At 61.9% G+C, this 68,840-nt stretch overlaps 2 protein-coding genes across 2 annotated transcripts; one reads left to right on the forward strand and one right to left on the reverse strand.

Moving 5' to 3' along the window:
* Positions 1 to 7,946: 7,946 nt before the first annotated feature.
* On the reverse strand, positions 7,947 to 11,773 carry CIMAP1C (ciliary microtubule associated protein 1C). The gene is made up of 4 exons (XM_056128731.1): positions 11,674 to 11,773; positions 9,823 to 9,933; positions 9,064 to 9,174; positions 7,947 to 8,479 (listed from the first exon to the last, which is right to left on the reverse strand). The coding sequence occupies exons 1-4, from the start codon at positions 11,771 to 11,773 to the stop codon at positions 7,947 to 7,949; spliced, it is 855 nt and encodes a 284-aa protein (XP_055984706.1).
* An 11,982-nt stretch (positions 11,774 to 23,755) lies between these two features.
* Positions 23,756 to 57,790, forward strand: CSPG4 (chondroitin sulfate proteoglycan 4). Its single transcript, XM_056128777.1, has 10 exons — positions 23,756 to 23,909; positions 43,216 to 43,379; positions 46,182 to 49,724; positions 50,986 to 51,468; positions 51,569 to 51,745; positions 53,007 to 53,205; positions 53,291 to 53,425; positions 53,498 to 53,664; positions 55,574 to 55,757; positions 55,876 to 57,790. The coding sequence occupies exons 1-10, from the start codon at positions 23,816 to 23,818 to the stop codon at positions 57,687 to 57,689; spliced, it is 6,960 nt and encodes a 2,319-aa protein (XP_055984752.1). The 5' UTR covers positions 23,756 to 23,815; the 3' UTR covers positions 57,690 to 57,790.
* Positions 57,791 to 68,840: the final 11,050 nt, after the last annotated feature.

A 68,840-nucleotide genomic window follows, 5' to 3' on the forward strand; every position in this document is an offset into this window, starting at 1 on the left:
GAGTTCAGAGCCAGGAGTAATCCCTGAGCATCACCGGGTGTGACCCAAAAAGCCAAAAAAAAAAAAAAGACCACCACTTTTAATTCACTCTTTGGCATCTACCCCAAGAGCTCAAAACCACTGATTTGAAAAGATACACATATTGCTATGCCATTGTAGCTCTATCTACAACAATCAAGCTCAGAACCAAAATACCCAGTGACAGAGGAGTGGATAAAGAAGTTGTGCTCTTGGGGCCAGAGAGATGGTTCAATGGTCAGAGCATATGCTTTGTATGATAGAGGCCTACGTTCCATTCCTGGCACCCCATGGTCCCCTAAGCAGTGCCAGCAGCAATCCCTGAGCACCCAACTGAGAATCTTCCCTGAGAATCTTCCTTGTGCATCTCCAGATGTGGCCCACAAACTAAAAATAATAATAATGGTGATGGTGGTGATGGTGGTGATGGTGGTGATGGTGGTGATAATGATGATGATGGTGATGGGGTTGGACCATACCCTGCAGTACTCAGAGCTTATTCCTGACTCTGCTCTCAGGGATCACTCCTGGTGGGGCTTGGGGGACCATACAAAGTCCCAAGGATGGAACCAGAATTAGTCATGTGCAAGGCAAATGCCTGAACACATGTGATCTCCACTCTGGCCCTGTGAAAAATCATCCATTTTGTACGACAAGATAAGACTAGCTGATGTCGTGTGAGATCAGGAGAAGTACAAACCTCGCCTGGTGGCCTTGAGTGTGAGCCCTGAAGAAACAAGCCAAAAGGCTGGAATCCTCAACCCCAGCTCTGACTCCTGCACTGTAGAACCCCAGTGCTGAACCGTAGGCTCACAACCCATCAGGTATCGCCAAGGGTAGCCCCCAGCCCCCTGCGAACTTTTGTCGGTGTTGGGAAAGATCCAAGTATCCATGAGCCAGTCTGAAGACAGCAGCTAAATAGGGCTGGAGCATCAGGACAGTGGGGAGGGCACTTGCCTTGCACATGGCAGACCTGGGTTCGATCCCCAGCGTCCAATGTGGTTGAACCAGGAGATCCCTGAGCATACCTGGGTTTGGTTTAAAACACACACACACACACACACAAAAAAAAAAAAAAAAAACAAGCACTATAGCACTGTCCTCCCATTGTTCATCAATTTGCTCCAGCGGGCACCAGTAACATCTCCATTGTGAGACTTGTTGTAACTGTCTTTGGCATATCGAATACGCCACGGGGAGCTTGCCAGGTTCTGCCATGCGGGCAGGATACTCTAGGGAGCTTGCTGGGCTCTCTGAGAGGGATGGGGGAATCGAACCCGGGTTGGCCGTGTGCAAGGCAAACGCCCTACCCACTGTGCTATCTCTCAGGCCCAAAAAACAAACAAAAACAAAACAAACAAGTCCCTTCTGGGCACAAGCAATAAATAGCACAGCAGGTAGGGAACTTGCTATGCACATAGTCGACCTGGATTTGACCCTCAGCACCCCATATGGTCCCGTGAACCCCGCCAGGACTAATGCCCAAGCACAGAGGCAAGAATAAGCCCGAAACACGACCAGAAGTGGCCTTCACTACCACCACCAAAAAAAGGGGGGGTGGGGAGGGAATAGATGAGAAACGGCTTTAATCAAATGACGAGTTTTCTGGCCAAAATGACCAAATGACCAAAGACCACCATCCCGGGCCGCCAGGCCTTGGACACATTTCCTTCCTGGAGTGGGCGGCCACAGGTGGGCCTGGCGAGTGGAATACAGACCGTGGCCACATATAGGGCCCTGGGGTGGGGAGCGCTTCCGGCCACATGAGCCGGGGCCTAGGGGCTGCTCTGGGGGCCTGGGGGGGCTCAGGCTGGGCTGAGGTTGGCACCCTGTAACCTGAGGGGATTGTGTGGGCCCTGCTGCTGGGGCCTGGGGCGGCCCCACAGGAGAGCAGCCTGTCCCCCTCCGTCCCTCCTGCTCCAACTGGCCGCTGTGAATGGCAGGAGTGCACAGTCCGACCTGGAGGAGGGTTTACGCCAGCAGGGAGTGGCCGCGCGTCAGCCCCCATTGCCTGTGATGGATGAGGCTGTCTCCTACCAACACAAACTCCCCTCTGTGCAAACTCACCAGGAGGGACCCCTCGCCGGACTTTACCTAGGCCCTTCATCTGAGCCCCAAGACCCCCAGAGCTCTGTTCTCCCACACCTGCCCTCGCTCACCCCTTCCCTTCAGAACAGACCCAGCCGGGACCCCAGACTGGACAATGCCGAATGCCAGGATCTTTGAGTCGTCCCCAGGTGTCTCCAGGTGCATTCACATGTACAGTTCCCTGAACTAGAGGCCCAGGGAGAGAGAGGGCCCTTGTCCAGCGTGAGCTGAAAGCCCAGCCACAAGCCCCCAGGCCCAGTGGCCTCACGAGACCAGGGTTCCTTGACGCCTCGGGACCCTCTCCTGAGAATGGGACCGTCTGAGCCCTCGTTCCCTAGGTTGTATCTGAAGCCACGAGCTCTCTGCATAAGCTTCTTCATCTGCAGCAGCTCAGAACTGAGCCCTTTGTCAGGTGCGTGAGAGAGAATTCAGGCCAAGCCGCGTGCCACAGTTGGGCTCCTGGCAGGTGCTCCCGAGGGGGGAAACGGTGGTCGTCATCACCCCCAATGTCGCCAGGACCACACAGCGCAATGGGCTCCCCACCTCTGTGAAGGGCTGCAGGGTCGAAGTGAGACCCCTTACTTCTAGAGGAATCCCTGGTAGGCTCCCTGGAAGAGGTTATGGCTTCAAGCAGAAGATTCCCGACACATCCCACTACGGCCCCGAGACTTCCTGAGCGCCATAGGACTGAGGGAGAGCACCCTTTCCTGAAGGCTTCTGCCCTGCTGACCTGGAGGCATGTCCTCCTTCAACCTGGACCCAGGGGGACTGCCAGTGCGGCTCTTTCCCGCAGTACCTGCGTATGTCACCAGGTGGCAGTGGAGAGTAGCGCGGGCTCCTGGCAGCTGCCAGGCTGCGGCCAGCTGCTGGCCGGTCCCGCCCCCCAGCACTGGGTGGTCTCTGCGCGCCTGCCGCAGCCCCGGTGGGCTCTCCGGGGGAGCCCCAGCCGAATGACCACCCGCACGCAGACATCTGAGCCTCCCCGCAGCCCTGCAGAGCTGTCAGTCCTGTCCCCACGCCCCAGGGAGATGGGGAAAGTGAGGCCCCATGGGGGGAGGGGGGAGGGGTAAGGGGAAGGGGGAGGGCTGAGCAAGGTCAAACTGCGGCTCCCACCTGCCTTCCCAGCCCTCATGCCCACAGCAGAGGCTGGGTGAGAGGAGGACTGGAGGCCAATGGGCTCAGGCTGGATTCCTGGCTGTGCAGTCCTGGGCAAGTGGCCCACCCTCTCTGATGCAGCTTCTTGAAAGGGAGCCGCGGCTCCATTTCTGCTCTTCCGCTCTGTGAGAGCAAACGCATGTCTTGTGCATGTTGTGGGCCCAGTGCCTGCTGGCGTGGCTCCCGGTACAGGGCTTCCCTCTCGAACCCCTTCCTCCATCCCCGACCATTCGCTCCTCTCCTGGGCAGCCCCTACCACCTCCCCCCCCCCCACGGTACCCACACCCAGCTCATTCCCCCCCCCAAGTGCTCGGCCCACCTCTCCCTGGGCCCCTCTCCCGCCGAGCACCCCGCGCTGCACTACACGCCGTGTTTACAAGACAGCACTGACAGTGTTTTATTCCTTTCTTTGTCTCCCTTCCTCCCCTGAAGGGAGATGCGCCTCCACTCTCCCAGGGAAAAATGAAAGCTGCAGAGGCGAAGAAGCAAACAAAGGAACGCGGGACCTGCACACACACACACACACACACACACACACACACACACACACACAGCGTGCTCCTCAAGTCGGGGCCTCCAAGACTGCGATGTGGGGGGAGGGGACTGAAAATGTCGATCTTTATTCTAGAGGACAAACAGGGTGGGGGGCACTCAAGGACAGGGTGGGGGGCGCACAGGGACAGGGTGGGGACACGCAGGGACAGAGGGGAAAGAGGAAAGGCAGAGGGAGGCAGAAAGGTCCAGAGGGAATGAGGGGAAGCCAGGAGCAGGAGGGAGCACCATCCCTGTGAGCCTGGCCAGGCCACTCTGACCAGAATGGGGGAGGGACGTGGCCCCTGGGGGGGCCACACTGCAGACACAAGTGGCAGACATGGGGAGAGGGGCCGAGAATAAGGGGCTCCGGGCGGAGGCTGGGCCAGCGAGAGGTAACTGAGAGGGAGGGACCCGCAGCCCTTCCGGAGAAGCCCGTCGACGCCTCTGGTCTGCAGCTGCGTCTCTCTTCTCCCAGCAGTGAGGGGACCCGGGCACGTGGGGGGCTGCAGAGGTGAGGGGTGCTGAGGGTGGGACGGTGAGGGCAGAGAGGTCAGTGTGTATGTGTGTGTGTGAGAGAGCGTGCACATAGGCAGCTAGTGTGGGTGGGCCTTTGCTCTGTGTGTGTGTCTACAATTGGAGTGCGCGTGGGTGAGAGGATTGTGCACGACTGTGTGTAAGTGTGCGTGTGCTTGGGGTGTGTGTGTGTGTGCCTGGGTATGAGTGTGGGTGTGCACATGCGTGTACATGTGTGATGTTCATCTGAGTGTGAATGTGAGTGTACATGTGTGCATGTTGTAAGTACATGTGTACATGTGTGCATTGTGTCACGTGCATGTTTATTATGTAAGTGTGCGTGCATGTGTGTGTGCATGTGTCTATGTGAGTGTGTGTGCATGTGTTGTATTTGTGTGTTGAGTGTACATGAGTGTACATGTGTGTCAGATGCATCTGCATTGTATAAATGTGCATGTGTCCATGCGTGTGCACACGAGTATGTGTTGAGTGTAATGGGTGTACATGTATGTACGTGCATGTCACGTGCATGTGTACTGTATACGTGTGCTTGCATATGTATGTGAGTGTGCGTGCGTGTGTGCATGAGTGCGAGTGTGCCTCTGAGTATGTGTGTCTGTGATGTGTGCGTGCTGGGCAGAGGGTCAGTCTCCTGCTGGCAGGGGGACGGCATGCGTGTGCAGCCACAGATGTGGAACCCTGTGGAGTCCCGTGTCCCACAGGCAGGACCCAGGGGAGCAAAGTGACAGTGGACCTCTGAAGAGTCTCCAGCAGCCAGACCCCACCACGCCCAGGCCAGGGTCCAGGGGCCCAGGGGTAACGTGTCTAGCCTCACAGTGCCGGAGAGAGATGCCCCGTGAGCCAGGCCTCTCCCCCCTATCACAAAGAAGGGGTCACTGCGGTGGCTGCCCTGCCGCAGCCTGAGCCCCGTCCACCCTCCAAGGTGGCTCATCCACTGGCAGAACTGGAAGGTAGGACCTTGACCAGAGCAAGCACCTGGCAAGGCTCAGTGCTCAGGCCAGCGCGAGCCGAGTGAATGAGTGACCATCTGTGTGACCCGATCCTGGGCTCCACCCGGCTTTAGGACCTGAGGACACAGATTTGAGCTCAGCAAGATAGGATGGAGCGGGTGAGGCCAAGAGCAGGGCCACCTCTGCTAAGGTAAACAGCCCTGCGGCTTTTCAGGGAGAGGGACCAGGGAGACCCCATTCATTCCCCTGCAGGCACAGGCCCCTCTCTGGGGCGGCCATCTCTCTCCCGAATTCCTTCACCCCCTGGATTCACTCTGAACCCCCCACCCTCCTCTTCCTTTGGAAACGAAAATCCACCCCGTGTTCGTTCTCTTGGGCCAACTCCGAGGCCCTGCCCCCAACCAGCGGAAGCTGGGGCTCGCTGGAGGGTTCGTCGTTCCTGGCTGAGACGTGGAGGACACAGCCCAACTTCAGTCCAGATCTAACTCAAGACTCTCACCCCCCCCCCCCGAATCCCCGCTCTGGAAGATGACGAGCCCCAGACTGTCACACGTGGAGCCCAGCCTGTATCTAGAGACAGGGCATGAGTCTGTGGCCAAGGTGGTTCCCCAGGGGCCGGACTGATGGTCTAGCAGGTAAGACACCTGCCTTGCATGTGGCTGACCCGGGTTCAATCCTCAGTACCACATATGGTCCCACCAGGAATGAACCTGAGTTCAGAGCCAGGACTCAGCCCTGAGTACCACCGGGTGGGGCCCAAAGACACACACACACACACACACACACACACACACACACACACACGGTGAATTCCCAGGCTGAGCCGCGCACTGCTGGAGGCTCCCCTCCCCCTCACCCCCCACCGTCCCAGCACATGGCTCGGTCCAAGCACCACTGACTTCTGCAGGCATCATAATAGATGGCACCATCAGAAAATGACATCTTTCTAGCCTGCTACAAGACAGATGGGTCCCGGCCCTCTTGCTCTCGTGAGCACCTGCCCGGGCCAGCCTGGCCAAGGATGAGCAAGGGGACAGGAACACAGTTCCCCAGGCCTAGAGTGAAGTGGTTTCACTGCGGGAGGAATTTGAGGCCCAGGGTCAGGTGTGGTTGCACCAGGACCTTCTGCAAACCCCTTTGTGAAACACTGGGCAGGGGGTGGGTGTGGGAGGTTCTTTGTTTTAATCTTCCACAGATGGTCCCGCTCCCCCTAGTGTATTTTCCTGTATTCAGTTTTCATTTTCAGTGAAAACCTGCCCACTGCCCTAATGAGCCACAGGACACTGGGTGAGCGGCCACCCCCCTTTGCTCTCGGGGAACTGCTGAAGGCTCAGCCTGAGTGATGGTGCCTGGGGGAGTTGGCATCTGCCCCCTCTTGGGCCTGTCTCCTTCCCACTACCAGACTCAAGCTGCAAAGGATGGAAACCCTCCCAACTCACACACGCACACACATGCATGCATGGACACACACCATGCCCGCAAGCACACACGTGCATACACGCACACACACATATGTACACACATGCATGCATACACGCACACACGCACACACGCACGCACACATTCACATACACACATGCACTCATGGGCACTCATGCACGCATGGACACAGACACATGTACACACGCACAGACACGCACGCATGCTCATACACATGTGCTCACACACCCCTGGACCAGGGAAGTTCTGGGAGGCACCAGAATGAGGAATTCGAATGCCAAGGAAAGACCAAGGTGCCCACAGAGAGTCTAGCCCCTTCCCAGCGGACCTGCTGTGGTACTGACCCTCTGCCCAAAAGCAGCCGCGTGGTGGGGACACGAAAGTGGGCACCAGCCTAGCAGCTGCGAGCGAAGCAATTCTGCCCCCTACTGACCAGTGGGGTGGCTGCTCCTCCGCCCAGCACCACCCAGCTGTGCTGTGTAGGCCTGGGCTGGGGGACCCCCAGTTCTCCAAGGACAGCCCATCTGGGTGTTCGTCCTCCCCAGGCTGACTGCCACCTCCAGGCTCTGCACCGGCCGTCCAAGCACCTTCTTGATGCCCAAAGAAACCTCTGAAAGTGCTGAGTCTCCACCAGCCCTATTGCACAGAGGACAAAGCCGGAGTTGTCCACCTTCACCACTGTCTGGGCCAGCCTGCTGTCCCCCTGGGCCACCCCACCTTCCCACCTCCCGCCTGCTTTTTCCCCGTCCCAGTTCTCTGGGTCCCTCAGCCAGGATTCCCAACACACACACACACACACACACACACACACACACACACACACACTGCCTGCCCTGTCCCCAGTCAGAACACCTCTCCCCATCCTCTGCCTCTTGGGAGGTCTCAAGCTGGACAGAGCGTCCATACCCCACCCTTGAGGGTGGCCCTCTCCCAGAGAGGGGCCTCTCCTGCCTTAGCAGCGGCCCTAGGGACCAGCACACAGCTCTCCAGTTCTGCCCAGGGCAAATCATGCCATGAGCAGGACAGAATTTCTACAGGACAGAGACCCCCATGCCAGGTCGCCTGGTCTAGCTGGGCCCTCACCCAGAGACAGAGCCCCCCAGAAAAAGCAGCCCTGAATGCTTTCACTCCTAAAGGATAAATAAATGACAAATATTTATCTACTATGGTCTATCTACTGCATCCGGCCCCCAGCTCTGCTCCTGGACTCTTGGTGCATGAAAAAAGCTAAGTTCTGGGCGGGCAGGGTGCGGGGGGAGGAGGGTGCTGGGAGCCACCCTCGTCATGGATGTCCACGATCAGGGGTGTCAGGTGGGAGGAGTGCTTGACCCCCATGCTGAAGGCGGGGATGTGGGGCTTGTGCAGGACCACCTGCTGGACCTCGTGGGAGCCCGGCCCTGGCCGCGGCGTGTGGTCCACGGGGTAGGAGAAGCGCCTGCCCATGCTGTAACTGGGGCTGCAGTTCTGGTAGACAGAGGGCGGGGGGCGCGTGTAGCGGGCCGGCCCCGGGCTGCTGGTCACGTTCTCCTTGTGGAACCAGTTCTTGTTCGCCGAGCTCAGGCTATAGCAAGGGGCCGCCGGGGTGACGGGGCAATCGGGCCCCAGCAGGAGGGGCAGCTGGTACTGGTTGGGGGCCGGGGTGGAGGTGGTCACTCTGTAGGGGCACCGTTGGCCGAAGGAGTACTGAGGGACCCTGCGTTCGGCAGGAGGGAAGGTCTTCTCCACGGGGTAGTGGCCCGGTGCAGGGGTGGTGTTCAAGCCTGAAAGTGGCAGGTGGAGGCGGGGGTCAGGGACCAGGGACCTGGGACGGGGACCAGGGACCTGGAGGGTGGACCAGGCCATGACTCCCAGACCCACGCAACGATGGGGCCGGACAGACAGACTTGTCCATCAGATGTGCTGTCCCCAGAGCCATGTGGCATCACACTGAGACATCACAGAGCTGTCCAGGACCACGTGCAGGAGAGGGGCAGGTCAGGAGGAGTGGGTGCTCGTGGGCCATGCACACTCTGTCTTTTTCCCTGGGACAGATCCAAGACCCAGAGGTGGGTCCCCTCCCTAAGAATGCTGGCACAGGGGCTGGAGTAATAGCATAGCGGGTAGGATGTTTGCCTTGCCAGCGGCCGACCTGGGTTCGATTCCCAGCATCCCATATGGTCCCCCAAGCACCGCCAGGAGTAACTCCTGAGTGCAGAGCCAGGAGAAACCCCTGAACATCGCTGGGTGTGACCCAAAAAGCAAAAAAAAAGAATGCTGGCACAGCCATGGGGCTTCAGCTGCACGGGGTAAGCCCTGCCACCACGCCTGCCCCCTGCCCCACCCCCAACCCCGCCCCCCGTCTTACGGATGCTGGAGATGCGGCCCACCATGGGCACCTGTGGGCAGTTGGACATGCCAAAGCGGGTGAGCTTGGGATCCATGGAGTAAGGCCCAGGGCTGCCGACGTCCACGGCTCCTGCAGGAGAACGGAGTCCCCGTCAGCCCCAGAGGCCCCCACATAGCACCTGGCCTACTTCCAGACCTGACTCCCCAACAAGAGAGGAGCTGGACCTCCCCTGAGACCCCTCTAGCTTCTGGCATCTCAGGACCCCTGGTTTTCTTGTTTGTTAAATGGACTTTGAACGCTTGTCCTACCATTCTCCAGAATGTGTTCCGAGGGGCACTGCACCCCACCCACCCCAGCCCGAGGGGCTGCTTGCTTGGGAGTAACAGCGGACCAGAGTGGCCAGTATTAGGAGGGACGTGGTATCAAGGCAGTCCCCGGCTAAGGAGGATGTGTGTCGGTCTGGGACCCACCATCCAACACACATCTTCATCCTGGCCCATCCTCTCCCGCTCCCTGCCTTCTGGGGAGCTGAGGGGACCCCTCCCCCAGTATCCCTGCACAGCTGAGTGACCAGTGAGCCCTGGGCTGCCTGGACGGCTGGAAGGAGACCCTTGCTCTATCTTCAGAGCACCCTGGGGATCCACCAGCAGAGGCCTGCAGGGCTTGCCTCCAGGGAGCAGCCAGACCAGATCCTGTGCCTCAGGGCGGGCCCTGGACCCTGTGCACCCCAAACCTCCAGCCACTGTCGCCCCAGCCCTGGGAGCGGGGAGCACTCACGCCTCTCTGAGTGCCTGGAGAGCAGGCTGAAGGCAGGCGCCTGGAACATGGAGATGTCATGGTTGGCATGGCCGGTGCAGGAGGGCAGGAGATACTTGGCAGGTCCGGGACCTGGGAGCAGGGAGGGCGGCCCTCAGTCTGGGCTTCGGTCAGAGTGAGCCCCATGAGAGCATGGAGGTCTGTGCGGTCCCTGAGGGTCACACTGCCTCAAACCCTGTCCCGGCTGCTACCGATGGCATGAGGCAGTGTCTGAGCACCATGCAGAGGTGAGGCGTGAGGAGCAGCGAGCTCAGGTCTCACCCAGAGGCCGGCGCTGGGCTGAGTCTTTTTTTTTTTTAATTTTTTTATTTTAGAAAGTAGTTCACAGTATTTGGTTACATTTAATATTCAAACACCAATCCCACCACCACATTTCGAATGTTTTCATCCCGAACCCCAATCCCTGCCCCAAAGCAAAACCGAAATAATATATTTGTGTTGTTTGTAATGAAAAACCACTGAAAATGCTACCAAAAAAATTCCTTAAAGGAAAGAGTGTGAAGATTGTTGTATTTCACCCAGGGACCATTAAGCTCTTCTATGAGATCACTAACATGTGTGCTTTTATATATATCACGGTCACTGTCCTCCCGTTGTTCATCAACTTGCTCGAGTGGGCTCAGTAACGTCTCCATTGTGACAATTGTCACTGTGTTTGGCATACTGAAGACGTCACGGGGAGCTTGCCAGGCTTTGCCGGGCAGGCGGGATACTCTCGGTAGCTTGCCGGGCTCTCCGAGAGGGGCGGAGGAATCGAACTCGGGTTGGCCATGTTGGCTGCGTGCAAGGCAAACGTCCTACCCACTGTGCTATCACTCCAGCCCATATATATATATATATATATATATATATATATATATATATGTATATATATGCAAAATCAACATTTCCCTCTAAGATTGGTTGCCTCCTACTTTGAACGCCATTCAATGTGGTGCCATACTCCTGGAGTACGGGTATGGTGTGTGGTGTGAAGTCTTGCATGGCCGCACAGTACAGGAATAGGCTCACTCATGGGTGAGGTTCGGCCCAAGCATGTGGAGAGCGGCCATGAGTATGGCGGCAGTTGAGTTCTGGAGGTTTTTGGCTGCCTGGGCTGGGTGCCTTGGGGCGGGGAGGGTCTTACCCGCCCCCTTCCAGGGTGCCCCGGATGAAACTGCCTGGCGTGGGGTCCGGCAACATGGTTATGACGAGTGTCATGTTAAGCTCCCTTCCGGGAGAGAAGAACACGCGAATCTGGATGGTGGCCAAGGGTGAGAATATCTGGCGCCAGCCTGAGATGTCTTCTGGGCGTGACTGCTGAGTTGTTGGAGATAGGGGGAGACGGGCAGAAGATCCCTGTTCCCAGTCCCGTTGAACCCCGAGTTCTCAGTCACAAAGTGTTGGGCTGAGTCTTCCCTGAGGACCAGCCCAACTCAGCCTCCTGACCCGCTGCCAGTTGAGTCCCTCGTCTCTCCCATGTTACAGACAAGAACATGAAGGTTTCAGGGCCTCAGTTTACCCTGAGTCACAGAAGCTGGCGAGGTGAGAGTTAAGCATTTTGTCACCACCTGCCCGGCAACGCCCCTGTCATCACAGTGAAGCTAGAACGAGTCTCACTGAAGATTCTGGCTGGAGGGAAGGAACGCGAACCGTTGGGGAGAAAGGCTCCCCTGACCCTCACAAGCCCCTGCGAGTTCCCAAAGAGGGTCAGTCTAGAGGAGCGGGTCTGGGGGGTTCTGGAGGGGCGAGGGGAATTGAGGGCCTGTGCAGGCAGTTTGGAGGGTGTCCAGGAGAGGAACTTGGCCCAAGGCCACTTCCGGGGCTTCTCACCTTTGACCAGGGCCGTTATCACAGGCTTCTGCTTCTTGCCCTCCCCCGTGGGCAGCTGCCCCTTGTCCAGGCGCCGCCTGGAGACTGAGGAGGCCTTCATGGGTGCAGAAGGGCTCCGGGCAGCCCCGCAGGGACCAAAGCCAACCATGGGTGGGGGGCCTGTGTGAGAGGTGGATGGTGGGGGCCCCGCTCCCCAGTCAACCTGTCCCTCTCCGGAGACTGCGGGGGCGGGGGGCCGAGGGAGTGGTGGTCCTAGGCCGGCTGAGGCAGGCCGTGAGGCGCAGGCTGCGCTGCGGGCAGGCTCCAGCGAGCGGGAATGACGTCAGGCGGACTGTGACTCTAGCCACTGTTTGTTTCCCGTTGCTGGGGCGCTGTCAGAATTCTGCAGCGGCAGCTCAGCTCTGGAACCCTGAGAGCAGAGCCTCCCTGCCCCCCGGCCACCCAGGCTAGGAGCTGGGGGTCCCCGGGGCCCAGGTTCAGGGGACTGAGAGGGAGAGGTGAGGCCAGGCGGGGTCAGCGACTCACTCCTGTGTGGAGGCACCTGGAGACGGGGCAATCAGAGCGAAGGCCGGTGGTCATGAGGAAAGGGTTCCGCCTGGTCCCCTCGCTGGTCCTTGCCCCTCACTTACCTGAGGAGGGGGCAGAGCTCTGATGTCACATAGCCTGCTGGCTCCCGACTCTTCTCCAGGCTATGGCATCCTCAGAGTTCTGGAGGCTTCTGAGGGAGATGCCTGCTCACACCATGCACAGGAGACCTGGGGCCACACGTGCAAGCAGGAGTAATGCAGGGGGGCAGGGGGGCAGGGGGGCAGGGATGCGAGGGTGTGGGGATGCAGAGGTGCAGGCGTGCGGGGTGCAGGAATGCAGGGGTACAGGGATGCAGGGGTTCATGGGTGCAGGGGTGCAGGGTGAGAGGTGTAGAGGAAAGACTGGAGGTAGGAAGACCCCCAACTGTCTCTGGGGAGGGATAAGCTAATATTGGAGGCCCCTGCACCCCTAAACTCCTGATTCATGCTCGGCCGCAGGGTCAGGGAAGGGGCGTCCAGCTGAGCCAGGGAAGAGGGAGCCCATTCTGGGAGGGCAGATGACTGCTGCCTGGGGAGTGGGGTCTGTCCCACCCCAGAGGCACAGAAACGAAACAGAGGGTCAGACAGGGACTAGGCTGTGCCCAGAGGCTGCGGATCCCAGGTCCGTGTCGTCTCTGCTCTGACGGGAACCAAACCAGACACAGGAGGCTGACCTGCTGCAGAGATAGGGAAGGAGACCCGGCCCCAGCCCTTCCCAGAACCCAAGGCTCCTGCCCCACCCCCAGACCCCCCCTTTTCCCACCTTGTAAGGAATAGAGGCCCCCTCCCCGTCCCAGGTGGCCTCAGGCATGGGGCCACCCTCAACTTTTCCAGGAGTCAGTTGAGGTCCTGCTGGGCCTCAACCCTGAGGGTCCCTGAGCTGCAGGGGGGGATCTGGGGCCAGGACCTCCACCTTTCTGGTCTAAGGGGTTCTCCAAGCATCCACACCCGGGAGCTTAGCCAACACCCACCCTCACTAAGCTCTTGCCTCGAGCTCTGCTGGGGAAACAGCATCTGGTGAAAAGTCTCGCTGGGAACTGGGTTGTGGGGCTTTTACTGTGCATGCATGTGACCCTGGATTTGATCACACACACACACACACACACACACACACACACACACCAGGCGGGTAGGGAGCTTGCCTTGCACACCCAGTCCAGGGACCCTGGATTTGATCACACACACACACACACACACACACACACACACCAGGCGGGTAGGGAGCTTGCCTTGCACACCCAGTCCAGGTTCCCTATATGGTCTCCTGAGCCAGGAGTGATCCCTGAGCTCAGAGTCAGGAGCAACTTCTGGCAGGGTGTGGCCCTAAAATAAAACAGGAAAGACAATTTCCCCTGCCCCCACCCTCCTCCCTCCTAGACCACGCGCACCCTCCACTGGGCCTGCACTCCCCACCAGGTCCCCAAGTCCCTGGGCCAAGAAGTCTCGCCCTGTCCCTGACTCACAACCCCCTCAGAGCCTGTCAAGCCCGCCTCAGCCATAGATGGTCCCCTAAAGCCCGGCCAGTGGCCAAGCACTCACAGCCCAGCCTGGCTTCCCTCCCTCCTGCTGGCCTTCCTCCCTGGCCTGACCTTTCCAGCCTGCAGAAGGGGGAAACCACCAGTTTTCGGGATAACCCAACAGACACTACCTCACCCGGGTCACTCGGGGTCACATCCTTGACCAGGACCAGGCGCTGCCGTGAGGGAGGGGGTCACCCAAGCTCCCCTCCGCGCCCCCCTCCAGGGTTCCAGACAGAGGGAAGAGGCTGGGTATAAGGAGCAGGAAGCAGACCCAGGCCAATCTGCATTTGCGACTCACCACAAGGGTCCACACCCGACCGTGTGATAGTGAAGTATAAGCCGGAGAGAGACACCAGTTGAGATCCACCGAAACTTAAAAGATGGGGCAGCAGTAAGGTAAGCCCTGGCACGCAGAAAAGAAGCGGGGTACCAGAGATGATATGGGGCCATGGGGAAAATCGGCAAAGCCAGCAACTGTACAGTGGTGGCTGGGAACTAGACTTGTAAGGGTGACACAGATAGAGTGGATGTCAAATTTTAATGTGACCCAGCAAAAACTCAGAGACAGAGCTAGCAGTTAGGGAATAAAGCCACCAGGCTGCCCCAGGAGGAAGCACGCAGACACCAGCTCCTGCCTCTCTTCCCTTTGTTGATGTTGCTGCTGGGGTCGTGTCTGGGGTCCCGCGGTTGGGTGTTGTGTGCTGGAGACCGACACCCACTGTGGCTTGTGCTGTGGTTCCCAGGTGGAGTCTAGACTTGGGGTGGTGCCTGGGATCAAACTCAAGGTTTCAGGACTCTGCCACGGAGCTGTCCCCCGTCCCCAGAGCACCTGCCTGGCAGGTGGCAGGCCCTGGGTTGGTCCCTGGCACTGTCTCCTCACGCCCCTTCAAAAATTGGTTTACCACTGAAACTATTTCTTTAAAAAATCAGGACAACGAAAGGCAATAACAGAGCCCAAAGCTTCTTTTGCTCTCACTTGGGAAATTGTCAAACAAGCAAGTCTATGGCCAGTTAAAGGTATCCAGTGCTAATTCCTGACTTTGACCTAAAAATTTTGCGTTCTGGCTCTTAAGGAAAAAGCCTTGTTGTTTGGGAAAAATACACTGTGAAGTGTTTAAGAATAAAGGAGGGGGCTGGAGCAATAGCACAGCAGGTAGGGTGTTTGCCTTGCACTCGGCCGACACGGGTTCAAATCCCAGCATCCCATATGGTCCCCCGAGCACCGCCAGAAGTAATTCCTGAGTGCAGAGCCAGGAGGAACTCCTGAGTAACGCTGGGTGTGACCCAAAAAGCAAAAAAAAATAAAAAATAAAGGAGCATTGTAGGTGTTGGAGCGATAGTACAGTGGGTAGGGTCCTTGCCTTGTACATGACCCCCTGGGTTTGATACCCAGCATCCCCTATGGACCCCGAGCCCCACCAGGAATTATCCCTGAGTGCAGAGCCAGAAGTAAGCCCTGAGTACAGCTGGGTGTGGTTCAGAGACCAAAAATAATAAATAAAAATAAAGGAGCAGTCTGTCTGTCACCTACTCTCAAATAGTTCAGGGGGAAAAATGTGTGGATACACATGGAGAGAATTTTAAATATGGTAAAATATTAACATTTGGAAAATCTACATGAGCGTGTATAAATAGATGTAATAATCTTGCTGCTTTTCAGTAAGCTTAAGATGATGTTGAAAAACAAAAATCAAAAACAAGTCTGTTTTTTTAATGTTGGTGTATCTGCAGGCTGGGGAGAAAATACAGTAAGTCGGGCACTTGTCTCATGCACAGCCAAACCCAGTTCGATCCCTGGCACCTCGTATGACCCACCGAGCACTGCTAGGCGTGATCCCGGGCCACGGAGCCAGGAGTAACCCCTAAGCACTGCTGGGTTCGGCCCAAAATAAAAAATGTGACATGGAGCCAGAAGTGAAGGCACTTGCTTTAAACACAAGCACTGTAGCACTGTCCTCCCGTTGTTCATCAATTCGCTCGAGCGGGCACCAGTAATGTCTCCATTGTGAGACTTATTGTTACTGTTTTTGGCATATGGAATATGCCATGGGGAGCTTGTCAGGCTTTGCCGTGCGGGCGGGATACTCTCGGTAGCTTGCCGGGCTCTCGGAGAGGGAAAGAGGAATCGAACCCGGGTTGGCCGTGTGCAAGGCAAACACCCTACCCGCGTGCTATCACGCCAGCCCTTATACACAAGCGCCTGGTTCAAATCTCTGGCGCTGTGTTTGGTCCCCTGAGCCCGCCAGGGGTAAACCCTGAGCACTGCCAGGTATGACCCAACCCCTTCCCCCAAATAAGGAACGTTAGTTTGTCCAAAGTCTTGTGGCGGTGGGGGTGGGCCACACCCAGCAGCGCTCAGGAGTGTCTCCTGGTATTGTGGCGAGGGGGGGAGATGCTGGGGATATGAACTGGGTGGCCCCCAGGCAAGCAAGTGCCATCCCCCCTGCACTGTCTCTCGAGTCCCAGCCTTTTTATTTTTGCTGGTGTTGAGATTGGGGATCGAACTCAGGGCCTCATGTATTCAAGGACTGGGCCCCAGCCCTGACCAAGATCCCTCTCACTCAGCTCCTCACCTCCGTCAGGCAGTCCAGTCTCCTCCGGGGGCTTCAACACCATCATCTGTATCTCCCCCAGAATTTCCCACATAGAAACAGCTTCAGCCCCCAGGCCAGACCACCTCAGAAGCTGCCGGCCCATACAGCCAACAGCATTCAGTGACCCGGATTCCTCCAACCCAAATGGCCCAACCTCTTCTCATACAGGGCCCTGGCCCGCTACACCCCTTTTGTCTCAGTGAATGGGGCCAGCACCCAGTCCTGAGCACCAGGCGCACCCAGACATCCCTTTCATCCTGCCACCCCTACCCCAGAGATGAAGTCTGTCTGGGGCCCCCGTGATGACCCATGGCAGGGCCCTGTCAGGTACTGCAGTCTCCCCCCGCACCCCACCCCCAGCCCTTGCACGGTGTCTGGCCCCTGGTGTGTGCTGAAGAAATAGGTATTGGATGAATGAGTGGATTCATGGATTCTCAGACCCAGAGAAGCCTGCCTGGCTCATGGCTAGGGTTGTGCAGGTTTGTATCAGTGATCCGTGGCTTGCTAACAAATAGCCCTCAAGCCCTCCAGGCTGAAAAAAACAAACAAATGGGGCCGGAAATACAGTCCAGTGCATAAGATGCTTGTTTTACGTTGACCTTGTAGTCCCACCCCGAGCCCAACCAGGAGTGATCCCTGAACACAGAGGCTAGGAGTCAGCCCTGAGCACAGCCAGATGTGGCCCAAAATCAAAAGTAAAAATGAAACATTTATCATCACACATAGTCTCGACAGTTACTTAGGAGAGAATGTGAGGCCAGAGACAAAGAAATCAGTGGATAGGGAGTGCGCCTTGTACCAGGCCAACCCAGGCCAGGCCGGGTTCGATCATGGCATCTCTTATGGTCCCCTGAGTCCTGCCAGGAGTGATCCCTGGGTGCAGAGCCAGGGGAAAGCCCTGAGCACAGCCAGGTGTGGCCCAAAACCAAAAAAAATAATGAGAGAATCCAGTGGGTGGTCCTGGCACCGGGCCTCAGGAGTGGCCGTCAGGTTTACGCCAAAAGGAGAGAAGAGCCCTTGCTGTGTCCACACAAGGCTGGGTTTGAGCACAGCTCAGCACACAAGGACACGCGCGGGACCACGTTCCTAAGGTCACTAAGGTTTGCCTAGGGCTGGCCCTCCACCAAGGCCATGCCTGGGACTGGTGGGTAAGCACTGGCCACCAGCTCAGAACCTTGGGCCCCCTGCAAGGGCACTGACCACCCCTGACCACCCCACTGCACTCAGCCCAGAGGCTCTGACAAGAACCAGGCAGGTGCTGCAGGTCCTTTGGTGGGGTCCCCAAGGTCACTTCAGGGGGAGGGGATGGGACACTGAGGCTCACACACACACGGCCTGTCCTTTCCCACCAGGCCACACTCCCCCAGCCCCCAAGTCTCACGCCGTCATCTCTGCAAAGGTACGTGAGCTCATTCAGGGCGGGGTGCAGTGGCCCCAGGGCTGAGGGACCCGGACACGGCAGCTGTCCAGGAGGCTGGCTGGGCCCGCTCGGAGCAAGCAGACTTCCAGCAATTTGATCTTGGGGGACAGGGTGGGGGTACCCCTCCGTGCCAACATAGCTGGACTCTCCTGCCATCAGCTGTCCCCACTTGTCCTCTCTCGCCTCTGAGGGGCCCCTGGAGCTGTGCATCCATAAGAGCCTCATCCCACCCCTGCCCCACCCCGGCAGAGGGTGCCACCAGGAGAGACTCACCCGAGGCTGCACAGGACGGCCTTGGAAGGGTCACACCCCGTACCCGGCACGCTTCCCACACTGCACGCCCATACCAGCCCCAGCCACAGCCCCTAACGCCCTGCAGGTCGCTCTCCTCCTCCTCTGGGGGCCATTGCCCAGCCCCCCCCCCAGGGGTCTGCTTCGTGCTAGCCCCTGCACAAGTCCTCCATGCACTCCGGCCCCACGGGGACGGTCCCCTCAGGCCTGGCGTCGTTCTGCCACAGGAAGCTCAGCAGTGTGGCACTGCAGGGGTTAAGCACAGGATCCGATGTTTAGAAATAGCACATCCCAGGGGAGTCAGCTGGGACCAGCTGGCCAGGCCGTGAAGCCACAGGCCTCCATGGATGTGGTGTGGGAGAGAGTGCCTGGCCCCGGAACGGAGGCTCTGAGGGGGTCCCCGGCGGTCCCCACCGCCCCCCAGCTCTGCCTCTCCAGGATGGCTTGCTTGGGTGGCAGCCCGGGCCTCTGTCCACAGTGACTCCCGGAGGCAGCAAACATGGTTTTGCAGCTCCTGAATTGTGTAATTTGGGGGTGTGTGCACTTGGAGGAACCCCAGGGCGGCCTCCAGCTGGGAGAGGGGCAGGTCCCACACGGGCACCTGGGGCTGGGGCAGGGTCCAGCCCCGGGGTGCGAGGCTCAGGGGCCACCTTCCTTGCGGGGAGTGGCCGGTGGGTTCTCCCTGGAGCAGAGTCAGTTCCCTGAGGACGCAGGCCATCTCGGGCACCGCCCCTCTGGGCACAAGGACCCATCACTTACCCACAAGCTGGCATTGGCTGGGCCTCCCGGGTGGGGCACGGCAGCCAGGGTACAAAACACAGCGGCAATCTGGGTGCCAGGCCAAGGGCAGAACAGAGGCCCAGCCCCTGCCAGAGCGGACATCGAGGGGAAAAGTGACTAGCGGGGAAAAGTGAGTGAGCCAAGCCTGCTGGGTGACACTGGTGTCCGCGTTGCCTTCGTCCCCCAACCCCCAGCCAGATCTTTGGAGAAACTGAGGCAGCACACAGTGAGGGCCATGGTCGCCTCCCAACCCTCCCGCACTCCTGGGCGTGAGCACCCTCCTCTGTTCCATCCCCATTCTGCTGAGAAGCACTGGGGCTGGAGGCCTGGGCATGCAGAGGGCTCACCCGGCCCCTGCCGGTCCAGCTGGGTGGACAGTACCCGGGGGAGGCGGATAGGGAGCTCATAGTGGGAGGGAGGCCTGAGGGCTTCCTGGAGGAAAGGGACAGAAGCCAGAGAGGCAAGGACAGTCAGGAATGGTCCCCAGCGACGCCTAAGCAGGCCACACAAAGGGAAAGCATGGCAAAGGTCAGAAGGCAGCAAGAGAAGGTCAGGGCTGGCTTGAGGCTGCAGGGAGGCCTGGCTGCCTTCGCTCAGGACGGAGCTTCGGGCCTCCAGGTGCTGGGGGAGCGTCCTGGAGAGTCTGGGAGCAGCCAGCGTAGAAGACTCAGCTCACACCAACTGCCTCTGGCCAGAGACAGGAGAGTTTGCAAAGCACCAAAGGGCACAAGCTCTCTCTCTCTCTCTCTCTGTCTCAGTCTCTGTCTCTCTCTGTCTCTCTGTCTCTCTCTCCTCTATCTCTCCCCCCCCCCCCCAGTTTGAGGGTCACACCCAGCTATGCGATTCTCAGAGCTCCTCCTTCTCCTGGCTTTGCACTCAGGAATCACTCCTGTCAGTGCTCAGGGGACCATATGGGATGCCGGGAATTGAACCTGGGTTGGCCGCGTGCAAGGCAAGGGTCCTCCCCACTTTCCCTCCCCCTAGGGCCCCAACTTTCTTCCAGCACTTCCGGTCAGGACAGTCCTCAGCCCTGGTCCAGGGTTCAAGTCCTGCACCAACCAAGCCCCAACCACTGAGAACCTCACTGTCTTCATCAGTGAAATGGGGACATAGTCATCGCCAAACACACACACACACACACACACACACACACACACACACACACACACACTTTCCAGGGTTGTCAAGAGAGCTGGTGAGTGTTTTGTAAACCGGGAAGGCGGCAGGCCTCAGCGAGAGTGGCTTATGGAGAGAGAAGCTCCCGGTAAGGCCGGTTGCCATGTTTCTCTGCTCTGCTAGCAACAAGGCGGGGCGGTGGGGGATGGGGGGCGGGGGGGGGGGGTGACTGTGTGCATTGAGCCCCGACTTCTCTTGGCTCGGCTCTGGGCGGGAACTCTGCGGTCTGCGGGCTCTCAGTAGTGTGAGTGTGTGGGGGTGGGGACCCGGAGGGAGAGCTGAGAAGGGAAGGAAGTGATAGAGGGAGAGAGGGAGGAGAGGGAGGGAGAGAGGGAGGGAGGAAGGGGGGGAGAGGAGCAGATGGGACTGGTGGGAAGTGGCTAGGAGCTGTCTGTGTTGATTCATAAAAAAAGAAAGCGGACTCCTAGTCCCTCCCTTTCATTCCTAAAAAGAAGGCTTCCCCTCACACGCCCTGGGCCCACACTGGGCCAGTAATTAGCCCCTAACAAGGACCAGGCGCCTCCCTGCTAGGGGGGAGCGGAAAGCTTGGGATGGGTGGGGGAGGGTCAAGGGCTCAGCTCACCCCAGGCCCCCTCAGGGAAGCCCCTGGCACAGTCAGTGGTTTCTGAGTTCATCCAGCATGCATTTATGTAGCGCCTACTGTGTGCAAAAGTTCAGCCCTCAGAAGGCAGAACTTTCCCTTAATGGAGGGGTGAGTCAAAGCTGTGCACAAACTGAGCACGTGTGGGACAAGCATGAGGAGGCAGGAGGCAGTGCCTGCTACATGGCGGCGGGGGGGCCAGGCACTTGGAGACCACAAACAGTGTTTTTGTGGGGCTTGGGGGTGTTCTTTTGTTTTGCTTTGGGGTATTTTGTTTATTTGGTTGGTTGATTTGCTTGGTTGGTTTTTTGGGGTTTTTTTTTCTTCCTTTTTGTTGTTGTTTTGGTGTTGGGGCCACACTCAGTGATGCTCAAAGTTTACTCCTAACTCTGCACTCATCCTGGATGTGCTCGAAGGATCATGGGGTGCCGGGGATCACATGGGTGGTCATGCAAGGCAAGTGCCCTCCTCACTGTGCTGTTGCTCCAACACCCCCTACAAACCCAGTTTTGTTTTGTTTTGGCCACACCCGGCAATGCTCAGGGATTACTCCTGGCTCTGCACTTAGGAATTACTCCTGGCTGTGCCTGGGGGACCATATGGGATGCTGGGAATCGAACCTGGGTCGGCCGCATGCAAGGCAAACGCCCTCCCCACTGTGCTGTCTCTCCAGTCTCCCCTACACACCCAGTCTTACACAGAGAGATGGAGTGACTTGCTCAGGGTCGGGCGCCAAGTAGAACGGGGAGCTGGACTCGGGTCTGCAGGGCTCGCTACCACACACTTCCACACTCTCACAGCGGGCTGGCGCCAGAGACCTGTGCCAGGTGCAGGGAGAGAGCGCGGAGAGCTGGGGCAGCATGGCTGGCATGCACAAAGCCCTGCACGGCCCCAGCACCACCAGGGCCAGCCCTACTAAGCCGCCAGGCCTCCACCTCCTGGAAGATCACCAGGACTGACCCCGGGCTCCCCCAACACCCAGACAGGGGAGGCCCTTGAAATAATAATAAAGTTAAAATTATAAACAGGGAGCAGAGGGGCCAGAGTAATAGTACAACAGGCTGCGTGTTTGCCTGTACACAGCTGACCTGGGTTTGATCCCCAGCATCCCATATGGTCCCCTGAGCACCACCAGGAGTGATTCCTGAGTGCAGAGCCAGGACTAACCCCTGAGCTTCACCAGGTGTGACCCAAAAGGCCAAAATGAATAAATAAATAAAGGGTGGGCAGAGTGATAGTACATCTGAAGGGCACCTGCTTGCCTTGCATGTGGCTGATCCATGTTTGATCCCCGGCAGCCCATGTGGTCCCCCCAAGACCCCCCAGGAGTGATCCCTGAGTAGTGAGTCCAGAGCCAGGAGTAACCCCTGAGCATCGCCAGGTTTGGTCCAAGACCAAAAACTTAAATAAGTCACTGTCACTGTCACTGTCCTCCCGTTGTTCATCGATTTGCTCAAGCGGGCCCAGTAACATTGAGACTTGTTTGGCATATCGAATACGTCACGGGTAGCTTGCCAGGCTTTGCCGTGTGGGTGAGATACTCCCAGTAGCTTGCCGGGCTCTTCGAAAGGGGCGGAGGAATTGAACTCAGGTCGTATAAAAGAACCTGGCTGGGGGCTGGGGCTGGACTGGCTGAGGGGCTGGAGCACCTGCCGTGCACGCAGGGACCTGGGTCCAATCCCTGCAGGGTCCCCTGAGCACCACCAGATTTGGCCCCCCAAAACAAAAGGCCTGGTTTCGCCTCCAAGCCCCGGGCTAGAGTGGCTAACTCAGTTTCCTCATCCACTCAGTGGGCTCCTGTGTGCCCATGGGAGGGGATGCTGTTCGCTTTGTTTGGGGGTCACACCCAGCGCTGCTCAGGGACTGCTCCCGGGACGTGTGCTCAGCAGACTGGGTGTCACTGAGAGTGGAGTGTCCCTTGAGCTGACTCCCCACGTGGGGCAGAAGGAGGGCTGAAGAATGAGGCGGGGGCTGAAACCCCCAGGGGCTTCTGTCCTTCCTCCTCCAGACTGGGCAGACCCTCTCACCAACGATTTGTTTTGTAATTTTATTTGGGGGCCACACCCAGCAGCGCTCAGGGCTTACTCCTGGCTTGAGGCCCAGGGGGTCCCTCCTGGCAGGGCTCGGGGCCCATATACCTGGTATTAGAACCCGGGTGGGTGTCCGGCCCCTCCCCACAGCTCTGGAGGGCAGAAGGGGGAGAAGGGAAGGGCTGGGTGGCACAGAGCCTTTGGCGAGAGAAGGGAGAGGAGCGCATTCCTGGGGTGCCCTTGCACCTCCTCGCAGAACCCAGAAGGCGAGGCCAGGCCCGGCTGCAGTGGGGCGAGGCGGAGGGCAGGCAGAGTCTTCGGCAATAATATCACCCTTTCTCCTCCTGTTTGGGACGGGCTGATGTCGTCTGGGAGGGAGCCAAGCCGGAGAAGGGCCCCAGCTTGAAGCTGTTAGGTAGGAGCTAAATCCAGGGCCAGATTCCGGAAGGCAGCCCCGGGACGCGCGATTCCCAGCCAGCCAGCCGTGGAGCTGAGGCTGGAGCCCGCTGGCCCCACCTGGGGGCTCTGAGCTACAGTTTCCGCTGTAAAAGCTGGTGAGGCTGGTGAAGAATGACCCTCCCCGGCCTGGCAGACTTAGGCAAACTGAGGCCACGGAGCGGAGTTTCTTCCTGCCTGGAGGCTGAGTGTCCTGGTCTCGCCTCCTTTACAGACTGGGAAACTGAGGCCCTGCCGGTCACAGATCAGGGTCCTCTTGGGAGGCTGGGGGACAGTCACGACGGCTGTGGGGCTGGTGCCTCTCTGCGAACACTGGTGGGCGGCAGCCCTGGGGCAGACCCCTCCCAGCCCCTCTTGGAAGGGCAGAAGGCAGAGAAGGGGGGGCTGGTGGTGGCCGGAGGGGCCCTTGGGGTCAGGGCTCTTTAGAGCTGGGCCCCCGCGGGACTGGACCCTCGATGTCCAGCGTGGGACTGACCCCTTCTGAGCGCCCTGCACCCCGCCACGGCCGGGGCGGCCCAGTAGGGGCCCTTTAAGAAGGTGGGGGGTGGGGTGGGGATGGGGGAGCCCCAGCCTGAAACCAGAGCGCAGCCCCGCCCCCCGAGTTAAGACTGGCCGCGGGACACCCGGTGCCACAGCCCGCGCCAGCGCCGCCCTCCACTGGCCGCTCTGCCGTCCAGGCTCCTCCGACTCGCTGCCCAGCCCGCCGCGATGCGCTGTGGCCGGCGGTCCGGGCCACGCGCGCCTGCCCTGGCCCTGGCGGTGACCTTGGCGCTGTGGGCCACCCTGGAGTCCGCGTCCGCAGGTGAGTGAGAGCAGGACCCAGGAACCAGCGCTCCTGGTGGGGTGGGCGGGTGGGCGGAGGGGAGGGTCCTGGCGGGGCTGCCTCCCCAGAGGGTGCTCAGGGACCCCCAACCACTCCTGTCTGGGTGTGCCAGTCACTTAAGGTGGGACCTGGGGGTACGTTGTCTGGGGTGTTTGGCAGCTCGGAGCAGCCGGGCGCCCCGTTGGCCTCTGAGCTTCAGCACCTGGGAGACCGAAGGGCAGGGCAGCGTCGCCCCGAGAAGCACCCCTCCCACCCAGACCCCCACGCTAGGGAGGGGAAGGGCCAGGAGGAGAGGAACGGAGAGAAGACCCCCTTTAAGGAGGCCCCCGCCTTAAAGCACCCACCTCCGACTGCACCCCAACTCCACCCACGCACCCTCTCCTCTTCGGGGTGCATTTCACTGGCCTCCCCCTCACTGGAGGGGCCTGCTGGGTGCCGAATGACCCTTCCTCTCCCCAGCCTCCCAGAGGCAGGGCGCCTGGCCCTGGAACAGCCTGGCCACCCGGCCACACCTCCTGTCCCAGAAGGCGCTGAATGAAGTGCCCTCCTGAGGCTGCCCCAGAGCGGGGACACGGCCTTGCTGGGCTACAATAGTGGTGGCCCCAGGGCCTGTGTGACGACAGATGAATCAGAGACCCATTGCCTAGAGCCCAGAGGAGGCCTACACCTCCTTCTTGGGTCCCGGCCTGGGGCAGGGGCCGGGCCTCCGCCTCCTTCCTGGGCCCCGCCACACCCAGCTCCCCATCAGATGGGCAGCAGCCAGCTCTAATGGGCAGCATCACGAGGTGCCCAGAAGGGAAATGAGTCAAGGAAGGACCCCCCCCCTCCTATGAGGGTGAGTCAGAGCTGGAGCCCTGGGAGCCTAGTCCCCAGGGACCCCCTGCTCTGAGCCTCGGGGACTGGGGGTAGAGAGACTGCAGCCCCCCCGTTCCTCCCCCCCATGTCTCTGTACCTCCCCAGCACGGACTGTGAGGTGTTCTGGGGGCACTGAGCCCCAGAGGGGCTGGACGGGACCTTGGGGAGGCCGCAAAGCAGATGAAGATTTCGATGACGGTTCTATCCCACCTGCAAAGCTCCTGATGCAGAGGATGGGTGGAGAGGAGGCCAGGCCCAGGGGTCCCCGCAGCGCCCCACATGGGAGGGAGGGAGGAGGCAGAACTGCAGGCAGGACAGAGAGAAGGCCGAGGTGGGCCTGGGCACTGAGGCGGGAAGGCCAGTAGCCTGGTGCCAGGAAGAGCCACTGGACCAGGGCTCAGAGGCCTTAAATGGCAAACCAGAGTCACAGCCTCTGCCCTGCTGGCCTTCGGGAAAGAGCCACATGGAGCCAGTGGGCGTGGCATGTCCAGCAAAACCTGCCTTGGCAGAGGGCTTGGAAGGCGGAGGGCCTAGAAGGGTTGGTCTGCCTCCTCCCGGGCAGCCCCCCTCTAGCCAGGCCTGGCTCAGCCTCCCAGCTAAGGAAGGCCCCTTCTGGACAACCCCCTTCTCAAGCTGCACGAGCCCGCTTTCCCTCTGCGTGCCAGTGTCCCAGGCCGGAGAGCCCCAAACGCTGTCCCATTGCTCAGCTGGGAGGATCGAGGCTCAGGAGGAAGCAAAGCACTTCTGTCTCGCAGGGAAGGAGGACGCAATTCCCTGTGACAGCCCCCTGCCCCACTCCTCTCTGGGCAAGCTCCCAGGTTTGGCATGGGTCACACAGATGAGGAGCATGGTGCCCGCTCCTCTGAGCCAGCGGTGAGGCCAGCAGAGGGAGGATGGCACGTGGGGGTGGGGCATTGTGGAGCACAGCCGGGGCCAGAGGGAGCACGGACAGGAGGCCTGTGGTTCAACTCCTCTCCCAAGCCTGGCAGAGCGGGGCCAGAGAGACGGTGCAGTGAGTAGGCAGGACAGTCGCCCTGCATGCGGCTGGCCCAGGATCCATCCCGGGCATCCCCTCTGGTCCCCTGAGCCCCGCTAGGAGTGATTCCTGAGCACTGCTGGGTGTTGCCCCTAAACAAAACCAAACAAACCGGGCCTGGCAGAGCTGATGTTGAACAGTGGAAGGTGAAGTCTGGGGTCGGGGGGGGGGGGGGGGGGGGGCAGCGGGACCAGGGATGACCCTCCAGGGCAAGCGATTGAACCCGGGGACCGTCTGCTGCCTGAGATTGTCGTAGGGAGTGGTGTGTGCCCGCTGCCCGCTGCCTGAGATTGTCGTAGGGAGTGGTGTGTGCCCGCTGCCCCCTGCCTGAGCCTGGCCCCCGCCGCCCGCCCCTGCCCTGCCTTTGATAGGGCAGGGGCCAGGCCCTGGGCCGGCTCTCACAGACGCTGAAAAAGCTAACGGAGAACCAAGGGTAACTGTCCCCAATCCCCCGCTCCACGGCACCCGCCCTCCCCCAGGGCAGGGAGGACAAGAGCGGCCTTTCAGGACTGTGGGCCTGGGGGGCCCTGCGGAGGGGGGGGCGCCAGGTGGACCGTGCCTCTGGGGGCGCGGGCGTGTGGTGCAGAGGAAGTGCTTGGGCTGCGTCTGGGAACTGGGCGTGCTGCCCAGGAGGGGGCGGGAGGGGGAGTGGGAATGAGCCTGATGCACAGGGACGGGGGCTCACACAGCCGTCCTCACACTGTGCCCCTGCACGCCTCCTCCGCCCCCGGCCCGCCTTCCCCAGACCCCCACCCACCCCCCGCCGCTGCTGGCAGACCTGGGAGTGGGGAGCAGGTAAGGGCAGGCTGGCGGCCGGCCGGGCTGGGCCCTGTTCCTGCCAGGAGCACCTGAGTGAGGAGGCTTTGGGGTCCGGAGCCTGGCCTGTCCCCACCCTGTGTCTCTGTCGCTCACCGCCCTGCTCCCAGCACCAGCTGGGTCCCACGGAGCAGCGCGACGCAGCCCCCAGTGCTCCGATTCTATGGAAACTTCTCGCATTAGGGAGTCCTCCTCTAGGGCCCCCCCGGAAGAAGTTCACATGATAGAACAACTCGTGTGACGTGGTGCAGCCTCCCACGCTCCATCCCTGGCACTGCAGCCTCCCCCAGCCTCTACGGGTAGATGGAGGCCCTATTTGATTTGATTTATTTTGTGGTTTTGGTTCGGGGCCACACCCAGCGCTGCTAAGGGCTGACTCCCGGCTCTGCACTCAGGGATCAGTCCCGAAGGTGCAGGGGACCATATGGGATGTCGGGGACCGGCCCCAGCCTGGCCACGTGCAAAACAAGAGCCCTCCCCGCGGTGCCATCCCTCCAGCCCCCATAGCCCCTGTTTTAAAAGGAGAGGCAGGAGCGGGGATGCCCAGTGGGCAGAGCGCAGGCTTTGCCCATGGGCCCTCCTGGTTCTGTTACCACACAGCCCACCAGGAGCACCCCCAGAGCACAGAGCCAGGGTGGCCCCCAAACCAAGCAAGCAAAAGGAGTCTTTCTGCAGCTCGGACTCAGGGAGGACTGTGCTGCTGGTATTCCTGAAGGTGCGGGAGGAACCCCGGCACGGGGGGCCCAGGGCTCCCCCCCACTGCCCTGCAGGTGCCCCTAACTGGAGGGTGGAGGAGAGGGAGAGCCTCGGAGCTGAGCTCCTGCCGCACCCCACAGCAGCTCACAGACATTCCCATTTCACAGACAGAACACTGAGGCCACAGTTTTGCCTTTCGCCCCAACAACTACTCCACTGCTGGCTTTCCCAGATCAGACCTGAGAGGTTGGTGCCCCCTCCAGGGAACTCCACCTGCCCAGCAGGGGCGATGGGTCTGCACGGGAGAGACGGACGCTGAGTTCCCCACATTTCTGCCCTGTCTCCTCATATCCCCAATGCCCCCATCTTTCCAAACCACACCCTGCTTTCTCCCATCTAAGGAAACCCTCTCTGTCTCTGTCTCTGTCTGTCTCTCTGTCCCTGTCTATGTCTCTGTCTCTCTCTGTCTCTCTGTCCTCTCTGTCTCTGTCTCTCTCTCACTCTCTCTCTCTCTCCTCCCCCTCCCCCTCCCTCTTTTTGGGCCACTCAGCAGTGCTAGGGGGTTACTCCTGACTCTGCACTCAGGAATTACTCCTGGTGGTGCTCAGGGGACCAAATGGGAGGCTGGGACGGAATCTGGGTTGGCCGTGCGCAAGGCGGGCTGTACAGACTACCTGCTGTTCTCAGTCTCGGCTCCCACAAACCCTCTCAAAGCTAACCCCAGCCCCTCTCCTGACCGCTGACTCGGTGGCCAAGAAAGCCCATTTGTTTCGGTTCTGGAGGCTGCGACGGAGCAGCTGGGTGGCACGGCTCACCCACGTCCTGGACAGTACCCATCCTGTTGGCTATTTCTTCCTCCTGCTCAGCATCTACCCACGCCCGGAGGCTCCCAGCCTGCGGAGGCGCCAGCGCTGTGAGCTCTGGGCCACATCTGGGAGCCCGGCCCCCGCGCCCGTCTGCACCACCCTCCGTGTGCCTCTCAGGGGCCGGGGGTCGCCCGCCCCTCCCAGACCTCACCGCCGCCCCTGGCCCCCAGAGAGGGACAGCTCCTTACAGTCACACCGCACGTCCTTAGGGAACAACTGGTTTCCACACCAACCCCCCTGCCACCCCCACTCCGTGCCCTGCCTTGGGTGTGGCCTTGCCCACAGGCCGAGCGACTGCCCAGAACAGACTCTCCATGTGCTTCCCTCGTGAGCCTCACCGTCTCGCCTTAGACGGGCTCCCCGGAGAGGGGCTCAGAGACCCCAGATCACAAGGGCACTGGGTGCCCCATCCAGGCCTTTTCGTGCCGCGGCCACCCACCACGCCCACAAACGTGAGGGTTTGCGCAAAGCAGCTCTGGAACAAACGTCCAGAGATGGTAAAAGATGGGGTCTTGATAAGCTCTTCTGTGGCCTAAAGGCAGGGACCTGCTCTGACCGGAAACAGACTGACTGATGAGCTCGGGTCAGATAAGAGAGGGGCCCTGGGAGAGGAGGAGCAGAGCCCAGCCCGCACCCTCCACGGCGGGCCCCACCGCAGCACCCCACCCCGCTCTCCCTCCTGGGCCCACAGGGGACATCCTGGTGGCAGCCAGTGCCAAAGGTCCCCCTGTGCCGGGCCCTGTCCCCCCAGGGATTCTTCTCCAGGCAGGTAAGAATCCATAGCCCACAGGGGCCAGAGCAATAGAGCAGTGGGCGGGCACTTGCCTTGCACACCTACGGCCATTCCCTGGCACTCTGTATGTTCCCTGGGCCCCACCAGGAGTGATCCCCGAGCACAGAGCCAGGAGTAAGCCCTGAGCATAGCTGGGTGTGCCTCCCCCACCCAAAAAAGAAAAGAATCTGCGTCCAGAGCAATATTACAGCGGGTAGGGCATTTGCCTTGCACGTGGCAACCCAGGTCTGATTCCTGGAATCCCATATGGTCCCCTGAGCCTGCGAGGGCTGATCCCTGAACACAGAGCCAGGAGCAAGTCCTGAGCATTGCTGGGTGTGACCCCGAAACCAAAAAAATAAATAAATAAACCAGAATCCGCAGCCCCGGCCCCTCCGCCTGGGCTCACTCTCTGCTCCCATCCTCAGTTCCTGGGCCTGTGCTGACCACTCACTGCTGACGCTGGGCCCGCTCCTCTCCGCTCCATGCGGTGAGAGGACGTTCCCGCCCACCCTCACCTGGCCCCTTCCCCCAGACTTCCGCCTGTGTGCACACTACATGTGAGCGCATGCACACGCAAGACATGGGCCCACAGGCACACACACGGTGCACATGGACACACATGGGGGGCACACACACACAAGGACACAAACAGATACACATGGGGGCACACACACACACAAGGACACATATGGATGCACGTGGACACACATAGACACACATGGGGGCACACTTATACACAAGGACTCACACGGACACATGCGGTGCACACAGACACACCTGGGGGCACACATACGGTGCACATGGACACACATGGAGCACACATGGACACAGAAGGGCACACACGGACACACATGGGGGCACACAGATAAACACGGTACAAACAGAAAACTATGGGGGCACACACACATGGCACACATGGACACACATGGTGTACACAGACGCACATGGGGCATACACAGACATACATGGGGCGCATGGACACACGTGGGGGCACACATGGACAGACATGAGGGCACACAGATAAACATGGTGCAGACAGACAACCATGGGGGCACACACACAGCACACATGGACACACATGGGGCATACACACAGCACACATAGACATACCTGGGGCACATGTGCACACGTGGGGGCACATACACGGTGCACATGGACATACTTGGACACACAGGGACACACAAGGGTGCACATGGACACACATGGGGGCACACAGATAAACATGGTGCAAACAAACATGGGGGCACATACACATGACACACATGGACACACATGGGCACACACATAGCACACATGGACAGACATGGGGCACACGCACAACATAGTGCACATGGACACACATGGGGCACACATGGACACACAAAGGTACAACACGGACACACACATACACGATGTACAAGACACACATGGCACACGGAGACACATGGGCAAACGGCGCGCACACACGGACACACATGGGTGCACATGCATACACACAAGTGTTCACAGAGAGGCCACTCAGGGCTGGGCAAAGAGAGTCCAGCCCCAGACGGCCAAGGCCTCCATCCTGGCAGAAACCCCCGCTCAGGCCCCGGCCCCAGCGCTCGACTGGCCCAGCAGAGCCTTTGGCCCAGGGAAGTCTGTCGCCGGCTCTCTGGGGAGGGTGGGGGCGGGCGAGAGCCGACCTCTGACTTCCGTTCCCACCTAGAGCCCCCTCCCCCACGGCTGCAGGAGCGCCGCTATAAATATCCCGGGCCAGGACGATTCCCACGGCGCGGCCCTGCCTGCCCTCTCCTCCTGCTCTCAGCGCGGGGGCCAGCCCAGCGTTCCTGCAGCTGGACGCCCGCCAGGCGGGCCTGGGCCCCCACACACGCGCGCACACACACCCCTGACCAGGGAAGGGACACGAATTTGCCCCCTTTTTGGGCGACTTGGAGCAGCTAAAGGGAGCTCTGGTCCTATCCCTCCATCCTGGCCGCTATGAGTTCTCAGCCCAGGCCGGGGGGAGGAAGACACTGGGCACACCCTGATGTCTGAAGTCGAGGACCCCCCTCATCCCGATTCCATGCACAGCCTCCAGATAAGCCCCTGAGCAGCTTCTCTCCTGAAACTGAAATGCCTCCTCCCTCTGGGGCCGCTGGGGGTCCCCATTATTGTGCTTCCCCGGGGCCCGCATGCCCGGCCCTCTGGGCACCTGTGTGGGAGTTGGTGCGAAAGGTTGGCTCTGCCGTGCCCCGTGAGAGTCTGGGGCGAGAGAGCGGGGTGGACGGGGAAGGTGAGGCCCTGCCAGCTGGGACAGAGCATGAAGGCGCCATGTGCACAAGCCCCAGGCCGGACCCCCGGCTCTGTGTGGCTCCTTGAGTAATGCCGGGATAGCCCCGGGAGCCCCCTGCACTGCTGGGGAGGCCCCTAGAGAAAGGACAGAGGGGTGGGGTGGGGGAGTGCAGGGGGAGGAGGCCCTGGGCGAGGCCACATGCTCCCCGCTCCCTGGCGGTGAGGGGAACTAGGACGGCTCCGGGGTCCAGCACCCCCAGACCCGAGAAGAGCCCAGGCTCAGAGGGGAGCCCTCTGATGGGGCGGGGGGCCTGCTCCCAGCTCCCTGCCAAGCCCGGGAGGTCCCCTGGGCGGCTCTGCTAGGGGCTGCTTCACCCCGACCCCTGCCCCCTGGCCCAGCTGTGGCCCCTTAGTCCTCACCTCTTTGAGAGCTGAGTGGGTCCCCGGAAATGGCCGCAGACCTGCCACCGGGGAGGCACCCTGGGGAGAGGCTGGGGCACCCTCTGCCTTCCCCCTAGAGAAAGCCCTTCTCGGAGCACCCCAGCACAGACATCCCGCCCCCAGATGTGAGCTAACAGGAGCCAGGCTCCGGCCCCCACACGGGCCCAAGGGGCATCTGGCGCCCGGGTGCTCCTGGACACCCATCTGGAGCCCAGCTGAGCCCTCTGGGACAGACCCTGTCCCCCCGCTGCTGAGACCCCCCGGGCAGAGGGCCCGGTCCTGCTGTGTGGCCCAGCGTCCCCCTCTCTCCCTCTCTGAGCTTCTGTGCAGACTCTCCCCCCCCATTAAGAACAGGATGAGGGGGAGCAGGGGGTCTCTGCCCTGTTCAGAGAGCCCAGAGGCAGCCCCGCACCCCCAGGGCTCCTGACACCCGGATCCCATTTCCTAAATTGGAGCTTCCCGGGCTCTGTCCCGGGGCCAGGGACACCGCCTCCCTCCCGGCCGCCCCCGGGTCCCAGCTTCCACACCCGGCCCCGCCCCAGCCCGCCAAAAATAAACCCAGACCCACCACCTCCATGTGCCAGCCAGGCCCGCCCAGGCTGCCCAGCCAATTGAGTCACCCCCGAGCTGGGCCTTTGTGAGTCAGCGGCGGCGCTGTGGCTCCAGGACACACACGCCCAGACACCCCGCGGCCCCCCGCAGCACAGCAGGAGGGTCCCGCCCGCGCCCGCAGCCGCAGCCCAGCCAGGGCCTCCGCGCGCCCAGCTCCAGCTTGGCCTGTCCCGGCCTCTCCTCTACGCAGACGCGGGCGGGGGCCTCCCGCCCGGAGAACGCCCAGGCTGGCGATGGCCAAGCTCAGAGAGGGCCAGTTCCAGGGACTTTGGTCAGAGCCGGCCGCTCGTCCGGGGGTTCAGGAAGGGGCCTGGGTGCCCACAGTGTCTCTCCCAACCACAGACCAGCGTCCCTCCATCTCTGTCTCTCTACCTTTTCTGTCTCTCCGTTTCTGTCTCTCTATCTCTGTGTCTCCCATCTCTGTCTCTCCCTCCATCTCTGTCTCTCCATCTCTGTCTCTCCCTCTATCAATGTCTCTCCCTCCATCAGTCTCTCTCCATCTCTGTCTCTCTACCTTTTCTGTCTCTCCATCTCTGTCTCTCTCTCTATCTCTGTGTCTCCCATCTCTGTCTCTCCATCTCTGTCTCTCCCTCCATCTCTGTCTCTCCCTCCATCAATGTCTCTCCCTCCATCTGTCTCTCCATCTCTGTCTCTCCCTCCATCTCTCTCCATCTCTGTCTCTCCCTCCATCAATGTCTCTCCCTCCGTCTCTCCATCTCTGTCTCTCCCTCCATCTCTCTCCATCTCTGTCTCACCCCCATCAATGTCTCTCCCTCCATTTCTCTCTCTCCATCTTGTCTCTCCCTCCATCTCTGTCTTTCCCTCCATCTGTCTCTCCATCTTTGTCTCTCCCCCATCAATGTCTCTCCCTCCATTTCTCTCCCTCCATCTCTGTCTCTCCCTCTATCAGTGTCTCTCCCTCCATCTGTCTCTCTCCATCTCTGTCTCTGTACCTTCTCTGTCTCTCGGCTCTGTCTCTCTCCCTTCAGGCTCCCTGTCTGTCTGTCTGTCTGTCTGTCCCATCTCCGCAGCCCTGCTCTGCTCCTCCCTTCGCACGGTCCTACCCCTTCAGCAGCCCTCTGGGCCCCCAGGTCCCTCATCTTCTTTTTTGTTTGTTTTGGGGTTTGGGGCCACACCAGTGATGCTCAGGGGTTACCCCTGGCTCTGCACTCAGGGATCACTCCTGGCAGGCTCAGGGGGCCTTATGGGATGCCGAGGGTCAAATCCAGGTGGCCGAGTGCAAGGCAAACGCCTTCCCCGCCGTCCTGTCGCTCCGGCCCCATCTCTCTCCCTCTGTCAGTATCCCCCCACCTCCACCCAGTCCTGGGGACCAACCCCTGGGGAAATGTTTCATCCCCCTCTCCTCCTCCCCCACCACCACATCCTGTCCCAGGGAATGTCACGATCCCACAGGCGCTTCCTCGGGGGCTGAGGAAGCGGGCAGGGGCCTGGGAATGGCCCCACACACACGGCTTGGCCAGAGCCTGCAGAGCCCCAAGCCCGCCTCAGCCGTCTCCCGTCTGCTGCTTCGGCTTCCGACTAAAAATAGGGACCCTGAGTCTATTTTCTCTAAAAACAAGCACCAGGCACTGTCCCTGCAGGCCCAAAACAGCCATCCTGGCGGGCAGTCCCCACCCGGCCCAGCCCAGGTCCAGCCCCACCTCTGGGCACAGGGGCTGGAAGGGAGGGTGGGGCCCCTCCGCGGTCCCCCTACCTTCCCTGTGGCCTCCGACAGGAAGCAGAGCGCTCATGCCACTGCCCGGCACCCAGGGGCAGGAAGGCTCTCGTGGGGGGTCAGGAGGGCCCCTCGTGGGCGGGTGAGAAAGTGGAGCTGAGTCAAGGTGGTCTGTCCACAGGGAGGGGAGGACAGTCCAGGGTTCCTGGGGCCTCACACGGGAGCGAGGATGCTGGACTTTGGGGTCCCCTCCCAGGCCTCTTCAGAGGGGCCATGGGCACCCCGTGACACCCTCTGTGCTCCTTAGAGCAGAGGCCCCCAAACTTATTCCTCCTCCTGCCCCTTTTCAGAAAACAGTCACTGAGCCTCCTCTCAGTGAACAGAAAATGTCCCAATGGCATCCGAGGCAACCAGTGTCCCCCGGGGATTAGCAGGCCCATTTCTGCATCAACATGGGGGTGGCCGCTGTCCACACAGGCCCGGGGATCCCTGAGGACTGACCACATGCCGCCAGTCACTTTCCACCGGCCAAGGTTGTCCACTGGTGTCCCAGGGTCCCCACGCACGTCCCTGTCACAATGGGGAAACTGAGGCCTGTCCATCCATGACTTGGTGGAATATGTGTGTTGGGGTGGGGGCTCCCTGGCCCAACCCTCTGCTTCCCCCAGTCTCCTGTCAGGGGGGTCCTAACCCTAACCCTAACCCTAACCCTAACCTTCCCTTAACCCACAAGGAAACTGAGGCAAGGGTAGCAATGACTTCTTAGCGCTGAGTACATGCTGGGCCACAGGGGTCCACCTGCACCCCCTCTTCTGTCTGGACACCCCCAATGCCGGTCTCAGGGCACCCTGAGGCACCTGGGCAGCCCGCAGGGGCCCAAGGCTGGGTTCACCCAGGACCGGGGCTGCCAGCTACCTCCTGAGGGTCCTCCTCAACTGCTGCTCCTCCTGGGCCCCCCACCTCAGTTTTGGAAGGAGCTGGAAGGAGCCGGCTGCCCCCGCAGAGGAGAGGGAGCAGATGGAGCCCTCCTTCCGCGCCCACCGGGCCCTGCAGGAGGACCCTGCAGAAGGGAACAGCGTGTGTCATCCTGGCAGGGCCCGGGCTCGCACGCCCCATTTCCCATTCCGAGGGAAGGCCGGGCTCTGCCCGCCACACGTGCAGGGGCTTGAGCCAGACCCGCCCCTCCTGGAAGCCTCGCACAGGTCTCCGGGCCTCCCACCAGGACAAAGAGCCCCCCTCGCAGGGACCCCCAGGAGGAGGGACGGGGCAGAGTCAGGCAGAGTCACCCCCACCCCCGCGCTACCCCCTCTCCACACCCTGCCTTCTTTCTGTTTTCTTGTATGGCCACACCCAGCGGTGCTTTTTCCTGGCCCTGCACTCGGGGATCACCCCTGGCAATGCCCAGGGGAGCGGATGTGGGGCCGGGGATGGAACCCGGGCTGGCCGCGTGCAGGGCAAGCGTCTTCCCGCCGAAACAGGGCTCCGCCCCAGACCTGCCCTCAGCGGGTGCAGCAGGGAGGAGGCCACGGCCCACCCCACCCCCCCACCACCAGTGGGGCTGCTGGAGTGTGGAAAGCCGGAAAGGCAGAAAATGAGAAGGGCAGGGAAAGCCCCTGAGCGTGGCACGCAGCCCCACCCTCGCGCCTCAGGCCGGGCTTCCACAAAGCCTCCATTGAGGCCCCAACCTCCCGCCACACCCAGAGGAGTCTGGGCTGTTCCTGCAGCAAAGTCTCTCCTTCCCGTCTCCTCCGGTGGGCCAGGACCCTGCAGTTTCCTCCCTCTGACCCCTGGCCCAGCTTCCTCTCCGGGGTCCACCTTTCAGAGAAGACCTCCCCCCCGGGACTGTGTCCTGACGCTTGTCCCTCAGCTAGTGGCACTGGGTTCTCGGTGGTGGCTGAGGCCGGGGGCAGGGGGCCTCACCAGGGACCTGAAGGCGTGCCCCGGGTGAGAGCTGTGGTCCCCAGAGCCCGGCCTGGGCCATGTGCTTCGTGTGACCACGGCTCCGACGGGGAGGGCTCGGTGGGCCTGAGGCAGAACAGAACAGCTGACCTGGGTTCCACAGGTATGCGGCTGTCTCTGGCCTCAGCCCTAGCAGGCAGGGACTGGCTCGGGTGCAAGGAAAGTGGGTCTCCTGACACCCCCTCTTACCTGCAGGGGGCCAGGGAGGGGAGGAGCTGTGGGAACAGCATCTGGAACGGTCAGAGCCAGCAGCCAGAGCCACAGTGAGCCGGCCACACGGGGCCTTCACCACGTGGGGGACGTCACGTGCTGATCCACACACACATACCACACACACTCTCTGTGCACATCCATGGCACACACCCCACTGCGCGCGCACACACACACTGCACACACACTACATTGCACACACCCACAGTCCACTGTACACACCCCATTGCACACACACTGCGCACACCTGATTGCAGACAATCACCCTCTATTTTTTTTTTAATTTTTATTAGTGAAACACCATGAGGTACAGTTGTAGACTTACAAATTTTTGTGCTTGGGTTTCAGTTATACAATAATCGAGTACCCATTCCTCCACCAGTGCCCATTTTCCACCACCACTGATCCCGGAATCCCTCCCACCCCCCATCCCCTCCATCCCACCCTGCCTCTGTTGTTCTCTCTCTCCTTTTGGGTGCTGTGGTTTGCAAAAGAGGCACTGAGTGGCAATCATGTTCGGTCTATAGTCTACTTTCAGCATGCATCTCCCATCCTGGGAGGATCCTCCCAACATCCTTTACTTGGTGCTCCTTTCTCTGTCTGAGCTGCTTTTTCCCCTAGCATGTGCAGCTGGCCTCCAAGCCATGGAGTGAACCTCCTGGAACTTATCTCCACTATTCTTGGGTGTTAGTCTCCTATTTTGTTACTTTATGTTCCCCAGATGAATGCAATCTTTCTATGTCTGTCCCTCTCTTTCTGACTCATTTCGCTTAGCATGATACTTTCCGTGTTGTACCACTTGTATGTAAATTTCGTGACTTCATCTTTTCTAACAGCTACATAGTACTCCATTGTGTAGATGTACCAAAGTTTCTTTAACCAGTCATCTGTTCTTGGGCATTCAGGTTTCTTCCAGTTTCTGGCTATTGTAAAAAGTGCTGCAATGAACAAACAAGTGCAGATGTCACTTCGACTATACATTTTTGCCTCTCTGGGATATATTCCCAGGAGTGGTATTGCTGGGTCAAGTGGGAGCTCAATTTCTAATTTTTTGAGAATCGTCCATACTGTTTTCCAGAAGGGCTGAACCAGTCGACATTCCCACCAGCAGTGGAGGAGTGTCCCTTTCTCGCCACATCCACGCCAGCATCGGTTGCTTTTGTTCTTTTGAATGTGGGCCAGTCTCTGAGGTGTGAGATGTTATCTCATTGTTGTTTTGATCTGCATCTCCCTGATGAGTAATGATATAGAGCGTTTTCTCATGTGCCTTTTAGCCATTCGGATTTCTTCTTTGGGAAAGTTTCTGTTCATTTCATCGCCCCATTTTTTGATGGGGTTGGATGTTTTCTTCTTGTGGAGTTCAACCAGAGCTTTGTATATCCTTGATATCAACCCCTTGTCCGATGGGTATTGGGCGATTATCAGACAATCACCCTCCAAACACACCCACTGCACACACTGCATACACACCTGCTACACACACACCCCCACTGCAACCCTCACTGCACACACACTCACTGCACACACTCATGGCACTCACACTCACTGCAGTTCTGACACTTTTCCCTCCCAGTCCAGGGTCTAGAGCTCTGGTCCCAAGTGCTCAGGAAACTTCAGGGCCATTCCTCAGCCCAGTACCCTGGGAGGGAGCAGAGTGCGCGCGAGGTCAGGGCGTGGCGGCCTGAGGTCTGGAGGGCGGGGTGAGGTTCGGAAGAGCCAGCTACTAGGCGGACACCTGGCTCTCACACAGTGGCCATTGAGCCCCAGGTGGGCCCCTCACACACCCACTGGGAAACAGAGAGCCCCTCATGTCTGCCTGGGCCCTGCCAGAGCACCCCACCCCGGGAGCCTCCCCCCTCCTTCAGGGGCGTCCCCTGAGCCCCACCCCTGCCTGCCTGAGCTGGATGCCTGAAGATGAAAGGAAGGTGGATGGGCGGATGGATGGACAGACGGATAGGCAGATGGATCGAGACACCCCCTTCTCTCTTCATTCATCTCTCACCTTTTGCTCCATCCCAGAGCTGGGAGTCCCTGCCCCCAGAGCCCCCGGCCTGGGCATCCCCGGCTGGCCACCCTGCCCACCAGCTCTGGGCTCCCAGACTTTCTCCCTTATAAAGTCAGGCGGCGGCAGACACCCAGGAATGCCACTGCCCATGACGCACGCCGGCTGCAGAGCCGCCTGGCTGCCCCGAGACCAGGAATGCCGAGGGGGGGGGAGAACAGATGGGGGGGTGGGGGAGCAGGACAGGGCCCCAGGGGCCAGTGTCCAACAGGTAGGATTCTGCAGGTGGCAGAGCAGGGGTGGGGGGTGCTGCTTCTCTCTGTCCCAGCTTCCGGGCTTCTCATCTGGGTTCATGAGACTCTGGCCCTGAGAATGGCCTGAGCACAAGGGGGAAAAGGACGTGGTGCCCAAGGGAGGCGTGGACAAGAGGGCAGAGGTGGGGTGTGGTCCGGCTGCTCCCCCCCCACCGGGCTCCCCACGGCAGCCCCTACAGCCTGGGAAAGGCTCCCACGGCTTGAGAACCGCCCCCGGCTGACCGAGAGGGGCCGGGGTGCCTGGTGGGCAGAGTGTCCCCACCTTGCCAGCTGACCTGTCTGCCCAGAGCCCTTCACAGCCAGGGCTGGTTTCAGGGGGGGCTTGGTCTCCCCACAGGGGAAGGGAGAAGGACACAGGCTCTCTCTGTGCCCAGCCCTGCCCGGCACGGGGCCTGGTCAGCGGTGCCCTGTCGGGCTTCACCTTGAGCAAACCTCTCCGCGGGTGCCAGGCGGGGGCCGGCAGCCTCCGAACACACGGGCCCCTGTCAGGGAGCAGGGTCCCGCCCGGCCGCCGCGGGTGGCACAATCAGCCCTGTGTCCCAGCCCACCCGTGGCACCAGCACACAGCCTTACGCAAATGCCAGGCACGGCCCCAGCAGCAGCCACACGCGCATACGCAGCAAAGCACACGTCTGTCTGCGGGGCCCGGCCTGTGGCCCCTCCTCGCCCTCCCGTCTGGCCCCTGGGCCGGTGTGAGAGCCGACCCGGCGGGGCGGGGGTGGGTGACAGGGAGGCACGGAGTCTGGGGAAACTGTGCGCCTCCCAGGCAGTTTTGGGGGGGCCTTCCCGCTCCTCTGCCAGTACCCCAGCCCAGCCTCTGAGCCCACCCTGAGCTCTGCTCCTTTTCTGTGCCTCTCTGACCCTGCCGTCCTCTGAGCCTGCCCCTCTGAGCCTGCCCGTCCTCCTCCCTCCCTCCTCTACACCGGTGGTCTTCAACCTCTGCATACATGCCAACTCGACCTGGCACGGGTCTGCAGGCTGGTGGGTGAAAACCCAGCCTCACCTCTCCTGGGAAGCCCTCGGGGATTGGCCCTCAGCTCCTTCATTTCTTGACCTGGAAACCGACCCCCGTTCCCTGTCCCCCAACACACACACACACACACACACACACACACACACACACACACACGCACTCACACACACACAAAAGCTCCAAAGCTCCTCTTCAACCGCTCTGGGTTCTGGCAACTGCAGTCCATCAGAGACGAGCGGGAGAGACGGAAAGAGGAGGCCGGGAGGAGGAGCGGCAATGCTCAGAGTTTCCAAACCCTCGGCCAGCGGCCTCAGAGGCCTCTGTGGGGTCGCGGGGGCCGCCTGGCCTGTGTTCCCCACTGCACAAGGCAGCTTGTGTGAGCACTTCCCCGCCCGGCCTCACAGGAAACAGCAGGGCCGGCCCCTCAATGGGCCCATTCAGACGCACTCTCTGGAAAGTGCCTCTGCTTCCTGCTGCCCCCCCACAGGCTGCAGGGCCAGGCCTGAAGGCCGCAGCACTCTCCTGCTGGACCAGCAATGGGCCAGGTGGTGCAGTGGTTAGAGCCAGCTACTTGCCTTCCTGCCTGGTCCACGCTCGGACACTGTGACCTTGTCAGGCAGATAAAAAGGGTGCAGGGGGTGCAGGGGGTGCACCTCAGTGTGCCCCCCTTCCCATCAGTATTTAGCTATGGGCTCTCCCAGCCAGCGGGAGCCTGAGGGGGCTGGTTCTGTGGTTTCTGAGGCATAAGGCATCTCACTGGGCGATGGCAGGGCCAGTTTACAGGACTCTCAGCAACGGGACCCTCAGTTCGCACCTGCCACTTTGAGCTCCAGCCTGCCACGGTGAGGGTTCCATCCTGTGGGGACCACATACCCCACCAGCACCGCCTCCCATATGGGACGACTGAGACCCCTTAGAGTGCTCAGCTGTGCTCTTAAGATTCAAGTCAGAGGCCCGAGCCATAGCACAGCGGGTAGGCACCTGCATCATCCGTGGCTGACCCACGTTCAATCCCTGGCACTGCACAGAGTCCCCCTGAGCATTGCCACCAGTGATCCCTGAGCACAGAGCTAGGAGTAAGCCCTGAGTACCACCAAGACTGGCTCAAATCCCTTCCCACATCTCTCTGCCAAAAAAAAAAAAATCAAGGTGGGCTAACTTGCTTTGTCTTTGTGAGACACTGGGTTTGAGTACCAGCACACCAAAAGATAAATAATTAATTAATAAATAAGGTGGGGGTGGGGCTGGAGCGATAGCACAGCGGGTGGGGCGTGTGCCTTGCACGCAGCCAACGTGGCCAACCCGAGTTCCATTCCTCCGCCCCTCTCGGAGAGCCCGGCAAGCTACCGAGAGTATCTCGCCCGCACGGCAGAGCCTGGCAAGCTCCCCGTGATGTATTCGATATGCCAGACACAGTAACAACAAAGTCTCCAATGGAGACGTTACTGGGCCCGCTCGAGCAAATTGATGAACAACGGGAGGACAGTGACAGTGAAGGTGGGGGTGGAGAAACAGTAACAGGTAGGATGCCGCCGCCTATGCGACAGACCTGGGTTCGATCCCCAGCATCTCATATGGCCCCTTGAGCCTGCCAGGAGTGACCTCTGAGTGCAGAGCCAGGAGTCAGCCCTGAATACCACCAGGTGTGGCAAAAAAATAAAGAAAGAGGAGAAACAGTCCAGTGGGTAGGTCCCTTTCTCGCCACATCCGCGCCAACACCGGTTGCTTTTGTTCGTTTGGATGTGGGCCAGTCTCTGTGGTGTGAGATGGTATCTCAGCATGCAGCTGACGCATGTCCAGTCCCCAGCACTGCAGAGGGTTCCCCCCCCCAAGCGTCACCAGGAGCGATCCCTGAGCAGAGCCAGGAGGAAACCCTGAGCATCTCCAAGTGTGACTCAAAAGCAAAAACAAAGCAACCAGAACCCATGTTCGGCTGCATGCGGTTCTAGCTCGGCAGCAGAGCGTACGCCTCGCCTGTGTGCAGGGCTGTGTTTAGCACCAGCAACGAAAGATGAGTGTCATGGCCGAGTGTCAGTGTTGTGGCTGCGTGTTCAGGGTCATGGCTGAGTGTTTAGTGTCCTGGCTGAGTGTCAGCGTCGTGGCCGCGTGTTCTTGCAGAGCAGGCCTGCCGGGGAAAGGCTGCCGGCTCCCTGCTCGTCCTTCCTGCTCGGGACAGCATCGCTGGCCAGGCTCTGGGCGCCCGACGGCTTCGTGGTTCTGTCTTCTCCCTCCCTCAGCTTCCAAGGCCAAGATCCGGCAGTGCCAGTGAGTGCTGGCAAGAGGAGATAACTGGAGGGGGCTTCGGCTCGGCCCCAGCGGGAAGCATCACTCCGGAAGTGTCCCCGCCTGCTCGAGTGCCCGTCAGCTGGCATGGGCTGCGGGTGGAGCAGCACGTGTGGCTGCTGCCAGCTCTGCCCTATCAGAGCCATCAGCTTTGCTCATTCACAGGAGGACGGGAAGTCCAGCAGGGGGTGCTTACTAGCTCACTCCTCTCTGCCCCCCCCCCCCCCCGCCCCGGCCTCTGAGACAGGTCTGGGGTCTGTTTTGGCCCCAGTGCTCTCCCAACCTCTGCAAGGAAAGGAAGTCACTGCAGGGGGGGAGGGGACTGCCTGGAAGAAGCGGCAGCTTTCAGAGCGGAGTGCTCAGGATTGGAGATAGTACAGTGGGGAGTGTCCACAGCCAACCCCGGTTTGATGCCGGCACCCCACAGGGTCCCCTGAGCACTGTTAGGAGCCACCCCTGGACACAGAGCTGGGAGTGGCCCTCAAGTCTCCCTGCAAAAAGTAAAAAGAGGATTATCCCAGCGTGGGACAAAGGGGCTCGCCTCGGTGACCACTGGGCTCGGGGTCCCCCGGAGATGGGCTTGTCTTCAGCCCCACCCCAGGCTTGGGAGAGTCAGCTGGGGCCGGCGCTGGTGTGCTGGCTGCGGACACAACGGCCGGATCTGCCGGCTCGCCAGGGACCATTCATAGCCCCGCGGCAGGAAGGAATGGGGGTGATGGAGGAGGTGTTGGCTCGTGTTGGGTCCAGAACGGCACATGGCCTCCATCTGGCCTGAGAACCAGGCCCACAAGCGGCCCCGCCCCCTGCTCCCAAAGACAGCTGGGAACACGGTCCAAGAGGGGAGGGAGGGAGGCAGGCGGGGCTCCTCCCCAGGGCCCAGCCACGGCCCCACCGACTCATGGGGACAGGCAGGGGATGGAGAGCACCAGGGAAGTGGCGGGGGGGGGGGGGGCATCGGGGCCTGCAGGAGCAGATGGGCTGAGGCTCGAGGGCTCTCCTGGGCACCCTTCCTGGAGGCCGTGCCCTGAGCTCCTCAGACCCGGCACAGTTTCCCTTTGGACCAAAGCACAGTGACTTCTGGTTCCAGCGAGAAAAACAGGAGATGCAGAGCCCCTGCCCTGCCCCCCGCCCCGAGCACCCCAGGAGGAGACCTGGGTTACCTAGCATTGCTGCTGGGCCTTACTGCTACCGAGAGTTCTGGGTGGATGCCGGTGAGGCCAGGTCAAGCCCATGTGGGAGCAGAGCAATAAAACAGCAGGGAGGGCGCTGGCCTTGCCCACAGCTGACCCAAGTTCGATCCCTGGCATCTCTTCGGTTCTCCTGAGCAGGGCCAGGAGTGATGCCTGAGTGCAGAGACAGGAGTCAGCCGTGGGGGCTGCCGGGTATACAACACACACACACACACACACACACACACACACACACACACAGAGAACAGGACAGGCAGCAGGTAGGTGTGCCGCTCCCCGCCCGTCCAGGAGCGTCCAGCCCACCGCGCCCTCTGCCCTCTCTCCCACAGCCTCCTTCTTCGGGGAGAGCCACCTGGAGGTGCCCGTGGCCGCGGCTCTGACCCACGTAGACCTCCGGCTGCAGTTCTCCACCACCCAACCCGAAGGCCTGCTTCTCCTGGCCGCGGGCCCCACAGACCACCTCCTCCTGCAGCTCTTCTCCGGACGCCTGCAGGTGAGTGACAGGAGCTGCCTCTCTCGTGGGGGACCCCAAGCCTTACTCGGACCCTCCTCTGCTCTCCACCCACTTCTCAGCGCCATCCCAGCCGGCCCAGTGCCCAGTGTACGCTCCTCCATGCGGGGCCCCTCACTCCCAGAGCCTGGGGAGGACCCTCCCTGCAGGAAGTGCACCCGTGGTCCTCTGGGCCTCTGTGCCCACCTGGCACCCACCTGGCACAGAGCATCCCTCTCCCACCTCCCTCCAGCACCCCATCCATCACGTTGGCCGGCCACGTCTGCCGGAACGGGAACAGCTGTTCTGTTGCAGCATCCTCGGTTCCCTCCAGCCACCCAAGGCTCTGTAGCAAAGGGTCTTCTCTTAGTGCTGCCCCTAACCATGAAGAACCGGAGGTCTTTGTCCAAATATGGGGCATCTGCCCAGAGAGCCTCTCAGCCTCAGCCCTCCGCTGCAGCTGTCATTGCCTCTTGTAGCCACAAGGGGCCGCTGTTGAGGGCCAAAGAGATCGAGTACCGCGGAAAGTGGTTACTTTGTACAAGGTCCCTCCAGAGCACTGAGCAGGAGTGATCCTTTACCACCCAGGGCGAGGCCCGAAGCGAACAAAAAGTAACCTATAAACCAGTAACACTAGGGGGATGGGGGTTACTCTTGCCACCGCCCCACGTGCAACAAATATGCTCTGAACTTCAACCCCCACAGTCGCAGCAGGGTTTGGGTGATTTTTCAGTGGGTGGTTTGGTTTAGGGCCGCGCCTGGTGTTGCTCAGGGCTGACTCCCAGCTCTGGGTCCTAGCAGTAAGCCCACAGGCCGTAGGGTGCTGGGGGTCCAAGCCAACATCTCTGCATGCAGAGCGTGTGCTCCTCGGCCCCCCAAAGTCTCCAACTCCCATGCCCGCCCCTCTCCCTGTCCCACCATGAGACAGTGGGACCCCCCTTCACTGCCCAGAGCCAGTTCTGGGCTCAGGGAAGAGGGACAGGCCAGTTCCATCTTCTCAGGGGTGAAGCTTGCTCCCCACCTCCCATAGGCTGCCTCTGCGACTTCAGGGGGGCTCCCCCTGCAGGGGGCATTTGGGGGGCGGGGAGCTCTATGTCTGGAATCTTCCAGACTCCAAAGGGATTGTTCTAGCCCCTCTCCCCAAAAGCAAGAGTAGAACCACCACAAAAATAAAAGTTCATGTACAGTGGCCAGGAAAGTGTCTTGCTAGGGGTCAAGTCTGTGGACCTCCCGTGAGTCACCTGGAGTCCCCAGAGCCACTAGCCACCAGCCCCTGGTGTCAGAAATCCACAGCTTACCCCATATGCGTATCAGTTGCCCACGGCGACTCCAATGTCCACTTATATTCAAGTTCTTTTTTTTTGTTTGTCAGTTTTCGGTTTGGGGGCGGCACTGGTGGCCCTTAGGGGTTTCTCACAGCTGTGTGCTCAGGAGTGACGGCTGGTGGTACTCGGGAGGACCGTGCAATGAGTACTGGGGATGGATCCCAGGAACCCCACATGTGGAACATGTGCTCCAGTCCCGGGGCCATCTCTGCAGCCCTTGGAGGGTGTTCCGAGGTTTGGATTTTGTTTTGTTTTTGTTCTCAAACAAACAAAAACAAAACAAAATCAGCAGTGCTCAGTTACTCCTGGCTCTGCACTCAGGGATCACTCCTGGTGGAGCTCAGGGAACCATATGGGGTGCCAGGGATCGAACCTGGGTTGGCCACAGGCAAGGCAAATGCCCTACCTGCTGTGTATTGCTCCGGCCCCTGGAGAGTATTCTTAATGATGGAGCCTCATCTCCCATTTCTAAGTCTCTCTTTACTTTCTTCTTAGGCTTCTTTAATAGCAAAAACAAAACCAAAAATAAATAATTGAAAACTAAACAAGGGGGCTGGATAGCTAGTAAAAGGGGTCAAGCACTTAACCTTCAAGCATGAGGCCGACCCCAGCACCCCTTCGAGCCCCCCTCCAAGCCCTGCCAGGAGTGAGCCCTGAGCACAGAGCCAGGAGTGAGCCCTGAGCCGAGAGCCAGGAATAAGCCCTGAGTCCCACCAGGAGTGAGCCCCGAGCACAGAGCCAGGAATAAGCCCTGAGTCCCACCAGAAGAGAGCCCCAAGCACAGAGCAGGCGTGAGCCCCGAGCACTGAGTCAGGAGTGAGCCCTGAGCACAGAGCCAGGAGTGAGCCCTAAGCACAGAGCCAGGACTGAGCCCTGAACATAGAGCCAGGACTGAGCCCTGAGTCCCACCAGGAGTGAGCCCCAAGCACAGAGCCAGGAATAAGCCCTGAGTCCCACCAGGAGTGAGCCCCGAGCACAGAGCCAGGAGTGAGCCCTGAGCACAGAGCCAGGGGTGCGCCCTGAGCCAAGAGCCAGGAATAAGCCCTGAGTCCCACCAGGAGTGAGCCCCGAGCACAGAGCCAGGAATAAGCCCCGAGTCCCACCAAAAGAGAGCCCCAAGCACAGAGCAGGCGTGAGCCCCGAGCACTCAGTCAGGAGTGAGCCCTGAGCACAGAGCCAGGAGTGAGCCCTAAGCACAGAGCCCTGAGCCCTGAGCACAGAGCCAGGACTGAGCCCTGAGCATAGAGCCAGGACTGAGCCCTGAGTCCCACCAGGAGTGAGCCCCAAGCACAGAGCCAGGAATATGCCCTGAGTCCCACCAGGAGTGAGCCCCGAGCACAGAGCAGGCGTGACCCCTGAGCACAGAGCCAGGAGTGAGCCCTGAGCACAGAGCCCTGAGCACTGCAGGCGTGGCCCCCAAACCAACTACAGCAAAATGAACAAGTCACGGCAACTCCGACCCTACCCCGTCTCCCCGCAGGTCAGACTGGTCCTGGGCCAGGAGGAGGTGGCACTGCGAACACCTGCAGAGACGGCCCTGAGTGACTCGGCCCTGCACAGCGTGGAGCTGAGCCTGGCCGACAACTGGGCCGTGCTGTCCGTCGACGGGGTCCTGAACACCTCCGCCCCGGCCCCGGCAGCCCCCTTAGAGGTCCCCTATGGGGTCTTCGTGGGGGGCACAGGGAACCTGGACTTGGCCTACCTGAGGGCAATCAGCCGACCCCTGAGGGGCTGCATCCACGCGGCCACCCTCAACGGGCGCAACCTCCTGCGGCCGCTGAACCCGGGCGTGCTGGAGGGCTGCGCCGAAGAGTTTTCTGCCGGGGACGACGTGGCCTTGGGCTTCTCGGGACCCCACTCCCTGGCTGCCTTCCCTGCCTGGGGCACCCGGGACGAGGGCACCCTGGAGTTCACGCTCGTCACACGCAGCCAGCAGGCGCCCCTGGCCTTCCAGGCGGGCGGCCGGCAGGGGGACTTCATCTACGTGGACGTGTTCAAGGGCCACCTGCGGGCCGTGGTGGAGAAGGGCCAGGGCACCGTCCTGCTGCACAACAGCGTGCCCGTGGCCGACGGGCAGCCCCACGAGGTCAGCGTCCACGTGGACACGCACCAGCTGGAAATCTCAGTGGACCAGTACCCCACGCGCACCTCCAACCGCGGCGTCCCCAGCTACCTGGAGCCCCAAGGCAGCCTGCTCCTGGGCGGGCTGGACGCCGAGGCCACGCGCCACCTGCAGGAGCACCGCCTGGGCCTGGCCCCCGAGGCGCTCCAGCTGTCCCTGCTGGGCTGCCTGGAGGACCTGAGCGTCAACGGCCGCCGGCTGGGACTGCGGGAGGCCGTGCTGACCCGGGGCATGGCGGCCGGCTGCAGGCTGGAGGAAGAGGAGTACGAGGAAGACGCCTACGGCCCCTACGAGGCCTTCTCCACGCTGGCGCCCGACGTCTGGGAGGTCATGGAGCTGCCCGAGCCCTGCGCGCCGGAGCCGGGGCTGCCCCCGGTCTTCGCCAATTTCACCCAGCTGCTGACCATCAGCCCGCTGGTGGTGGCCGAGGGGGGCACCGCCTGGCTCGAGTGGCGCCACGTGCAGCCCACCCTGGACCTGAGCCTGGCCGAGCTGCGCAAGTCCCAGGTGCTGTTCAGCGTGAGCGGCGGGGCCCGCCACGGGCAGCTGGAGCTGGACATTCCCGGGGCGCAGGCGCGGAAGATGTTCACCCTCCTGGACGTGGTGAACCGCAAGGCGCGCTTCGTCCACGACGGCTCCGAGGACACCAGCGACCAGCTGGTGCTGGAGGTGTCCGTCACCGCCCGGGGGCCCGTGCCGTCCTGCCTGCGCAAGGGCCAGACCTACCTGCTGCCCATCCAGGTCAGCCCGGTCAACGACCCACCCCGCGTCGTCTTCCCCAACGGCAACCTCATGGTCATCCTGGAGCACACGCAGAAGCCGCTGGGGCCCGAGATCTTCCAGGCCTACGACCCCGACTCGGCCTGTGAGGGGCTCACCTTCCAGTTCCTGGGCGCCCCCGCCGGCCTGCCCGTGGAGCGCCGTGACCAGCCGGGGCAGCCGGCCACCGAGTTCTCCTGCCGGGAGCTGCAGGCGGGCGGCCTGGTGTACGTGCACCGGGGTGGGCCGGCCCAGGACCTGACGTTCCGGGTCAGCGACGGGCTGCTGGCCAGCGCCCCGGCCACGCTGAAGGTGGTGGCCGTCCGGCCGGCCATCCAGGCGCTGCAGAACACGGGGCTGTGGGTGGAGCAGGGCTCCGCCGCCCCCATCCTGCCCGCCAACCTGTCGGTGGAGACCAACGCGGTGGGCCAGCAGGTCAGCGTGCTGTTCCGGCTCACCAGCCCGCCCCGGCTCGGGGAGCTGCAGAAGCAAGGCGCCGGCGGGGCCGAGGGCGCCGAGTGGCGGCCCGCGCAGGCCTTCCACCAGCACGACGTGGAGCAGGGCCGCGTGAGGTACCTGAGCACCGACCCGCAGCACCACGCGCAGGACCCGCGGGAGGAGCTGGGGCTGGAGGTGCAGGTGGGCCAGGAGGTGCTCCGCAACCTGACCTTCCCGGTGCACGTGCGCCGGGCCACGGTGACGCTGCTGCGGCTGGAGCCGCTGCTCGCGCGGAGCACCCAGCAGGAGCCCCTCACCGCGGCGCACCTGGAGGCCAGCCTGGAGGAGGGCGCGGCCGGCCCGGCGCCGGCCAGCTTCCACTACGAGGTGGTGCAGGCCCCGCGCAAGGGCAACCTGCGGCTGCGGGGCGCGCGGCTGTCGGACGGGCAGGGCTTCAGCCAGGACGACGTGCGCGCCGGGCGGGTGACCTACGCGGCCACGGCGCGCGCGGCGCAGGCGGCCGAGGACACGTTCCGCTTCCGCGTCACGGCGCCGCCGGGCCGCTTCTCGCCGCTCTACACGTTCCGCGTGCGCATCGGCGGCGACCCCGACGCGCCGGTGCTCACCAACGCGCTCCTGGCCGTGCCCGAGGGCGGCCAGGCCGTGCTCTCGGCCGACCACCTCTTCGTGGAGAGCCGCAGCAGCGCCAGCTACGTGTACGAGGTGATGGAGCAGCCGCGCCACGGGCGCCTGGCGTGGCGCGGGGCGCAGGGGGCCGCGCCGGTCCGCGCCTTCACCAACGACGACCTGCTGCACGGCCGGCTGCTCTACCTGCACGACGACTCGGAGACCACGGAGGACGACATCCCCTTCGTGGCCACGCGGCAGGGCGAGGGCAGCGGCGGCCTGGCCTGGGAGGAGGTGCGCGGCGTGGTGCGCGTGGCCGTGCAGCCCGTCAACGACCACGCGCCCGTGCAGACCGTCAGCCGCGCGCTGCGCGTGGCGCGCGGCGGCCGGCGGCTGCTCACCACCGAGCACGTGGCCTTCAGCGACGCCGACGCGGGCTTCGCCGACGCGCAGCTGGTGCTGACCCGCAAGGACCTGCTGTTCGGCAGCGTCGTGGCGGCCGACGAGCCCTCGCGGCCCCTCTACCGCTTCACCCAGGACGACCTGCGGCGGCGGCGCGTCCTGTTCGTGCACTCGGGCGCCGACCGCGGCTGGATCCAGCTGCAGGTGTCGGACGGCCGGCACCAGGCCACGGCGCAGGTGGAGGTGCAGGCCTCCGAGCCCTACCTGCGGGTGGCCAACGGCTCCCGCCTCGTGGTGCCCCAGGGGGGCCGGGGGGCCATCGACACGGACGTGCTGCCGTTGGATACCAACCTGGACATCCGCAGCGGGGACGAGGTCCGCTTCCGGCTCACCGGCGGCCCACGCTGGGGCCAGCTGCTCCGGGAGGACCAGCCCGTCGCGGCCTTCACCCTGCAGGACCTGAAGGCCGGGGCCCTCGTGTACAGCCACAACGGCAGCCTCAGCGCCCGGGACAGCCTGGCCTTCTCCGTGGAGGCGGGGCCCCTGCAGGCCGAGGCCAGCCTGCAGGTGACGGTCACTCTGGAGGGGCCGCTGGCCCCACTGCGCCTGGTGCAGCACAAGAAAATCTACGTCTTCCAGGGCGAGGCCGCGGAGATCAGAAGGGACCAGCTGGAGGTAAAGCGGGGGCGCAAGGGGGAGGCCCCTCCCCGCCCCGGGTGGGGGCTGCATACTGGGTGCGCAGCTGCGGGTGGGGTGTGGAGAGTTCCAGACTGTCAGTTTGCGTGTGTCCAGGATACACAGTGCACAGGAGTCCACCAGGCAGGCCCGCGGCCCGTCCAAAGCACAGAAGCTAAGCGGTGCAGCTGCGTCCTAGGCTCTGTGGGTTCTTGGAGGGTTCTAGAGGCGTGGACCCTGGGGAGTGCAGGCTGCCCCAGATGCTCAGCCCCTCACATCTCCCACCACATGACTCAGGGAGAGGCTTTGCCGACCACCCAGGAGCCTGACTAATCACAAGCCAGCAGAAGGCGCACTGACTCGCTGTGTGACCCCAGCCACCTACACTGACCTTTCCTTTCCCTTTTGTTTGTTTGTTTGGGGGCCACGCCCGTCAGTGTTCAGGGGTTAACCCTGACTTTACACTCAGGAATCAGGCCTGGTGGTGCTCAGGGGATGATATAGGATGCTGGGGATCGAACCCCAGTCATCTGTGTGCAAAGCAAGTGTCCTCCCCGCTGTCCTATTCTGAGCCCCTTTCAATTCTGTCTGGACATTTGGGCGGAATCCAACTGGACACATATGTCATTAGGAGTGTCGGCTGTGGATCAGTGATGGCACAGTGGGGAGGAGGGCACTTGCACACAGCTAACCCAGGTTCAATCCCCAGCACCCCCTGTGGTCCCCCAAGCCCTGCCAGGAGTAGCTGGATGTAGACCCAAAACAAACAAACAAAAAATCAATCTTGGCTCCAGAAGAGGCAGCATTTGAAGCAGGATTTGGGGAACCTGAGGTTTTAGGGGTCTGTTTGCTTGGGGATCTGGGGTCACACCTGGCGAGGCTCAGGGGTTCCCCGGGGTTCATGCTTGGGGGTTGTTTCTGATGGTCGCGTGGTACAGGGATCAAGCCTGGGTCTCTGGCAGGCACGGGATGACCTGTGCTTTGAGCCATCTCCGGGACTGGGGATTCAAGGGCCGAGAATGGAGGGACCAGGATGCAGTCGAGGGGAAAGTGTAGCCAAGGGCAAAGTCACCACATGTGGTTTGAGGGTTTTCTTGGACCTGCTGGTGCGGGAGCAGGCGGCCGGTCCACTGCAGGAGAAGAGTGGGGCGCCCTCTGGTGGCGATGAGGGGCAGCGGCTAAGAACTCTGCACACTTCTGGAGTGCGTCTTGGCTGGAGGCCCTGGGGCAGGTGGCAACCCCGTGACCCTCTCTGAACCAGGCAGCCCAGGAGGCCGTGGTGCCTGCGGACATCGTGTTCACGGTGACGCGTCCCCCTCGCGCTGGCTCGCTGGTGCTGCTGTCTCACGGCCCAGCAGCGGCCGAGCCGCCCAGCCTGGAGCCCGTGCAGAGCTTCTCCCAGGAGGCAGTGAACGGAGGCCGGGTCCTGTACCTGCATTCGGGACCGCCGACCTGGGGTGACACCTTCTCCCTGGATGTGACCTCGGGATTGGGGGCCCCGCTGGAGGACATCCGTGTGGAGCTGGAGGTGCTGCCGGCTGACATCCCCTTGGAGGTGCAGAACTTCAGCGTCCCTGAGGGCGGCACCCGCACCCTGGCGCCCCCGCTGCTCCGGGTGGCCGGGCCCTACTTCCCCACCATGCCGGGGCTGGAGCTGCAGGTGCTGGAGGGGCCCCAGCACGGGGTCCTGCGGAGAGAGGATGGCCCTGCCCACGGGACCCTCAGCACCTTCTCCTGGGCAGAGGTATGAGCATGAGGGGGTGGGGGGCAGGGCCAGGGCGGTGTGGGAAACCCGGGACCCCGAGGTCTGAGGTCTGACCCCCAGCCTGGGCTGCTGCCCACAGGTGGAGCAGCAGCTGGTCCGCTATGTGCACGACGGCAGCGAGACGTGGGCAGACAGCTTTGTCCTCGTGGCCAACGCCTCGCAGATGGACCGCCAGAGCCGCCCGGTCACTGTGGCCATCACCGTCCTCCCCGTCAACGACCAGCCCCCCGTCCTCATCGTGAACACGGGCCTGCAGGTGGGTGGGTGCAGCTCAGCCTCCTCCTGCAAGGGGGGGGGGGGGCTGCGCTGGAGCTGAGACTCAGGGATGAGGTTCTGGTACCAAAGGACACTGAGGAGGGCTGGGGTAGCCTTGGGAGTGGCCGCGCCGGCCGACAAGCCCTCAGCGTGGGCTCGAGGCCGAAACTGCCGTGAAAAGGTCTGTCAGGCCCTAGAGGGCAGAACCGCAGCCAAGGGCAGCTAAGCCCCCAGCCCCCCACGCCCACCACATGGTCTCCCCAGCCCTCTGCCCCTGACGTTGCCACAGAGCAAAGTTGGCTAGTGGAAGGGCAGACACACAAGACTTTTTCCCACGTGTGCCCAAAAGCAGTGGCTGGTGGGCAGAAAGGGAGACACTTCCGGGAGGCCACGCAAGCAGGAGAGCAGACAGAGGGGCCTCAGTCAGGGGCTGCCTGGGTGTGGAGTCCAGCTGACAGCGCTCAGAGGCCTTCCAGAGAGGCGCAGGGCTGGGGCGTGTGCTTGGTATGGAGAACCGAAATCACCAGGTTCCCGCAGGCCCTGGCCCCAGGACCACTAAGAGTGGAGAGACAGAGGGAGGGATCTGGGCTGGGCTGGGCCTGCTGTGGGCGCTGGGCAGTTGAGGAGCCTGTGGGGAGGGAGCCCGCGGCCGGCAGCCTGGCTGGAACCACAGGCAGGTGGTGCTATGCACCAGTACAGCCACCAGGTGGCGCTCTGTACCGCGTTTTTGTCGGGAGCCCCCATTGAGCCCCCCCCCCCCCGTGGTGTGCCCAGAAACCCCCGCAGAGCTCAGTTTCCCACTTCGGAAGTCCCTCCCAGCACTGCCCACAAGTTGCTGACCCAGGAAGACAAGGCCCAGGAACAGGCTCCTGCCCGAGGGCTTCGGGGACGGGCTTCCTCTACCTGCCTCTGGACCGTGCCAGAAAAGGGTCCCAGCATCCACCCTGCAGCTCTGACCCCACCAACAAGCAGCCTCTGCGGCCAACCCTGACCTGGAAGGGGCTAATCATTCCCCAGTTCCCACACGTGCAGCCCCTGGTGGGCTGGACTGGAGTGCAGAGGGGGGCTCAGAGCACAGTGAGGCTGGAGCAGGGTGCCTGGGCGTGGGGGGCAGTGGAGGATGCTCATAATTTAGTTAGTCCTGCAGTGGGGGCTCTCCCAGGGGGTCCTGTGGTGCCAGGGATGGAACTGGGGCAGCTGGGTTAGGGGGGTCTAGGCGCAGGAGAGCCCCGAGCCGGTGAGGACAGGTTCTGTGTCCCCAGGTGTGGGAAGGGGCCACTGTGCCCATCCCCCCAGAGGCCCTCCAGGCCACGGATGAGGACTCGGGCCCTGAGGACTTGGTCTACACCGTGGAGCAGGTCAGCAGTGGGCAGGTGGCACTGCGCTCAGAGCCGGGCACGGCCGTGAGCAGCTTCACGCAAGCCCAGCTGAATGCAGGGCAGGTGCTGTTCTCACACAGAGGTGAGTGCGGGCGGGCAGGCAGGGGCAGGGTGGGGCGGGGGGGGCGCCCGGGCCAGTAGGACCTCACTGGGCTCTGTGTCCCCAGGAGCACTGGACGGCGGCTTCCGCTTCAGCCTCTCTGACGGTGAGCACGCGTCTCCGGGACACGTCTTCCGCGTGGCGGCTCAGAGGCAGCTGGTCCTCTCGCTGGACGGTAGCCGGACGCTGAGCGTGTGCCCAGGTGGGTGTCCGGCGGGCAGGGGTGTTCACCTCTGCCCAGGCGTGGACCCACAGTCTTCCTCTGCCTCCGCAGGGTCCGTCCAGCCGCTCGGCAGCCAGAACCTACAGGCCAGGTCCAGCGGCCACACGGACGCCCGCCTCCTGCTGTACCACGTGCTGCGGGGGCCCCAGCTGGGCCGGCTACTGCACGCCCAGCAGGCCAGCGCCGAGGAGTCCCTGGGGAACTTCACTCAGGCCGAGGTGAGCGCCACCCCCGCCCCCCCCCCCCCGTCCTGCTTCCAGCTGCAGCCTCCATCCTGGCCCCCGCGAGATATCCCCCACCCCCTCCGCAGGACCCACCTCGGCCCAGGAGTGGCCACTCGGGTAGAACAAATAGGGTTTGGTGCTCTCAGAGTGGGGAAGGTGTGGAGGGGCGGGCAACGAGGCCCCCCAGGGAGGGGACAGTCAGTAATGGGGATACCCATAGGCAGTGGCGAGGGGCAGTGCTAGGTTTGGGGGATGGAGTGTGCAGGAAAGGTGTTGGTGGGCCCCTGGACACCCCAGGGGCACAGCTGGGCTCCAGCAAGGGGCCAGCCAGAAGCAGGAGGGGCCAGGATGGGGCTCAGCCTTGCAGCCTGTTTCCCGTGGCGGGGAGGCCTGGGCTAGGCCCCTAGCAACACAAAAATAACACAACGGGGCGGAGAGATGGGACGGTGGGGAAGGCACTTGTCTTGCACGAAGCTGACCCAGGTTTGATCCCCAGCACCCCATAAGGTCCCCTGACCCCCCACCAGGAGTGATCCCTGAGCACAGAGCCGGGAGTAACCCCTTAGCACTACTGGGTGTGACCCCCTACAGAAAAAAAAGTGTCCTGGGAGCTGAGATGGGGGCTGCTCAGTCTCGGGGGGGGGGGCGGAGAATTGGGCCCAATTCCCCCGCACAGCTGCCCTGCTCAACAGAGGGGCAGCTGCCAACCCCGGAGCTCAATGTGAATGGGCCACCAGCCTGAGGTGAAAGCACCGCCCACCTCAGTGGCTCAGCCAGGGCAGCACAGGTGAGAGCTTCCTGCCCGGAAGGAGCAGATGGAGCACTTGGGAAGGAGGAAAGGGCTTCTCCGGTTTCCCTCCCCAAGCCCCCAGGCCAGGCTCCGGGGCCACTGCCCAGTGTGAAATATTCAGTAGATGCAGCTGTGCGGGGTAGGTGCGGGTAGGGGGGACCCAGCCTCTCCCCGCTCAGGGGTGGTGCCAGGGAGGGAAGGCCAGAGCGAGCCTGGAGCTCCACAGAGGGCCAGCGTGCAGGACTCGCGTCCCATTTCACTCTGAAGAAGCTGGCACGGGAGCTGCCAGGGCTGCTCCGGGCATGGCGTTGGTGTGGCATCTGTGTCCCATCCCGGACCTCCAAGCACTCGGGTGTGGCCCTTTATAAGGAGGGAGTTGAGGGCCAGAGCAGTAGTCCAGCAGGGAGGACGTTTGCCTTGCACGCAGCCCAACGGGGTTTGATCTTCAGCATTCCACATATCCCCTGGGCACTGCCAGGAGTGATCCCTGAGCACCACCAGGAGTAACCCCTGAGCATCACAAGGGGGTGACCCCAAACCCTAATAATAATAATAATAATAAAATTAATAGAAAAGAAGTTGTCGGCTGGAGTGAGACCACAGTGGGTAGGGCACTCGCCTTGCGTGCAGCCAACCCAGGTTCAGTCCCAAGTATTATACCCAGAGCCCACCAGGAGTGATCCCTGAGCACAGAGCCAGGAGGAAGCCCTGAGCCCCACGGTGTGGCCATCCAAGGGGGCTGTGGGGAGCTGATGCCTGGGGCTGATGCCCAGAGAACCCATCACACTGAGCATGCACTTTGCAAACTTTCCTTTGTAAGACCGCCGCCAAGCTGACCCAGCGAGGGCAGAGGCACCAGACAGCATGGCACGCGTGGGCTCGAGGCTCCCCTTGGAGGGGAAGCGCTGCCCGCTGCTGTGACGGGCAGCCACTGGGGACGTCTGACCGATCGGGGCAAGGGGCAGTGAACTGTGCCAGGCAGCAGGAATGGCGCCGCGCTGAGGGTGGTGCAGGCCTGGGCGGGCAGACCCCCTGTCCCTCTGCTGAGCCCGTTGCGGGTGGCAGAGTCGTCACCGCCCACAGCCCCGGCCCGCCTGCCCTCCCGCCCCGCAGGTCTCCAGCGGGCAAATCCTCTACGAGCACGTGATGCCCCCCGAGCCCTTCTGGGAGGCCCAGGACACCGTGGAACTGCGGCTGTCCTCGCCACCCGCCCCCGACCTGGACGCCACCCTCACCGTGACCGTGTCCTTTGAGGCCGCGTGTCCCCAGCGCCCCAGCCGCCTCTGGAAGAACCAAGGTGGGCAGCAGGCCGGCCGAGGGGCGGGGTGGGGGGGAAGAGGGGCGTGGGGTGGGACGGGTGGGGCGGCGCTGTCCTCGGCATGGGCGCTTCATCCGTGTGCCCCCCCCGACCCCAGGTCTCTGGGTCCCCGAAGGCCAGCGCGCCGAGATCACCGTGGCCGCGCTGGACGCCTCCAACTTCCTGGGCAGCGTGCCGGCCCCGCGGCGCGCCGAGCACGACGTCCTCTTCCAGGTCACGCAGTTCCCCGTGCGGGGGCAGCTGCTGCTGTCCGGGGAGCCCCTCCACGCCGGGCGCGCCCACTTCCTGCAGTCGGCGCTGGCCGCGGGGCAGCTGGCCTACGCGCACGGCGGCGGCGGCACGCAGCCCGACGGCTTCCGCTTCCGCGCGCACCTGCGGGGCCCCGCGGGGACCCCCGCGGCGGGGCCGCAGACCTCCGAGGCCTTCGCCGTCACCGTCACCGTCGCCGTGCGCGACGACGGGAGCGCGCCCGGGCCGTGGGCCTCGACGCCGCTGCGGCTGCCGCGGGGCTCCCGCGCGCCCGTGTCCCGCGCGCAGCTGAGCGCGCCGGACCCCGACGCGGCGCCCGCGGAGATCCAGTACGAGGTGCGGCGCGCGCCCCCGCACGGCTTCCTGAGCCTGGTGGGCGCGGGCGCGGGGCCCGTGCGCCGCTTCACGCAGGCCGACGTGGACGCGGGCCGGCTGCTGTTCACGGCCAACGGCAGCAGCGTGCCGGGCGCCTTCCAGCTGAGCGTGTCCGACGGCGCGGGCCCGCCGCGGCCCGTCACGCTGGCCGTGGACGTGCTGCCCGCGGGCATCGAGGTGCAGCTGCGCGCCCCGCTGGAGGTGCCGCAGGCGCTCGGCCGCCGCGCGCTGAGCCGCCAGCAGCTGCGGGTGGTGTCGGACCGCGAGGAGCCGGACGCCGAGTACCGCCTGGCCCAGGCGCCGCGCTTCGGGCGCCTGCTGGTGGCCGGGCAGCCGGCCGCCGCCTTCAGCCAGCGCCAGGTGGAGCAGGGCCAGGTGGTCTTCGCCTTCACCGACCTCTCCTCCCCGCGCGACCGCTTCCGCGTGGAGGCGCGCGCGCGCGGCGCCAACGCCTCGGCCACGGTGAACGTCACCGTCGCGGCGCTGCTGCGCGTGGGCGCCGGCGGGCCGTGGCCGCAGGGCGCCACGCTGCGCCTGGACCCGTCCGTGCTGGACGCGGGCGAGCTGGCCAACCGCACGGGCAGCGTGCCCCGCTTCCGGCTGCTGGCGGGGCCCCGGCGCGGCCGCCTGGTGCGCGTGCCGCGGGCCGGCGCGGAGCGGGTGGAGCAGTTCACGCAGCGGGACCTGGAGGACGGGCGGCTGGGGCTGGAGCTGGCCGCGCCCGAGCCCGGGGCGGCCGGGCCCGCCGGCGACAGCCTCACGCTGGAGCTGTGGGCGCGGGGCGTGCCGCCCGCCGTGGCCTCGCTGCCCTTCACCACGGAGCCCTACGACGCCGGCCGCGCCTACCGCGTGGCCCTGCTCCGCCTCCCCGCGCCGGCCCGGGCGGACGCGGGCCAGCCCACGGGCGGGCCGCGCCCGGCCGCCTCCAGCCCGGCGCCCACGGCGGCCAGGGGCGGCCTCCTGGGCTTCCTGGAGGCCAACATGTTCAGCGTCATCATCCCCGTGAGCCTGGTCCTGCTGCTGCTGGCGCTCGTCCTGCCGCTGCTCTTCTACCTCCGCAAACGCAACAAGACGGGCAAACACGACGTCCAGGTGCTGGCGGCCAAGCCCCGCAACGGCCTGGCCGGCGACGCCGAGACCTTCCGCAAGGTGGAGCCGGGCCAGGCCATCCCGCTCACGGCCGTGCCCGGCCAGGGCGCCCCGCCGGGGACCCAGCCCGACCCCGAGCTGCTGCAGTTCTGCCGGACACCCAACCCTGCCCTCAAGAACGGCCAGTACTGGGTGTGAGGCCTGGCCGGGGCCCAGACGCTGACGGGGCGGGGACAGGCCAGCTCAGGGCCCGGCCCACGCGCCCCTGACCCGGTGCTGCCCCGTGTCGAGCGCCCCTGCAGCCAACTCCGAGCTGCAGACAGCAGAGAGGGGGGCCGGCAGGCAGCGCCCGAGCTCCGGCGAGGTGAAGAGGGGGCCCCCAGCTCCCTCCGCGCCTGGACCAGGGTGGCCGGGTCAGTGCCCCCGGGAGACCACATGGGGGTCTGCGCCAGAGGTGCCCCCCAGCCGGGTTGGGACTTTGGGGCCTGAGTGGTGACCTTGGGTGAGTCGCCTGGCCGCTGCTGAGAGGGGGGAGTAGGGACACGGGGGGCTCCAGCCATTCACCCCTGCCCTGGGAGAGAGCTGGTGGCGCCTTGTCGGTTGGGGGGGGTGCCCGCTGCTCCCTGCAAAGGCTCGTGCCAGTAGAATAATATATTCGGGTGGAGGGGTGGGTTCTCTGGGGATGGGCTTATTTAAGGGGGTTACAAGGAAGCTATTTAACGGGGTGCTGCGCTGGCCCGACTGAAGGGGGGTCTAGGGCAGGACGGACCATGGAGGCCACCCGTCTGCTGCCGTGCCCCACCTTGGCGGGCAGCGGGCCGGACCAGCGGTGGTCTGCGCCTCTGTGCATGCTGGGCTGGGGAGGGGCGCCCAGGAGGGCTTATGGGGACTGGGGGTGGCCGTGGAGGGAGTCGGGCTCCATAGGACTGGATAAACGGTGCTTCCGGCTCCAGAACACAGATGTGTGGTGTTTGTTTGACGCAGGACTGCGCCCTGTCCAGGAGGCCTCATCTCAGTGGGGGCCCAGGAGCCAAGCCCGCCTCCTGCTGGCCATTGCAGGTCACGTCTGTAGCCCGACCGACAACTGACTGACACCACCAGTCAGGCTGTGACCTCTTGGGGCAGTGTGCAAGGAAACAGCGTCAACCAACAAGATTCCCTCCCTTCATTCCCCTCCCTCCCTCCTCCCTCCCTCACCTCCCTCCCTTTCTCCTTCATTTCCTACCTTCTTCCTTTGCGTCTTTCTTCCTCCCTTCTTCCTTCCTCCTTCCTCCTTCCTCCTTTCCTTCCTTCCTTCGTCCCTTCTTCCTCCCTCCCTCCCTCCTTCCCCCTCCATCCCTTCCTCCCTTCCTCCCTTCCTCCCTTCTTCCCTTCTTCCCTTCCTTCCTTCCTTCCTTCCTTCCTTCTTTCCACCTTCCTCCCTTCCTCCCTTCCTCCTTTTCTTCCTTCCTCCCTTCCTCCCTTCTTCCTCCCTCCCTCCCTCCTTCCCCCTCCCTCCCTCCCTCCCTCCCTCCCTCCCTCCCTCCCTCCTTCCTTCCCTTCTTCCCTCCTTCCTTCCTTCCTTCCTTCCTCTTCCTTCCTTCCTTCCTTCCTTCCCTCCTTCCCTCCCTCCCTCCCTCCCTCCTTCCTTCCTTCCTTCCTTCCTTCCTCTTCCTTCCTTCCTTCCTTCCTTCCACCTTCCTCCCTCCTCCCTTCCTTCTGTTTTCTACAGGAGCCATTCCCAATGGTCCAAGCAATGCTGGGATCACGGGACTATGCTCTGCCGTGGTCCTCTGAGGCCCCCCAAAGCTGGGGGCCAGATCAGGGCTGACGCCGCGTCCTGGGCTCTTTCCCTGGCCCAGCCCAGATTTCTTAGCCTGAGTTTTGGCTTCGGGCTGGAGCGATAGCACAGCGGGTAGGGCGTCTGCCTTGCACGCAGCCAACATGGCCGACCCGAGTTCGATTCCTCCGCCCCTCTTGTAGAGCCTGGCAAGCTACCGAGAGTATCTCGCAAAGCTCCCCGTGACATACTCGATATGCTAAACACAGTAACAATTGTCACAATGGAGACGTTACTGGGCCCGCTTGAGCAAATCAATGAACAGGACAGTGACAGTGAGTTTTGGCTTCACAATCCCATCCCGCCCCACTCCAGAGGTGGGAGTAGCAAAAGGAAGTAACTAGGGGACCCCACTGCTGAAACCCAGAGCTGGGGCCCCCACAGGCTCCCAGGGTTTCCTCAGGAAGTGGATGCCAGTGTCCATCCTACCCTGCTGGTTTGGGTGGGCTCAGCCCCAGGTCCTCTCCTCTGAAGGTGTCCCGAGACTTACCTCCTAGGGAGAGGTTAAGAAAGGAGGGAAGGTGTCAGAGCTGGGCCCCGTCCCAAGCCGGCCGGTGGGAACAAGAGCCCCCGCCAGCTTTGGGGAGCAGACTGACATCTGGGGGGCAGCACCTCTTCCTGGGCCCCAGAGCCAGCTACCAGGGCATGAGGGACGATGCCTTCCTGGTCCTGGACCACCCCCCTGCCACCATGGGCCTCCTGGGCCCTCTATCCCCATAGAAGATTCACACAGCACCCCCAATCCTGTAGACTCTAAAGGGGACCTAGAGTGAGACTGGGTGTGGGGTGTCCAGAGACGGGGTGTGGGGTGTCCAGAGATGGGGTGTGGGGTGTCCAGAGACGGGGTGTGGGGTGTCCAGAGACAGGGTGTGGGGTGTCCAGAGACGGGGTGTGGGGTGTCCAGAGACGGGGTGTGGGGTGTCCAGAAACGGGGCGCGGATTCTTCAGAGACAGAATGTGAGGTGTCCAGAGATGCAATGTGGGTGTGCAGAGATAGGGTATAGATTGCACCAAGGAACACCTACTTGCTCTTCTTGCCCCTCAAAAGCCTTCCTCAAGGAGGGGCTGGGGGCAGGCCCCTGAGGGCCTCTGGGCGCCTCTCCACACCCCAACCAGAGCATAGGTCCGACTCTTCTGCTCAAGAGTCTCCTCAGCTTCCGAGCCAGCCTCACCCAGAGGCCCGGGTGCCATGCCCGCCCCCTGCCCGCCTCTCCCAGGAGTCCCGGGTCCTCCTCAGGCTGGGTGTCAGCCCAGGCTCCACCCCAGCCGGCCTGTTTCCCTGGAAGCGTAAGCCGAGATGAGGGCGACGGACCCGCCAGGCAGGATCTGGCCCGGCTCCGATTTCCCCGGGGAGGACTGATACCCGCTCTGTTCCATGCCGCCCTGCCCCCCGGCCGCTGGCACCGCCTGACACAGCCCCAGGAGCCTACGCCGGACCCCAGGCGGCACCAGGGCACCGTGCCTGAGCACACAGGCTGGGATAGCATCTTTCCCCGGCGTCCAGGCGGGCAGCCTCGTCACAGGGGGCCTGGCAGAGGTCTGCTGTCCTCCAGGTTCATCCTCCTCTGGTGCTGAAGCCAGAGCCTGCGATGCCCATGCCCAGGAGTATGGGAGCCTCTGCCCCGTCTCCCACCTTCAGTGCACACGTGCACACACACTCCACTCACACACATGCACACACCTGCATGCATGTGCACGCATACACAAGCACTCGCACACATGCGTACACACACGCACACACATGCACTCGCTCGCATGCACACACACACACAGCGTGTACACAGCTGTGTGTGCCAACATGGCTTCATTCAACCCCCAGACAACACAGAAGGCCGGGGAGAGGCCCAAAGTCTGGAGGGGGGACCCAGTACAACACAGTCACCCACCCTGGCATGAGACAAAACACCTATAAACGCTGTCCACATGGCAGAGACACACAGGGCCCGCAGCATACACAGACCCAGGGGACACTGCCCCTCACCTGTGACCAGTTTGGGCATGTCATGCTGACCCAGGAACCTCGTGAATATGAGCCCCAGCAGGAGGAAGGGGGGACAAGCCAGAGAGACCCTCAGTGGGAAGCCTGGCCCATGCCTGAGAGGGTGTCTCTCAGATGCCAACGAAGGAGCTGGCCCTTGAGGTGGGGTTACTAGAGCAACTCTGGGAGCCCCCACAGAGCCCGGACCCCTCAATAGGAAGCAGGAGAAAGGTCCCCCCAGTTCCGGGACAATAGGAGGTGCCCAGGTACTGGTATCTTCCCAGGCCCTCAAGTTACCACTTTTTTTTTTTTGGCTTTTTGCTTTTTAGGTCACCCCGGTGATGCTTAGGGGTTACTCCTGGGTCCACTCAGGAATCACTCCTAGCATTGCTCAGGGGACCACATGGGATGCCAGGGGTCAAACCCCGGTCAGCCGCATGCAAGGCAGACACCCTCCCCACTGAAGCATTGCTCCAGCCCCTCCACATCTTAAAGGAATTGAAGGCACTTGGAAAGTCCCGAGTTCCCAGCTGCATGCTTGGTTGTGCCTCCCCCCGCTCCCCCCCCCGCCCCCGCCACCTCCCATCCCCTCCACACGCACGCTTACCGGAACAGCGGGACAGTTGAGGGCACCCTGGCGAGTGGGTGGAGGAAACAGGACTCACCCAGCCCCAGCCCGGCCCCGGTTCCTCCAGCTCAGCCATCCCCAGGGAGCCCCACTAGGCTCTTCAGGCATTGGCAAAGGCATGGCTGGGTGCCAGAATGCTTCGGTGTGTGGCTTAGGATCCACGCTGCCCACGGCATGGCCTGAGCGACCCCCACACTAGGCTGGCCTGCCCCTGCAGCGAGCCGGACACACACCCGACTCCTCTCTCCTTGGAGAGCCTACGGTCTTCGCACCGCACCCCGTCTCTTCACGGAGGTGCCAGCTGTGCCACAGCAGCGGGATGACTGCGGGTTGGGTCCTAAGAGCTCCTGGAGGTGAAAGCAGCCCTGAGCCCAAGGGCGGTGCCAAGAGGGGGCTTTACCAGGCAGGACTCAGCAGGCGGAAGCACCGGCCACGTCAGCCCTGGAGCAGAACTGGAGCATCGCAGCTTTTACTCAGCTGCCTCGGGCAGTGATGGAGGCTCCAGGGACCCCCATGGAAGGGACGCAGGTCGGTGCTCAGCTGGCCTCAGCACTTGGGAACGCATTAGGGAAGACACTCGGTCCAGAACCCAGCATGAGAGCACCGCCCGCAGGAGGGGGTCCAGCCGTGTGGATGAGGTTGGGTGGATGGCACCAGGGTGAGGCGCTTGCGTGCAGCCAGTCCAGATTCGGTCCCTGGCACTGAGCACCGTGTGGGTAGAGACCCTTGAGCACAGAGCCAGGAGTAGCCCCTGGCTATGGTCCAATGACTCAGGGGAGAAAAACAAAGCAAACAGGGCTGGAGCAATAGTACACAGTGTCCCTGGAGTCCGCCAGGAGTGACCCCTGAGTGCAGAGCCAGAAGGGAGCCCTGAGCAGGGCCGGGTGTGGCCCCAAAACCAAAACCAAAACCAACGGACAAAAAAGCAAAAAAGATGTGCAGGTCCAAAACGAAGCTGGGAGAGGAAGGGGGCGCCCTGCTGCTGCTGCCCACCTGCCCCTCCACACGGGTCTGAAGGCCCCGGGGCCCCCATAGGTTGCAGGAAAATGGTCCCAACGTAGAGGACCCTGCTCCAGGGGCCTTCAAGGAGCGTAGAGGGAAATCGGGGGAGGGGGGAAGGGGGAGAGGCTGCGGTAAGTGGCCGCCCGCGCGCCTCCCAGAGCCAGTGCCCTGGACACAGAGGGCCCATCCCTGGACAGAGAAGACCCCATTCCCCACTCCCTCCCCTCTCCTGCAAAGTGTGGGCAGTGGGGGAGAGAGAGGACCGACAAGAGTCCAGCCAAGGTCATGGAGTCCTAGGCTGTCCCGCAGGCCTGCCTGAGGGGAGGAGGGCAGGTCCTGCCAGGCTCCCCAGCACTTATTCATCGGTAAGTGGGGGTTTGAGAATGGCCAAACTCAGGCCTGAGAGATGCCCAGGGGGGAGGGCACTTGCCTTGCCGTGGTTGACCCCAATCGATCCCCAGAACCCTGTGTGGTCCTCTGAGCCTGCTAGGAGTGATCCCCGAGCACAGAGCCAGGAGTAAGCCCTGAGCACCACTGGGTGTGGGTCCCTCCAAAAAAGACATCTGATGCTTCCACCACCCACCTGATGCTGTCACAGTCTGCTCTGTGCAGGGCTTGAACCCAGTGCCCTCTCAGCTTGCTGAGACCCCTCTCTGTGCAGGCGAGGGCAGGTGAACACAGCATTTTCCCAAGGCTAGGCATGACGTTCCCAAAGCCCCTCCTAACAGAATGCAGCCCCCCCCCACCCTCAGGACCCCAGGCCCCCAGACCCCCACCCTGGCTTCTCATCCCCAGGGAGGCTGAGTCTGCTCCCCTGAGTTCCGACCTCTGATCCCTGCCAAGGTCGCAGCAGACCTGGTCCCATCACCACATTTCGTGTGTATGTGTATGTATGTGTGTGTATGTGTGTGTGTATGAGTGCGTGCGTGCGTGCATGTGTGTGTGTGTGTGTGTGTGTGTGTGTGTGTGTGTGTTGGGTCACACCTGGCAATACTCAAGTGTTACTCCAGGCTCTGCATTCAGGAATTACTCCTGGTGGTGCTCAAGGGACTGTGTGGGATTCCAGGGATTGAACCAGGGTCGGCCACGTGCAAGGCAATTGCTATCACCCCGGTCGCATCATCCTCACGTTTCTGGGGAGCAAAGTCATCCCTTCCTGCCCCGGAGCAGCCAGAGTCCAGCCAGGCTTGGGCACCCTCCAGCCCCATTGGGGACCCCAGGGTGAGGCTAGGAGGCAGGGCTAACATAGGTGTCCAAGCAGCTCCTGACTCACTAGCGCCTGCAGGGGACACCTCGCCCCTGCCCTCAGGATCAGGGAGCCCAGCGGAACCTAGGGCCCCTCCCCTGGCTCAGGACCCTGCAGGTGCCAGGTCTGGCCTGACGAGGAATTCACCACCATTGCCAGGCTTGGAACCTTCCAGAAGCCAAGGATGCTTCTGAGCAGCTCCTAGAAAGGCCTGGATGAACAGGGTAGTAGCCTCCAGCCAACGGCCCCTTTGGCATCAGCCCGGTGACAAGGTTGGGACAGGCAGCTGGGACAGCACCTGCGGACCCCAAGAAAAGTTCTAGGTCCCAGATTTCAGCTTCTCTGAGCCTATGAAACGGGGCTTCCCCCGAGCAAAGCAGCCAATGGCTGGGAGCTTCTTTCCCCCACCCACCCACCCACCCACTGCTGCCCAGGACCCACCGTTTAAGAAGCAGGACTGGGCTGGAGAGATGAAAGAGGGGTTAAGGCACTTGCCTTACATGCAGCCCCCTCGACCTTGTTCCGTCCTCAGCACCATACGTGGTCCCCCAAGGATGGCCAGAAGTGACCCCTGAGCACAGAGCCAGGAATAGCCCCTGAGCATCACTGATCGCGGCCCAAACACACTCCCTGCAAAACAGACGCAGAACTGGCATGGAAGGGACTGCGCAGTGACAGGGAGTGGCTTCATAAGCATGAGGACGCAAGGGCGGTCCTGGGTGCCGCCCTGTCTGTCTGCCCCCAGCACCTTGCCAGCTCTGCAGGTGGGGTGGGGTCCCCGTACCACAAGAGCGTCCTCCCCTGCACAGCCAAGAGTGACCCACAGAGGGAAGGGACTGAAAACTACATCCAATGTCTTTGCTTTTCCCACTTTTTTGTTTGCTGTTGGACCACATCTGGCAATGCCCAGGACTTCCTCCTGGCTCTACGCTCAGGAATCACTCCGGGCAGTGGTTGGGGGACCATACGGAAGGCCAGGGATCAAACCCAGGTTTGCCACAGGCAAGGCAAGCGCCCTACTTGGACCCAAGAACAGACATCTTTTTAAGGGTGGAAGAGCATTCTTTTGCCTTGCGTGTGTGAGGCCCTGGGTTTGATACCCACACTACACGCACCCATCCTGAGTATCAATGCCAGGAGTGGCCCCTAAGCTAGGGCCCAGAAATAAAAACAAATGAGCTATTTTTTTTAAGAGAGACTTGTGGGTTTTTTTGGTTTTGTTCTTTTGCTTTTTGGGTCGCACCCGGCGATGCTCATGGGTGACTCCTGGCTCTGCACTCAGGAATTACCACTGGTGGTGCTCGGGGGGCCATATGGGATGCGTGAGCCCTCAATTTGGACCGGATGGCTTTGGTGAAGAGGTCCTGCATTTCCACACTGGCTCCCTCCTGTGCCCAGGTGCCCACATGGCTGCAGCCCACGGCCACGAGGACTACCCTCAGATACACAGTGCCCACCCAGTGCCAACTGCCCCACCCACCCTATCCACCCCACCCACCAGAAGCCCCAGGGCCAGAGCCCCTGCCCAGACTCAGCCCAGCCCACAGGTCACGCCTGGTCTGTTTCCCTAAGAATTCTCACTTCTGCTCATATATTTGTTGATTTTTTTTGCTTATTTGGGGGCCACACCTGAGAGTGCCCGGAGCCCACTCGTGTCCATGCGCAGGGGACCATAGGAGGGAAGCGCCCTAATTGCTGGTCTCCTCTCTGGCACCTCTGCTCCCAGACCCCAGAGACCTGCCGATATCCCAACTCCCTGCCTGTCAGGTTTTTTTGTTTTGTTTTGTTTGCTTTTTTTGGGTCACACCCGGCGATGCACAGGGGTTCCTCCTGGCTCTGCACTCAGGAATTACTCCTGGTGGTACTGGGGGACCATACGAGATGCTGGGAATCAAACCCGGGTCGGCCGCACGCAAGGCAAACGCCCTACCCGCTGTGCTATCGCTCCAGCACCCCCGTCAGCTCTTCTTCCTCTGCAGCCAGAGCAGGCGGCACCTGTCCCGAGCCTTCTGCCCTGCCAGCTGCTCACTGGAAGGCACAGCCCCTCCCACCCACTCCCTGCCCCTTGCCCCCTGCCCCGAACGTCCTCCCCTCACTGTCTGCCCGGCTGGCCATACCTCAGCACCCTCCCGGGGAGGTATCCACTGAGCACTCTCCCTTCCGACAGTCCCAGGCAATGACGTAACTCGCGGGGACACTCGGTCCCGTGCCCAGCCGGGGCGGGACACAGGAGCTGCTCAATGCTGCCTGTTGTACACTCCGCCCAGCGCTGTCTTGCTGGCCTGCGTGGCTCTGAGGACACAGCCCAGCTGGGATGGTGACAATGCCTGCATTGGTCTTCTCCCCGTGGAAGCTTCATGGTCTTGGGGCAGGCGTGACGGGGGTGGGGAGGGTTGCCCTGGCAGGAACCATGCCCAAGCACTCCGGCAGACAGTCTGGGGGAGGCGGAGGCAGGACCCTCAGATGTTCACCTTGGGTCTTGCAGGCCTGTGTGCACGGGGATGCCTCTCCTGACCTGTCCCACAAACACCGTGCCAGCCAAGAAGCCCCAGGGACAGGGCACAGGGCAAGGCTCAAGGTCCGGGGCTGGCGGGGTCCCAGGCCCAACTCTGCATCCACCCACAGAAAAAGGGCTCACCCCATCAGCTTCCTCATTTGTAAGTGGGCAACCACTATCCCTGACACTGGGCTGCTCTAAGGCTCTGCTAGGTCGATGGCCCCAGCTATGCCCCTGGAGCACCAGCACCCATAGGCACTGCCCAGAGAATACGCTGAGCCCGTGGGACCCCCCGACAACCCTCTGGAACGCCTGTGAGCAAAGCAGAGTGACAATATTGTGAGAAGGGCACTTGCCTAGCACACAGGCAAGCTGGGTTCAATCCCCAGCATTCCATATGGTCCCCCGAGCATCACCAGGAATATTTCCTGAGCACAGAGCCAGGAGTAACCTCTGAGCATCTCTGGGTGTGGCCCAGACACCAAAAACACAAAAAAAGAATTAGGGGCTAGGGAGATGGTACCAAAAACCAAGCATATGTTCTGCATGTAGAGCCCCGGGTGTGATCCCCAGCACTGTGTGGTCCCAGAAACACCAGGACTGACCCCTGAGCACTGTGCCTGGAGTAGCCTCATCAAGCTCTGCCAGTGTGGTTGCTAAATAAGTAATAAGTGAATGGAAAAAGGACAGCATGGAACCACTAAGAAACATCCCTGGGGACAGTGGGGGAGGGGACTAGCAGGTGAGCACAGTAGGGAAGGTTCTTCCCTTGCACATGGTCAACTCAAGTTCAATCCCTGGAATCTCACAAAGTCCCCGGAGCACTGCCAGGAGTGACTCCTGAGAGCAGAGCCAGGAGTAACCACTGAGCACTACCGGGTATGGCCCAAAAACAAAAAAAGAAAAAAAGAAATTAGAAAAAAGAAATTAGAACATCCTTGGGCTGGAGCGATAGCACAGCGGGTAGGGCGTTCGCCTTACACGCGGCCAACATGGCCGACCCGAGTTCGATTCCTCCGCCCCTCTCGGAGAGCCCGGCAAGCTACCGAGAGTATTCGATATGCCAGACACAGTAACAGCAAAGTCTCCAATGGAGACGTTACTGGGCCCCGCTCGAGCAAATCGACGAACAACGGGAGGGCCTTTACCTTTTTTTTAGAACATCCTTAGTGAATGGGGACGTGGCACAGAGTTAGGGTTCATAAGAAGAAAGAAAGGGAGGTGGGAGGGTGGGAAGGGAGAGAGGGAGAGAAAGAAAGAGAAAGGCAGGAAAGCAGGAAGGCAGGCAAGAAGGCAGGCGGAAGGAAGGAAGGAAGGAAGGAAGGGAGGGAGGGAGGGAGGGAGGAAGGAAGGAAGGAAGGAAGGAAGGAAGGAAGGAAGGAAGGAAGGAGAAGGAAGGAAGGAAGGAAGGAAGGAAGGAAGGAAGGAAGGAAGGAAGGAAGGAAGGAGAAGGAAGGAAGGAAGGAAGGAAGGAAGGAAGGAAGGAAGGAAGGGAGGGAGGGGAAGGAAGGAAGGAAGGAAGGAAGGAAGGAAGGAAGGAGGGAAGGAGGGAAGGAGGGAAGGAAGGAAGGAGGGAAGGAAGGAAGGAAGGAAGGAAGGAAGGAAGGAAGGAAGGAAGTTGCCAGAGAAATGGTACAGTGGGTAGGGTCTTTGCCTTCCACGCGGCTGTAGGGCATTTGCCTTGCATGCAACTGACCTGTGTCTGATCCCTGGCACCCCATATGGTCCCCCAAGAGCCTCTTCGGGAATAACTAGTGAGTGCAGGGCCAGGAGTAAGTCCTGAGCACCAATCAGTGTGGCCCCCAAACCAAATACCCCTGCAAAAAAAAAAAAGATGGTGATAATCTATTGCACACAGAAGGACTGTGGAAACTGAGGTGGGGTGGGGAGAACCTAGAGAGAGGGTCCTGGAGGCCTGGGCCAGTGAGACCTTCGGGACTTGCCCGAGAAGGCAGCTAGACACCAGAGTGAAGGTGCCCATCATCTCTCTGCAATGCCCACCCAGCCCAGCTGTACTGCAGCCTGAAGCAGGGATGTGGAACGGCCATGCCACCTCCCACCCAGGCTCCAGGAGACCCACGTGGGTCCAAGGAATTAGGGCGATGAGTGCAGGAGGCAGGAGGATGTGGCGAAGAGGCAGGGTTCCGAGCTCTGTGACTTTGCACCCAGAAAAGGGAAA

This window comes from Sorex fumeus, unplaced genomic scaffold (genome assembly GCF_029834395.1).
Source record: "Sorex fumeus unplaced genomic scaffold, SorFum_2.1 ptg000067l, whole genome shotgun sequence".
Lineage (NCBI taxonomy): Eukaryota > Metazoa > Chordata > Mammalia > Eulipotyphla > Soricidae > Sorex > Sorex fumeus.

Excerpts from the sequence above, each read along its gene's own strand:
- CIMAP1C (XM_056128731.1), bottom strand. The coding sequence starts at position 11,773 with ATGAAGGCCTCCTCAGTCTCCAGGCGGCGCCTGGACAAGGGGCAGCTG. Across the intron at positions 9,934-11,673 it reads GATAACGGCCCTGGTCAAAG|GTCCCGGACCTGCCAAGTAT; the intron begins GTGAGAAGCCCC and ends CCCTGCTCCCAG. Across the intron at positions 9,175-9,822 it reads CTCCAGGCACTCAGAGAGGC|GAGCCGTGGACGTCGGCAGC; the intron begins GTGAGTGCTCCC and ends GTTCTCCTGCAG.
- CSPG4 (XM_056128777.1), top strand. The coding sequence starts at position 23,816 with ATGCGCTGTGGCCGGCGGTCCGGGCCACGCGCGCCTGCCCTGGCCCTG. Across the intron at positions 49,725-50,985 it reads TCAGAAGGGACCAGCTGGAG|GCAGCCCAGGAGGCCGTGGT; the intron begins GTAAAGCGGGGG and ends TCTCTGAACCAG. Across the intron at positions 53,665-55,573 it reads GGAACTTCACTCAGGCCGAG|GTCTCCAGCGGGCAAATCCT; the intron begins GTGAGCGCCACC and ends CCCGCCCCGCAG.